Genomic DNA, 69,041 nt, shown 5'->3' on the forward strand with positions numbered 1-69,041 from the left:
CCGGCAGTGCCCAGGGGGACCATGTGGGGCGCCGGGGATTGAACCCGGGTCAGCGGTGTCCAAGGCACGTGTCCTCCCCGCTGTGCCATTGCTCCAGGGCTGGGCTGTGAACCCAGGTGTGTGGGATGCCAGAGACGCCCTCTCTCGCGCCGTACCGGGGCGGGGGTGGCAGGGTGGCTCCGTGACTCAGTGGCATGAGAAAACCGGGCTTTGTGCTCGCACAGCGATGGTTCTGCCTAGGGCCAGGCTCTTCGTCCTGGAGGCCCAGCTTGTCCTCGGGACACTCAACCCTCTGACAAGCTGCTGGGAGGAGCGCAGAGAATCCACAAGGCGGCCTGTGGCCCGCACCCCGCGGCTGCCCGTTCGAGGAGCCCCCCTCCTCCGACGGGGCTCAGACTCCGTGCGCCTAGAAATGCCCTTGGCGAGCGGGGCCCCGGGCTCGTCCCCACCTGCACTCAGGAGGTACATGGGGCTGAGGGTGCCTTTATTCCCGGGTCGGTCCCGGTGCCACCCCGCGGGCGTCCCGGGAGGCCGGCAGCCACCGCCGCGCCGCCCGGCTCACACCTCGGACCAGGTGGGCTTGTTCTCGTCCCAGCCTTTCCGGCATGTGCGGGTGATCCACTCGTGCTCGTCATCATCTGCAGAGGAAGAGGGAGGCTGGTCACGGTCACGCCCAGGCAGATGGTGCGGGCCCCCGGGGCGGGCCTGCCTGGCCTTCAGAAAGCGCCCCCCCAGCCCTCGGGTCCTGCCGCCTCCTTGTCTGGCTCGTCCTCCTCCTTCTCATTTCACTTTTGGTTTTGGGGCCCCCACCCGCGTGGCTTTTCGGGCTTACTCCCGACCCTGCAGTTAGGGTCACACTGGACGAGATTCTGGGGACCCTCTGGGGTGCTGGGGATCAGACCTGGATCTGGGTCGGCCACATGCCAGGCAAGCGCCTACCCACTCTCTTATCTCTCCAGCCCCTCCATTCTCCTGTTTCTTTTTCACTGGGGGCGGGGCTCCCAGCTCTGTCCTTGGGAACTCCTCCCTGCAGTGCTCAGGGGAGCACAAGGTGATGGGGACAGAGCCCCAGGCCTCCTGCATGCAAAGCCTGTGCCTGAGAGAGCTCTCTCTGACCCTGGGCTGGCGCTCTCTCTCTCTCTCTCTCTCTCCCTCTCCCTCTCTCTCTCTCTGTCTCTCTCTCTCCCTCTCTCTCTCTCTCCCTCCCTCTCTCCCTTTACCTCTCTCTTTCTCTCTTCCTTTTTTTTGGGGGGGTCACACCCAGTGATGCACAGGGGTTACTCCTGGCTCTGCACTCAGGAATTATTCCTGGCGGTGCTCAGGGGACCATATGGGATGCTGGGATTCAAACTCGGGTCGGCCGCATGTAAGGCAAATGCCCTACCCACTGTGCTATCGCTCCAGCCCCTCCTTCTTTCTTTCTTTCTTTCTTTCTTTCTTTCTTTCTTTCTTTCTTTCTTTCTTTCTTCCTTCCTTCCTTCCTTCCTCTCTTCCTCTCTTTCTTTCCCTTTCTTTCTTCCTTCCTTCCTTCCTTCCTTCCTTCCTTCCTTCCTTCCTTCCTTCCTTCCTTCCTTCCTTCCTTCCTTTCTCTCTTCCTCTCTTCCTCTCTTCCTCTCTTTCTTTCTTTCTTTCTTTCTTTCTCTTTCTTTCTTTCTTTCTTTCTTTCTTTCTTTCTTTCTTTCTTTCTTTCTTTCTTTCTTTCTTTCTTTCTTTCTTTCTTTCTCTCTTTCTTTCTTTCTTTCTTTCTTTCTTTCTTTCTTTCTTTCTCTCTTTCTTTCTTCCTTTCTCTTCCTCTCTTTCTCTCTCTCTTTCTTTCTTTCTTTCTTTCTTTCTTTCTTTCTTTCTTTCTTTCTTTCTTTCTTTCTTTCTTTCTTTCTTTCTTTCTTTCCTTCCTTTCTCTCTTCCCTTCCTTCCTTCCTTCCTTTCTTTCTTTTTCTTTCTCTGCTCTCTTTCACTTTTCTTACTTTTTTTTTTTCTTTTTGGGTCACACCCGGTGATGCACAGGGGTTACTCCTGGCTCTGCACTCAGGAATTACCCCTGGCGGTGCTCGGGGGACCATATGGGATGCTGGGAATCAAACCCAGATCAGCTGCATGCAAGGCAAACGCCGTACCCGCTATGCTATCGCTCTAGCCCCCTCTTTTCTTATTTTTTGGGGGGCTCACCCAGCAGTGCTCAAGGGTGACTCCTGGCTCTGTGCTCAGGAATCACTTCTGCCGGGGCTCACAGGAATATGGGGTGCTGGGGATGGAACCCGGGTCGGTCGTGTGCAGGACAAGTGCCCTCCAGGCTGCCCTCTCCAATGCCTAGCCCTGGGTTCTTCACCCCAACCCTTCCGAGAGCCAGTGGGAGCCGACCCCCTTTATTTTCTTAGGTTCTTCCCGAGGGTGGTGAGGGGAGCCGGGGCCTCGTGCCAGGGCCCTGATGTCTGTCCAGCTCTCCCCACAGTTTTTCTTCTTTCTGGGGTCACACCCGGTGATGCTCAGGGGTTCCTCCTGGCTCTGCACTGAGGAAAGACTCCTGGCTCGGGGGACCATATGGGATGCTGGGAAACCTGGGTCGCCCTCGTGCCAGGCAAACGCCCTCCCCGCTGTGCTATTGTCCTCCCCACAGTTGTGCCATGGCACGGAGGGGCGTGCCGGCCCCCAGGGAGGGGCAGGGGTGCGGGGTGAGCCTTGGGCCAGCCGAGGGCCGTCTGCCTGCAGGCCTGGACGGCTCTTCCCAGCCTCCTGGGCACAGCCCCTCACCAGCCCTCTGCCCGGCCCCCCCCCTCCCCGCCCCACCAGCCGCCTTCTGCAGCTCCCCGTTACCCCCCGCCCCCGCCACCCCCCTACCAGCACGAGGACCCACCACAAGGACCGGCTCCAACGGTGGGGTCCGCACCCCTGAGTGTGCAGGCGGCTCTGGCGGGCACGTCCTGCTGTTTTGTGGGGGAATGTGGTTCCAATTTCCACGGGGGCCGGGCGCTGGGAGTCGCGCTGTGTCCTGCCTGGCGGGTCTGGGCTGGCGGCTCCCTGCCCACCTACCTCTCTGACACGCCCGCCGCGGGCTCCTGCCGTGCTCCACACTCCCTCCTCCCCAGGGGAGGGGGCTGGGGGGAGGGGAGCCGCTGGGTGCCCCCCCACCTCCTGGTTTCTAGGAGTTTGTGGGTTTGTGGGGGAACTTGGCTGGGGTTCTAGTCCAGGAGGAGGGTCCCGGGACCCCCAGCTGTGCCTGCCCTGGGCTCTCTGGGGTCATGAGGACCGGCCCCCCGGCCCTGCCTCCAGGCCTCTGTCCTCAGGGGCGCCAGTGGGCCCTCAGGGGGGATTCCTGCCCAGAGCTGGAGGGCGAGCCCCAGTCCCCCCCCACCTTATCCAAATCAGAGCCCCTCCCCCACCCCATTTCCAAGCCCCCTGCTTTGGCTCCTGCGAAAGTGCCAGACCCAGGCCCCAGCAGCAGGGTCTTTGCACACCCCAGTCCGTGTAAAGGTCCAGGAGCAGGTGGACGATTTTTCCTCTGGGGGAGGGCTGTGTGCACAAGGGGGCACATCTGGCAGTGACAGTGCTCAGGGGCTCACTAGCAGTGCTCAGGGCTTCCTTCCGGCTGTGTGCTCAGGGGCTCACCCAGCAATGCTCGGGGCTTCCTCCTGGCCGTGTGCTCAGGGGCTCACCCAGCAGTGCTCAGGGGACCACATACAGCGCAGAGGATGGAAACTGAGTCCGCTGCACGCAAGACAAGCACCTTAGCCCCTGTCGTGTCTCCCCGGCCCCGGGGAGCTGGGATCACCCTCATTTCCTAGAGAGGACCAGATTTGCCCCAGGTCCGAATGGGTGGGATTCGAACTAGGCCCGCTAGGTCAGGAGGCCTGACCCCAGGGGGGCTGGAGACAAGGCGGTTGCCCCCAGAGCGAGCCCAGGCTCTTCCTGCCTACCTGCATCCTCACTATGTCGCTTAAATTCCTTTTTTTTTTTTTTTTTTGGTGCTGGGGGCCACACCTGGCAACGCTCAAGGCTGACTCCTGCCTCTGTGCTCAGGGACCACTCCTGGCAGGGCTCAGGGGACGCTGTGGGGGTGCCGGGGAATCAAACTGGGCTTGACCTCGCGTGCAAGGTAGGTGAGCACCCTCCCCGCTGTGCTGCCTCTCCGGCCCTCCCCTGCTCTCTCTCTCTTCCTCAGGAATGTGGCTCTGGCCTTTGAGACCTGTCGCCAAGGCAGCCCGTGAGTGAGCCTCCGTTTCCCCTGGAGAGGTTGCCTGGGACTCAGTTGGGTGGGGGGTGGGTTGTGGGCTCCCCAATGCCCCCCCCACACCCCGCCCCGGGGCGCACGGGCGTGAGGGGGGAGGGCCTTGGCACACAAGGAGTTAAGCGCAGGCAAAGCCCACTTTTGCCACGCGGCGAGCGCCTGGCTGATAATTACAGTTCTGAAGTCCCCGGCGATGCAGTCAATGCAGCTGCAACCTCTTCAGCGCTCACCCCTGAAACCAGCCGGGCCCGGCTCATTGTGCTGCACCAGTCCTGGGCCCCTCCCTGGCCGTCCCCGATTGACAGCCCTGGACTTAACAGGCCTCTTCACTCCCCCTTTCACTCTCTACCTGGCGGCTCAGCCCCCCAATTTGAATCACAGATGCCGCCCCTCCCTCCGGCAGCTGCTCGCCACCCCGCCCCTCCACCTCCTCTTCTTGCCGGGGGTGGGGGGGGGGGGAGATCCCTCTCACCGCCGCAGCCCGCAGCCGCCAGGGTGCCCCTGGCCCTGCCAACGCCAGGGTGGGTGAGGCTACGGGAGCAGCAGCACATCTTCATCAATATTTAAAATGGAATTAAACCTGCCGCTTTGATTAATGCCTCCCAGATCCCGGCAGTTGTGATTACTCTCTTGCAAATTGCGATTGTTGGAATATGTTAATATGATTGTCTGAGAACATCTTCACCTTCTCCCATCATTTTTGCACACCCCCCCCAATTTTTGGCAGGAGGGGAGAGGCGGGAGAGTTGGGGTTGAGGGGGGGGGGACTGGCTGGCTGGGGACTGGATGGAAGAAAGCACTCCCATAAACTCTTTCATCAATTGAAAATTATTACCCTGGGCACAACTGCCCGTGGTTCAGAGGGGAAAGGAAAAGAGATTTCTGGTCTGGTGCATTTATCTTGGGAAAGTTTGGGGCCTGCCTGAGCTCAGGGGGAGCTGGCTGGCCCCAGGACTGTTCAGAAGCAAGAAACGGGGAAAGAGTTTGCCTTTCTAAAACAAAAGAAAAAGGAATATTTGCCACATATTCATTCGCTTGACAAATAATTTTTAAATACCTGCCCTGTGCCCAGCAAGGGCAGAGTGGGAGAATCTGTGAGCTGGTGTTTAGCAGCTTTAGGGCTGGAGGGATAGAGCGTTTGCCTTGCATGCGGCCGACCCAGGTTCGATCCCCTTCATCCCGTATGGTCCCCCAGAGCACCGCCAGGAGTAATTCCTGAGTGCAGAGCCAGGAGTCACTCCTGAGAATCACCGGGTGTGATCCAAAAAGAAAAACAAAGACAAGTTAGCAGCTTTTGGGGGAAAACGGTTATGAAGAGTGTACAAACGTCTCTGATGCTCTTTTGGGGTGGCGTGTTGAGCACATCTGGCCAGGGTCAGGGGTCACTCCTGACGCTGTGCTTATAAATCACTCCTGACTCTGCTCGAGGAGTCCTTAGGGTGCTGGGGCTCCAACCTGGGTCTTCAACACGCAGGGCAAGTACCTAACCCACTGCACTCCTCTCCTGCTACAATTTTTTGTTTCTTGGTTTTATTTTTTCCTACAGTTTTTTTTTTCTTTTTGGGTCACACCCAGCGATGCACAGGGGTTACTCCTGGCTCTGCACTCAGGAATTACCCCTGGCGGTGCTCAGGGGACCATATGGGATGCTGGGAATCGAACCTGGGTCAGCCGCGTGCAAGTCCTTAGGGTGCTGGGGCTAAACACCCTACCCGCTGTGCTATCGCTCCAGCCCCTCCTACAGCTTTTTTTTTTTTTTAAGGTGGGAAGAAGTAAGAAATGGCAAGCACAGGCAGTGTAATCTCTGTCAAGTTCATGTACAGAAGGAAAAATGGGAAGATGCTGAAAGGAAAATGTGAGGGACGATCAGGTCTGGACTGTGGGCGGGGAGAGGTGCTGTGGTATTGGCGTTTCCCAGCCCTCCCTTGAGATGTATCAGTCACAGAAAACATTATCGCTGGTCCCCACCCCCGCGGTTGGGTCATTTTCTGCCTTTTATTAATTTTTTTTAAAAAATAGGGGGCTGGAGTGACAGTACAACGGGGAGGGCGTTTGCCTTGCATGCGTTCGACCTGGGTTTGATTCCCAGCATCCAATATGGTCCCTTGAGCACTACCAGGAGTAATTCCTTTTTTTGTTTGTTTTTTTTTTTTGTTTTTTGGGTCACACCCGGTGATGCTCAGGGGTTACTCCTGGCTCTGCACTCAGGAATTACTCCTGACAGTGCTCGAGGGACCATATGAGATGCTGGGATTCAAATCCAGGTCGGCTGTGTGCAAGGCAAACGCCCTACCCGCTGTGCTATCGCTCCAGCCCCCCGCCCCCCCCCCCACCTGGAGTAATTCCTGAGTGCAGAGCCAGGCGTAACCCCTGTGCATTGCCGGGTGTGACTCATAAAGATAAATAAATAAATAAAATTTCAAAATTAATATCCAGATACCTAGAAACTCCTGGAGGATTTTTGAACTTCTAACGCATCCTGGGCTGGAGCAATCGTCCACCGGGCAGGGTGTTTAGCTTGCATACTGGCCAATCCAATGTTCGGCCCCCCATGCCCACTAGGAGTGGTCCCTGAGTGCAGAGCTAGGAGAGGAAGCCCTGAGCATTGCTGGGTGTGGCCCCAAACCAAAACAAAGTAAAACAAACCAATAAACAAGCACAAAAGGTGCAGCATCCAGGGTTGACAAGCACACCTGGAAATCAGAGCCAATACAAATGCGCCGAAGAATTCCTCGCAGCTTCTATGGACGTCCTGCTTGAAGGACCTGGGCCCTTGGGGAGGTGCCCGGAGAACAGAGGGGAAGAGGCTTCCTGCACAACCATCCAGGTGAGCCGGGCAACCTGCCCCAGGTGATGGCAGGTGAGGGACAGGACATTCCCCACTGCATCCTGCCTCCGCCTGGTCCCCAACTCCAGCTCGAGCATGCAGAAACCCCACATCGAGAGAAACCCCCAATGTTCTTTCCATTTTATTCTTGGGCCATGTCCAGCTCTGCTCAAGGCTTACTCCTGGCTCCGTGCTCAGGAATTACTCTCGGTGGTGCTCGAGGAACATACGTAGTCCTGGGGATCCCATATGCTTGGCGAACGCCTTCACCCCTGTACTACCTCTCCATCTGCCCTCCCCCCCAATTCTGGGGGGATGCCAACCCGGCGGTGCTCAGGACCTACTCTTGGCTCTGCACTCAGAGACCCTATGGGATGCCGGGGATCACACCCCGGTTGGCCAATGTACTCTTTCCTGCAGTCACTCTGGAAACCTAAACTGGTTCCAGAAGAAAGTTCATGGCAAACGTATACAAATGATGAGGTGAGGGAGCCATGTTCTCTAAGAGGAGACGCCTGTCCCCCAGTCATTCAAGATACTTTTCCCACCTTCCTCTGTCTCCTGCACCCCTCTGGCCCCAGATTGCAATATAGGAGCCTGCATTTATTCTCACTTTGGGGCTGTGATTTCTCTCTCCAACCGCAGGAGCCGTGTCTGCCGGGCACCCAGGAGATGCTTCGCAGAGATGCCACCTGGAAACCAGCCGGGGCATTCTCACTTGCCTGCCTGGCTCTGGGGCCCGTACTTCATCCCCCTCTCAGCTCCCCTGCCCTAATCTCAGGACCCCTCATCTAATGGCTTTCACTCCCAGTCGCTCGAACCCGCCTCCTTGCAGCTTCCCACAGCCCAAGCCTGTGCGGGGGTGTAGGGGGGCTACACTCAGCTCTATGCTAGGAAGACCACGACGTGCTGGGGGCGGAAGCCGAGCCCTCCCCCGCATGCCATGTCTGTGCTCAGCGTGTCCTGCGCCCGCCCTGGCCTGACAGAGGGCTGCCTTCATCACAAGTGGGTGCCCCGCGGGAGACGCGTGTCTTTCCAGGACTGTGGGCAAAGACCGGGGACGCGTGGGAACTCGTGGCAGTGGGGAGGCATTTGGGGTGGCCTGGGTGGCTCCTCCCTGTCCCAGGTCATGAGTCATGATCACGGTGCCCGCCTGGGCCAGTCCTGGCCAGTCCACCCCCAGGGCCCCACGGTGGGGTCCTTAATAAGCACTCAGTGAGCAGAGAGCCACTGGAGGTAGATCAAGGAGGGGACATGAAAGGAACAGGTTCCCCTCGTAGTGTTTGGACAAAGGGGGAAGATTGTCCTCCCCGCCCTCTGCAAACGACAAGCCGCAGCCCTGCCTGGCTGTGGTTTCCCTCCGTCGGGAGCGCCCGGGTTGAGCGGCTTCGCAGGGCACCTTCAGAGGGCAGCTCCTCCCTGCACCCCAACCACACTCGGGGCCCCGAGCCCGGGCTTGGCCTGAGACCTGCGTCAACGGGGAGGGCGGGCAGGTCTGCACCAGCGCCGCGTGGGGCCCGGGTCGCCGAGGGTGGCATGGGGGTGGCCAGCGGGTCAAGGCGGCACTGGGGGAAGTGAGAGCCTGGCAGTCACGGGACAGGTGGGCCTGGACCCCCATGCTGGGCGGGAGGACAGTGACCACGCTTTAGAGCAGCCCACTTTGGGGTGCTGCCACTCAGGTTGGGAGCTGGGAGTGTTCGGGTGGGGGGGCGGCAGGGGGCTGCTCTGAGACCGTGCCTGGACAGTGCTGGGCACGGGGCTGCCCACCCCCAAGAGGGTGCAGGTGGCTCGGAGCTCTGCGCCTGGGCAAGGGCCTGCCGCCCACTGGCTGGGCAGTGCGGGACAAGCCATGCCCCCTCCGGGCACTGACTGGTTCCTGGGGCTGCCCCTGCCGCAGGCAGAGGGGGGACGGCTCAGGTGGTCCCACCAGTGTGCACCCAGGAAGTAGAAATAAGGAGTAAGGAGGCCCCCCCTTTTTTTTTTTTTTTTTTTGCTTTTTTGGGTCACACCCAGCTATGCACAGGGGTCACTCCTGGCTCTGCACTCAGGAATCACCCCTGGCGGTGCTCAGGGGACCATATGGGATGCTGGGAATCGAACCCGGGTCGACCACGTGCAAGGCAAACGCCCTACGCACTGTGCTATCGCTCCAGCCCCAAGGAGACCCCCTTTGACTGACTCTAATTCATGCTGGATTAACGCCTTCAGTGAGGGTTCATTTGGAGGTTCGGGGACCTCCCAAGCTCAGGAGGCCTGGGGGGTCCTCCCTGGGGTTCTCAGCCCCCGGATGCTGGGCTGCCATGCCAGGGGTTACCGGGGTCAGAGTGCTGGTTCTCAGGGGCCGGGGGGCGCCAGGGCTCAAAGCCAGGTTGGGTGCATGTGCCCTGATCATGCCGGATCTGCTGGTCCCCTGAGGGGCTAACTCAGAGCACCCCCAGGGACTCAGGTGCCCTGGAGTGGGAGGTCGAGGCAGGGAACTGCGTCTCCGGGTCAGTGCCCAGGACCTCAAGGAGCTCAGCTAATGGTTTTTGCTCCAGGTGAGGTGGGCAGGCCACAGCAAGCCGGCTGAGAGGGGAACAGGCGCCCACGGGCCGGGCTCAGAACTTCCCGACACGCCTGTGGATCAAGAACAACCTGTGTGCAGGGGTGGGGGTGGGGGGGGCTGGGTGGGGACTGGGAAAAGGCGGAGCCTCAGATGAAAGGAGAATCTGGCCCAGGAGAGGGACGAGGCTCCGACAACGACGGCTCAGTCTAGGGGGTCCCATTCACCCTCTCCTCAGGGCATGGGACGGGGGGCGGGCACGGTGGTGTGCGGGTCGGGGGTTTGCCCCACCTCATTCCCCTGAACAGAGGGAAGCCACAGTGAGACAGAACAGGCATGTGTGTGGGTGCAGGGGGCAGTGTGAGGGTCCTGTGTGTGTGTGTGTGTGTGTGTGTGTGTGTGTGAATGTGTATGTGTGAGCCGTTGTGTCTGTATGTTATGTATGTATGTGTATATGTGTGTATGTGTAAATGTGTATATGTGTGTGTCTGTGTATATATGTGTATGAGTTAATGTATGTATATATGAGTGTCTGTGCATTTTATGTGTCTCTGTGTATATATGTGCATGTGTGTATATGTGTGTATATGTGTGGATGTGTGTAGATGTGTGTATATATGCATGTGTATGTGTGACCTGATGCCCAGGGACCAGGCATGTGAGAGCATGACCTCCTCTTGTCCTGGGGTCCAGGCCACTATGAAGGGCGCTGTGGTAACCGAGGCTCCAGCCCCAACCTGTGGGCAGGTGCCAGCCCACAGCCGGGAGACGCCCTTTGTGCAAAGGCAGGGCTGCGTGAGCTGCCGGGTGGGTCTGCCCGCAGGGAGGGCGGCATCCAAGGACGGTTCCAGGCAAGAAATAAGCTTTGAACTTGGCTGGCAGAGGTGGTGGGGGGGAGGCCAAAAGGTCAGGGCCTCTGCGCAGGGCCTTCCAGAGAAGAGGGCATCTCTGGGCAGGTGGGGGCAGGGTCACTGGCCGGGGGCTGTAGGTTGGGTTGCTTCATCCACAGAGAACTGAGGGGCAGGACCCAGCCCCCGCCAGGCTCTTTTGTCTGTGTTGGGACCATGCTCAGCAGTGCTCAGGGCTGACTCCTGGTTCTGTGCTCAGGGGCATCACTCCTGGTGGGGCATAGGGGACTCTGTGTGGCACTAGGGATCAAATCCTGGTCAGTCTCACCAAGGCAAACACCCTGCCTGCTGTGTGCTTGCTCTGGCCTCTTTCGGAGGGCCGGGGAGGATGTAAGGCTTATTCAAATGAAAGCAGCTTGAGGGAAAATGGCTCTAAATTCTACAAGGCGAAAGTCATAACTTTAGTTAATAAATTAAAATTAAAGCACTGTAGCACTGTCGTCCCATTGTTCATCCATTTGCTCGAGTGGGCACCAATAACGTCTCCATTGTGAGACTTGTTGTTACTGTTTTAGGCATATTTAATACGCCACGGGTAGCTTGCCAGGCTCTGCCATGTGGGTGGGATACTCTCGGTAGCTTGCTGGGCTCTCCGAGAGGGGCAGAGGAATCGAACCCGGGTCGGCCATGTGCAAGGCAAACGCTCTACCTGCTGTGCTATTGCTCCAGCCCCCAAATTAATGCATTCTGGCTAAATTATTAAACTTAGAATAAAAATTATCCACAACCCTTGAAACCGATTTGCAGGCGTGGTTTCCTCACCTCACTCTGCAAGAATTTCCCGGGGTGCTTGTGGCTCTTTGGAAATCAAAGCTGACTGTTAAACAACTTGGCCTCACAGGCCAGGGGGAGGTAGCACAGTGGGTAGAACACACGCCTTGCACATGACCGACCCTGGTTCAACCCTTGGGGGCAGTGCCAGCAGTGATGCGTGGTTCGTGACTGTAGAGCCTGGAGTGGCCCCTCAGTATTGCCAGCTATGGCCCCAAACCCCCCAAAATAAATTTTAAAATAAATTTAAAAATTTTTTTTACTGGTTGGAGTCACGATTTACTGGACAAAGTTGTAAGAATTCATTCAGGGTTTTAAAACACAAACACAATTTTACATTCAATGTGGGAGTATGGTCACGCTTTGTGTTAGTCACTGGAAGGTCGGAGTGAAGCCATAGAGTGGCCGGGGGCTGGGCCAGGGCTGGGCAGGAAGAAACCAGAGGAATCTCCTAAGTTGGGGGCAGGTGTCGCTGGGAGGGGGGTGCTTGGGACTCCCCAAGGTAGGTCCCGCTCACTGGCTGGGAGGTGCCCAGCCAGGCTGATCCGAGGCACCCCTATTCACGGCCATCCATGGTCAAGGACACGCCGCCTTGAACCCCAGCTCCATCCTGAGTGGGGCCAGACCCTTGCCTGCCAGGGCACTCGGAGGAGAGAGACACTGATGTGGGAATCCCCCTCCCCAGGAAGTGAAGACCCAGCAGGGGGTGGGCGGGGCACACAGCTTTTTTTTTTTTTTTTTTTGGCCTTTGGATCACACCCAGTGATGCTCTGGGGTTACTCCTGGCTCATGCACTCAGGAATTACTCCTGGCCGTGCTCAGGGAGACCATATGGGATGCTGGGAATCGAACCCAGGTCAAATGTATGCAGGGCAAATGCCCTACTCGCTGTACTATCGCTCCAGCCCCGCTTGTCCTTTTAAAACCTAGTCCAATGTCCCCTGGATGGCACTTGGTACCGGGAACCTTCTCTGTGCCCACCCCTCTCAGGCCTGGCACCAGCATAGCAGGGAGAAGAAAAATCACGGATGAGTCCAATTCCACATCCACATCAGGACAGGAGTCCAAACGGGAGTTGGCCTTCCTCCCCGAGCCTGGGCGGAGGCTGGCCTTCCTCCCTGACCATGAGTTTGCTACTTCGTGCTGTTTGCGTTCCGAGGGGCTTGAGGTTCATGACAGACTCCTGAGCATCGGGGCTGGGCAGGAGGAGGCCCCCAGTCCGGGGGGGGGGGTGCTGGCACTGTGGGGGCAGGCACATCCAGAATATCTGAGGCACATCCAGAATCCTGCAGAAACCCGAGACACAACCCTCGGGCCCAGCCCTGGACTCAGCACCGAATGCAGGGGGGAGGGACTGGTTTTGGTCGTCCCTGGACCACCGCAACAGCACCCCGGGCCCCCAACCCTCTGCGGGAGCTCTGCCTCCTTTGTTTTGCTTTTTATTTTTATTGGGGGGGTCACACCCCGAGATGCTCAGGGGTTACTCCTGGCTCTGCACTCAGGAATTACTCCTGGCGGTGCTCAGGGGATATGGGATGCCGAGGATCGAACCCAGGTCAGCCACATGCAAGGCAAACGCCCTCCCCACTGTGCTCTCGCTCTGGCCCCTTGGAGGCACGCTTTGGAGTGCTCAGGGTTAGCTCCTGACTCTGCACTCTGGGATCACTCCTGGTGGGCTCAGGGGGGCCCCTTGGGGTGGTGCCAGAGATCGAACCCGGGTTGGCCTCGTGCAAGGCAGTGCCCTCCCAGCTGCCCGCCCCATTACTCTGGCTTCAGGAGCTCGATTCCTAAGCCCCTTCTTCAGGGCGAGGAGGCTAAGGATCAAAGAAGTGAAGCCTCCCCAGCTCCAGCTCCTGCAGCCGGCATCTGGCGGCAGGTGGGCAGGTGGGCTCTCTCCCGCCCCCTGGCCTGGCCCGGCCCGCCAGCAGCCCTGCCCGCCTCTCCAGGGCCCAAGGATTCTGAGAACCTGAGGCGGGAGCAGCCTGGGAACCCCAGGGACACCAGCCTGGCTTCCACTTCTCTGAAAGGAAGCAAAACCAGCCATCAGGGGCTGGAACAATAGAGAGCCTTGCACGTGGCCGACCTGGGTTCGACTCCCAGCATCCCATAGGGTCCCCCGAGCACCGCCAGGGGTGATTCCTGAGTGCAGAGCCAGGAGTAACCCCTGTGCATCGCCGGGTGTGACCCAAAAAGAAAAAAAAAAAACCCACAGACATCAGGACCCTGGCCAGGAAGTCGTGTGTGTATGTGTGTGTGTGTGTGTGTGTGTGTGTGTGTGTGTGTGTGTGTATGTGTGTGTACCGTTGCCTGGATTTGAAGGGCCCTCCAGGGAATTTCCGTGACCTTAGGAATGGGGGTAGAGGCGCAGATGGCTAAGGGCTGTTCCCAAGGGTCACGAGCAGAGACTTGGACGCCACCAAGGAGGCCCCGAGGCGGAGGGTGCGGGCCTGGCGCGTGGTCTGGGAGGGAGGCTTCTGCCTATTTCTCTCAGGCCGCAGCAGCTCAGCTCGGCTCTGATTCTGGGAGGTTCCCGGCCTATGTGGCAGGCCCCAGCCTGACCTCAGGTGCCGGGCAGGTGGGATCCCGCCCCCAGGCCTTCCTCCGTGAGCTGCACCCGCCAGGAGCCAAGGCAGCCTCTGAGCGTCCGTCTGGACAGCCACCCAGCCCTCGCAGGGCCAGTGTGGGGGTCCCCGAGGGCTTGGTCCGCCCGTGTCCATCTCTTCCCTCATGTGCCAGCAACAGATGCTCCCGGAAGCCCGCAGGATGGGCGCTGTGCGGGCATTTTATTTTTTTAAATTAATTAATTAATTTATTTTGCTTTTTGGGTCACACCTGGCGATGCACAGGGGTCACTCCTGGCTCTGCACTCAGGAATTACTCCTGGCGGTGCTCAGGGGACCATATGGAATGCTGGGAATCGAACCCGGGTCGACCGCGTGCAAGGCAAACGCCCTACCCGCTGTGCTATCGCTCCAGCCCCTGTGCGGGCACTTTATCTGGCACTTAGGAACGTGGCACTGTGCCCCCACAAAGCCTTCCTTCAGGCTCCGTGAACAATGCGGCAGAGAAGCAGGGGTGCCCCCGCAGGCCCGCCCCCAGGTGATTATAACATTTGGGTAAATTGTCTTTTGTCTGGCACAGGGATGCGGCAGGAGGCGGGGAGCGGAGCTGGACTGTTCTCCGGAAGCCACCAGAGGGTCCTGGGGAGGCAGCCTGCAGCCGGCACGGACCCGGAGGAGGCCCTACTGGCGGTGGGCAACAGGGGTCCGGCCCCAGCTCCCCGGACAGGGCTGCAGAGACCCACCCCCTCTGGGACAAGGCGATGGCTTGAAAGCTCTGAGGCATACACGGGGGGCAGAGAACTTTCTGGCTCCTCAGGAATGGGTGTCCTAGCTCTGGGTGACCAGCCCTCTTCTCTCTCCGCGGGACTCGGGGCTCCCCCATCCATCTCTCCCTGGGTCCATGTGACCAGTGGCTGTGTGCATCTAGCGGCTGGAGGGCCCAGACTTTCTCCTCCCATCTCCTCATCTCTTCAATGGGCATAATAAATATCTAAATAAGAAAAATGATAAAGTGGGGTTAGAGCCATAGCACAGCGGGGAAGGCGTTTTTGCCTTGCACACAGCCGACCTAGGTTCAATTCCCAGCATTCCATCTGGTCCCCTGAGCACCGCTAGGAGTCATTCCTGAGTGCAGAGCCAGGAGTCACCCCTGAGCATCACTGGGTGTGAACCCCCCCAAAAAAAATATGATAAAGAGGATCAGTCAGACAGAAGGAGACAAAAGGAACCGCAGGAGTTGCTTCACCAGGGCCTGAACCAGAGCGGTTGAGGGGCGGGGGCGCTCCTTGGCGCTTCCTGCTGGGGCCCTCCTGGTCCAAAGGTCTGGACTGAGTTCTTTTGGAGGAAAGCCTTAGTGGACACCCCTGAGGTAGTGGACAAGGTCTTAGTGTGCTGGCCTGGCACTGTGGGAAGAGCACTGTGAGACAGAGGAAGCCAGGAGAGAACCCCCCCTGCTGCCCGGTCCTGAACAAAGAAGGTTCTGTCTGCCAGAGCCTCAGTTTCCTCACCTGTCCAACTGAGAGACCATGGGATGTCTCCCCCTTGGCAGAGTCTCTGGTGCCCACTCCAGCTCCCGGATCTCTGCACCCTCCCTCCGGTGAGGCCAGCCAGAGTCCCACAGGCCAGGTCCCTTGGCAGAGGGGGGAGGGCATCTCTTTTTCTCTCTATCCTCGCCCCCCACCCCAACCTCCAGTGACTCCCCTTCTCCCCATTGTCTGGCGAAACTGAAAGTCACGTTGGCAGGAGGCTTTCCATCCTGATTGAAGATTCTGTTTGGAGCCCACAGGTTTACTCCCGACGGGGTCTCTCTCCGCAAATAATCACTGGTGTGTGGTATTTTTAAGAAGCCAAAGCCATTGTTTCTGATTGAGGGAAAGTTGGTGCTATTTTGAAGAGCGGGGCGTGAAGCGGTGGCGTTATCTCTTTAACCGTTGGGAATTATGTGCTGTTTGAAAGATTTGTGAGCTCTAGGACATTTGCCAGATGTGCTTGATTCGACGTTTGAGACAACAAAGGGGATAATGTTGGCGGGAATCTTGACGGCATTTCTGATGATCAGGATATTCTTTCAGGATGGTACCGAGACCTTTCGGGGGAAGAATCTCAGCTTTTACATAAACTAATTTGGGATGCTCCCTCTCTGTCTCCCACAAAGCAAATTTAGTTCATTGTTAGTTGTATATATTAAAATGGTTACGAGGGTTTTCTTCCTTTGAATATTAATAATGTGCCTTTCATTGGAGACACTTGCCTGGGGTGTCATTAATTGCGGGGGAGGGAGTAAGGATTAGTGAGTGGTGCAGTTATTTTGCAAATGACTCCTACTCTTAGCTTGGAGGCAAGCAACAGCTCAGGGAAGAAACGCACACAGGCGCACGCACATGCACACTCCTACAAACTGCTCCCTGGCCCAGCTTCTGCCGTTGGGGAATGAAAGGGATCTGGGGGGAGGGGAGGGATGGAGCTAATCTCCCAATTTCCCACCATATTAAAGGCAATTATCCCAAATACCTTCCCCTGTGTCCTTATTGGCCCACCGTGAATCAAGGACCCCCCCTTTTCAAATAAGGTAGCATCTCACTCTGGGTACCGCTGTGTTTTTGTCTTAAGGGGAAGAAAAAAAGAGGACCTTTTCAGTGCATTTAGGAATATCACAGCGCTCCTGCTGGGCTTAGGGAAAGGTGTTGGTTGGGGGGGCGGGGAGGATGCTGGGGGAAGGAGACAGCCCGGGCCCCTCAGTCTAGGAAGGAGGGAGCTGAAACACAGGACGAACAGACTGGAACACAGGAGGTGCAGTTGGCTGGGGTGTGACCAGGGGCGCAGAGAGCTCCCCCGTGGCCCCCAGGAAGGGATGACCCTGCCTACCTTGGCTTGCCCAGAGGATGCACTTGGGAAGGGAGGGAGCCGGGGAGGGGGCGGCAGAGAGAGGCAGGCCAGGTGCCCAGCTCAGGCTGCTGCCCAGTGCCCACCACGTGCCTGGAGAGCCACACGCCATTCTTCAGGGGCAGAGCTGAGCCTGGTGCTGTGTGCTAAGTGGTCGGACCGGCCAGAGGAAAGGGGGACGGTACCTGGGGAAGCGGTGGAGGGTGGAGGGGGGGTAACTCCACCAGGGAGAAGAGAGACAGGAGACACCCCGAGGACAGCTGCTGGAGGACCACGACGGAAGCCGTCCCTTCTCTCAAGCACCCTCGGGGGAGGAGGCAAGTCCCGGGGCCTGGCAGTCCCTTCTTGTCCCCGGAAGGTGACCCAGTCGCCTTCGTAGACTCGCAGGCACGACTGTCAACCACCTTGATCAGCACTCGGCCTAGGCCTGGGGTCAACTGCTGGGCCGCACACCTGGGTGGGTTTTCTTTTTGGGGAGAGGGGGGCACTTTTTGGACCACAGCCAGCGATGCTCGGGGCTTCCTCCTCGCCCTGCACTCAGGAATCACTCCTGGCGGTGCTTGGGGGACCCGATGGGATGCCGGGGATTGAACCCAGGTCAGCCACACGCAAGGCAAACACCCCCCTCCTCGCCCCCCCTTGTACTATCGATTAGTTCCCCCTCCCCTCCTCTCCCCCACACTTGGTTTTAATTTTTTTTTAAAATGGGGGGGGGGGGCTGGAGCGATAGCACAGCAGGGAGGGTGTTTTCCTTGCACACAGCCGACCCGCGGTTCAATTCCCAGCATCCCATAGGGTCCCTGAGCACTGCCAGGAGTAATTCCTGAGTGCAGAGCCAGGAGTCACCCCTGTGCATCGCTGGGTGTGACCCCAAAAAGAAAAATAAATTTAAAATAGGGGTGTTATAATGGTGCTGGCGGGCAGGGGCCATTCCTGGTGATGGGGTGGGATGGGGCAGGGGGCAGGAGATGCCAGAGGTAAAACTCAGAGCCTCACACGTGACGCCTGCACCCACCAAGTTCACAGACACTTTGGACTGTCTCACCAGCGGCTGCACATTTTTTGTGCAGGGTCGGGAGGGTTGTCTTCTTGTTTGTTTGTTTGTTTGTTTGTTTGTTTGTGGGCCACGTCTAGTGGTGCTCTGGGACTACACCAGGTCCAGTGTTTGGGGGACTCTGCAGTGCCAGCAGTCGAACCCAGACTTCCCCCCCCCTTGCAAAGCTCGCACTCTGACCTTCTCAGCGACTTCCCTAGTCCCTGAGCTGCCCACGTGGAAAGCCAAGATTTCTCGAGAGTAAGGACCAATATCAAACCCACGGGCCCACTCTACAGATGAGGACACAGAGGCACCCGGGGGCGGGGGGACACGAAGGTAGCTGTCCATGGTGGGTCCAGAGGAGGGAAGGCGGCCAGAGACTGGACGTCACGACCCCTCTGCCCGGACCTGCTCCGGCTCTCCAGCCCCTTGCGGGAGGCCTTCCTCACTCGGTTCCGGCTGCCTTTCGGGCGCGGCGGCGGGGGTGAGGGGATGGGTGCTGTCTGCTCTGCACTGAGTTGCTTCCTGCTGGGGTCCGGGGCGCGCATCTCCTCAAATCTAGCGTTAGTGAGAGTCGGGCTCCTGCCCGCCCGCAGCAGGTGCATTGCCGAGCCCCCGTAAGAGACAAACCGGAAGTGACAGACCCTCTGGGCTCTGTCCCGGCACCGAGAACAAGCAGAGAAGGGCAGCAAGGCGGGGAGGAAGTGCAGAGGGCTGAGTGTGGGCTTTGCACGCGTGAGGCCACCCGACCCCCGTGGTCTGCCTCACCGGAACTGGGCGCCCGTACCCCACTCCCCGACAGGACGCCGAGGGGACCCTCTCCTTCCTGCTGGCCGGGCTCCGAGGCTTGAGACTAGCCGCAGACGCCTCTTGCCTGGCCCCATCCCAGAGCCTGGCTGGCTGGGGCGCTCTAGGACTCACGTATGCACAGGAGGAGGGGCTGGACCCGAACGGGCCCCTTACCCCCCCATGAGGAAAGGCATCCTTAGGAGCCCCCCAGCCCCAGGAGCAGGGCACCCCTGCAAAGCACGACTTCCCTCCAAGCCGGCTGACTGCGGGTGGTGCCAAGGTGATCCCAGGTGCCCCTACCCGTGACCTCCCCAGCTCGGAGCCACCCAGGGGGCCGGCGGCTCTCTGGCAATGGTGGTTCTGGCCGCCGCCGTGTTTACTCCGGACTGGCCTCCGTGGACTGTCACCCGCCCCGGGCCGCGGGGACGGCTCTGCCCCGTGCCCTCAGGATGGCAGCAGGAAAACACTGTCTGTGGGGGCAGATCGGAATGCAGGGGCGGGGCGGGGGGAAAGGGAAGGTGGCCCGAAGGCCGGGTCGTCCCGGCGGGGAGAGGTGAGTCAAGGGTAATGACTAGGTGGCCCCGAGCAGACAGTCCCTGTTAGTGGTTTGCAGGACCCTCCGCGTGCCATCTGTCCTATAATATCGGGACCAAAATACCCCTTGGCTCCCTTTCTCCGCCATCAGGGATGCTTACGGGTGGAAGGACCCTAGAAATTATCCAGCCCGACTCCCTCATTTGACAGATGAAGAGAACGGGGGACCCAGAGGGAGAAAGCCCAGGCCCGGGTCAGCCAGCAGGCAGCCCGAGGGCCGGGGTCCTCCTGACCTCAGCCCACCTACCTCTCGGCAGCCCTTTCTCGGCGGGGGACCAGGCCCCTTGGGATGGATGCAGGGGTGCGTGGTACCTGCCTTGGCTCCCGCCAGGCCCCTCCTTCCTAGGAGCCCTGAGCTGCCCGGGGAATGGCCGCAGCAGCCCTGGCCGCCCGCCCGCCAGCCCACACCTTTGTCTGCGCCCTTCCCCTCCGTTTCCGCTCTGTGTTCCGTACGGGGATGCTGGCAGCTGTGCACTGCCCGGGGCAGGGTTCTCCAGGTGTCCCCACAGGGGTGGGCCGCACGTCCCCTGGACTTCCCGTCCCCACTCTGGGACAGAAGGTGTGTGACAGACAGTTACAGTGTGGTTTCCGGAAAAACGTGACTAGAGGGAGAGAGAGAGAGAGAGAGAGAGAGAGAGAGAGAGAGAGAGAGAAGGAGAGAGAGAGGGAGAGAGAGAGGGAGAGAGAGAGAAGGAGAGAGAGGGAGAGAGAGAGAGGGAGAGAGAAGAGAGGGAGAGAGAGGGAGAGAGAAGAGAGGGAGAGAGAGAGGGAGAGAGAAGAGAGGGAGAGAGAGAGGGAGAGAGAAGAGAGGGAGAGAGAGAGGGAGAGAGAAGAGAGGGAGAGAGAAGAGAGGGAGAGAGAAGAGAGGGAGAGAGAGAGGGAGAGAGAGAGGGAGAGAGAAGAGAGGGAGAGAGAGGGAGAGAGAGAAGAGAGGGAGAGAGAAGAGAGGGAGAGAGAGAGGGAGAGAGAAGAGAGGGAGAGAGAGAGGGAGAGAGAAGAGAGGGAGAGAGAAGAGAGGGAGAGAGAAACAGGGAGAGAGAGGGAGAGAGAGAGGGAGAGAGAGAGGGAGAGAGAGAGAAGAGAGGGAGAGAGAGAAGAGAGGGAGAGAGAGAGAAGAGAGGGAGAGAGAGGGAGAGAGAGGGAGAGAGAAGAGAGGGAGAGAGAGAAGAGAGGGAGAGAGAGGGAGGAGGAGAGAAGGGGGAGAGGGGGGATGAGGGCAGATGACGGGACGGGGGAGGCTCCCCAAACCGCCTCCTGGGCTTCTGTTGTTGGGTCGGGAGGAAGAGGCGTCTTCCCTCTTTGCTCCGGTCAGGGCGGCGTCTGTTCTGGGCTCTCACGCTCCTGCCCCTCTAGCCAGCTCCGCTGCTCTCCCTGCAGGGTCCTGCTGGGCACGCCTGTCCCCCGGGCCCCTCTCGGGTCCCCCCTCGCCCTCCTAGGCCTTCTGGCCCCAGCTCCTGTGTTTCTCCCCTCGCCCAGGCAGCCGCTGCCTCTTTGTCCTCTCATCTCTGTCATTTCTTTTTTTATAGATTTCTCTTTTTTTCTTTTTGCTTTTTTTTTGGGGGGTCACACCCGGCGATGCACAGGGGTTGGTTACTCCTGGCTCTGCACTTAGGAATCACCCCTGGCGATGCTCAGGGGACCATATTGGATGCTGGGATTCGAACCCGGGTTGGCCTCGTGCAAGGCAAACGCCCTACCCGCTGTGCTATTCCTCCGGCCCACATCTCTGTCATTTCTGTCTCACTTCTCATGTCCCGTCGTCCCTCCTCACCTAACTCTTGGACTTTCCCGGGAGAGAGTGCCTTTCCGCGTGGCTGATCGCCCGCCCTGTCCAGGTGGCGAGGAGAGAATCCCGCTGCCGGGCCTTCCCGGGGAGCAGGCACCCCGCCCGGCACACAGTGCTCGCATGAGGGGAGGGAGGAACTGCCAGGAGAGCTGGAGTGAGCCTGTGGCCTGTCCCCGTGCGGCACCAGTGTGTGTGCACATGTGTGCGTACGTGCATGTGTTCACGTGCAGGGCCACTCTCAGCACTAGGGCCCAGCCACAGACCGTGGGCAGGCTGTGTTCTCTTAGTGCGGCCCCAGGAGATCACTTTGTGACCGTCAGTGACCTACTGAGTACATGTCCTGTCCTCCCCCAGAGGGGAAGGGGAGAGGGGAGAGAGAAGAGGGGAGAGGAGAAGGGAGGGGGTATGGGGTGGGGAAGAGGGAAGAGGGAAGCAGAATGAGGGGAGAGGGAAGGGGATGAGGGAAGGGGAGAGGGCAGAGGAGGGAGTGAGGGGAGGGGATAGGGGGCAGGAGAGAGGAGTGAAGGGAGAGGGGAGGGTCGCAGGTAGGGGAGAGGGGAGAGGAAAGACAGAGGGAAAGTAGGAAGCAGGGGAGAGGGGAGGGTAGGAGGTATGGAGGAAGGCAGAGAAGTGAGGGGAGAGGGGAGGACAGCAGGTAGGGGAGAGGAGAGAGGAGAGGGGAGAAGGGAGGGGAGGAGGTAGGGGAGAGAGGAGGAGGTAGAGGAGAGGGGAGAGGAGAGGGGAGAGGGGAGAGGAGAGGGGAGTGGAGAGAGAAGGTACGGGAGAGTGGGAGAGGGGAGGGGAAGAAGTAGAGGAGAGGGGGAGAGGGGAGGGGAAGAGGTAGGGGAGAGGAGAGGAGAGCCGGGGAGAGGGGAGGGGAAGGGGAGGGGAGAGGGGAGGAGGACTCTGCTCTCCAGGCTCCCTCTAGACTACCCAGCAGCTTCCTTCTCATTACAGAGCAGGTTTCTTGACTGTGCTTTAGAGACCATGAACTCCTTAGGATATGTGCACTCTGTGTGTGTGTGTGCGTGTGTGTGCTTGTGCGTGTGTGTGTGTGTGTGTGTGTATACGTGGATGCTTATCGATGGGCATTTTCCTAGGAAGGGGTCCGTAGTCCTTGTAAAACCAAGAATAGCTGTGATTCTTTTTTTTTTTTTTTCTGCTTTTTGGGTCACACCCAGCAATGCACAAGGCTTACTCCTGGCTCTGCACTCAGGAATTACTCCTGGCGGTGCTCAGGGGACCACATGGGATGCTGGGAATCGAACCCGGGTTGGCCGAGTGCAAGGCAAAAGCCCTACCCACTGTGCTGTCACTCCAGCCCCAGCTGTGATTCTTGAGAGAAGTGAGGATTCCTGCATTCAAGGGAAGTAAATATTGTCCCCTTTTTGTTACTGCCCCTTAGGAGCCACACCTGAAGGGCTCGGGGGCCATAATTTGAAGCCGAGGGCTGAACTGGGGACGGATGTGTGAGGACAGGTGCCTGGGCCCTTGGGCCCAGTCTGATCAGCCTGCGCTCCCGGGTGCGCCCCAGAGGGAGGCTCAGCAGCCTTCCTGGACCCCGGAAGCCCTGGCCTCTAGGCCTTCCCCAGACCCAGTGGCCAGTTCTCAGCTGCCCTGCAGCTCTCAGCTCTTATCACCTTCCCGACACCCTCCAGAGCTCTGCTTCCAGCTGCACTGCCCCTTCTCTGCACCCCGCATCACCCCCATGCACCGGACCCCCACTTCTTCCCCCCCCCGCTGCCCTGGTCCAAGGCCCTGTTTCCCGATTTCACGGCATAAGAGCAACCAATGGTTCCTCACAGGAACCCCAGAGAAAAGGGGGTTGTGTGTGTAGCTGTGGTCAGCTCGGGTGACCAAGCACAGCACCCATGCACGGCACCTGACTGTGTGTTCATGTGTCACTGAGGGGCCGGAGCACTGCTCCAGACGGTAGGGCACTTGCCTTGCATGCGGCCGACCTGGGTTCAATTCCTGGCATCCCGTGTGGTCCCCTGAGCCCTGCCAGGAGTGATCCCCGGGTGCTAAACCAGGAGTAGGCCCTGAGCAGAGCCGGGTGTGGTCCCCCCAAGTAACCCAACCAAAATAAACTCATTGAAAAGGAGCAGGCAAAACTCAGCACTTCCTCCTAATGCTCACTCAGTGGCCACCGGCCACTGCAGACCCCAAAGTCCTTTATCTCATCTCTGACAAGGCATAGTTTGTCCGCAGGAGAGATCCAAGGCGCGAAGCATTCAGATGATTCCTTTTTATCTTCTCCAGCAGCAGCTGCTTTCTCCTGAGATGCCCCCAACACGCACACACGTGCACAGACACGCACACACATGTGCGTCCATGCATGCATGCAAACACAGACGTGCGCACGCCTGTGTGTGGGCGAGATACGAGACCGCGTGTGCCGAGAGCTCAGAGCTCGGGGGCTCCTACCTGCGTTTCTCAGGAAGTGGTTCTTGTAGTCCCGGATGATCCTCGTGGTGGGGTTGTAGAAGCCTTCCCCGCAGTCGTAAAGGCCGAGAGGGACTTTCCTGGGCGGGTCCATGTTGGTGAGTTGACAGATACCTTGAAAAGATGATGGGGGGCTGGAGCGATAGCACAGCGTGCTTTGCACAAGGCCGACCCGGGTTCCATTCCCACCATCCCATAGGATCCCCCGAACACCGCCAGGAGTGATTCCTGAGTAGGCCAGGAGTAGCCTCTGAACATCACTGGGTGTCACCCAAAAAGCCAAGAAAATAAAATAAAAGATGATCGTGATCATTAAGGCTCCGCTGAGCCCCGGCCCACCCGAGTCTGCTTCCGGGAAGGTCCACTACCAGCTGGGGGCACTGCCTGAGTCTGTCCGTGCAGTGTTTTAGCAACTCTCCATTATCCAAACTGTCCCCCATTTTTCTGGGGAGAAACTGAGGCTCGGACTGACCCAGGCCCTGCCCATGTCTGGTTCCCAGCCGGGGCATTGTTGCTGAGATTTGAGGCCTGGTCATTCTGGCTCCAGGAAGTGGCTCCTTTGCCCTCGGTGGCCCCCACTGGAATCTTGCGGGTGATCTTAGTGACCTATAGCACCCCCCACCACCACCTAAAGACCGCCCAGTGAGTGGGGGGTGTGGGGGCGGGCAGCGGCCAGTACCTGCCGGCTTCAAGCCGTTGCAGATCTCGGTGTAAAACCTCCGGTCGTAGCCGTCACAGTAATGCCAGAACTTGTCCTTATACTTCAGGCCGTCCTCGAAGGTGTAGGTGCCCTGCCACACAGGACAAGGCCCCTGTGTCTGAGCTGCCCAGATGGCCCCTTGCCGAGGCGGGACATCCAGGGCGGTGTGTGTGTGTGTGGGGGGTGCCCTCTCGCTGCGGGAGAGGAAGTGACGTCTGCCCCGGTGACAGAAGAGCTCTGACGGGGACAAGGACGAGGTGTCCAGGGCTGAGCTCTGTGGCAACTCACTGTGGGGTCCCCTCTCACCCGGGTCTGCCCCCTCGGAAGACTAGGATAAGGATGGTGGGGACTTAGGGGTGGGGACCCGAGGAGAACACAGGGGACATTTATTGCCTGTCTTTCTTTGTTTGTTTCGGGGCCACACCCATTGATGCTCAGGGGTCACTCCTTCTCTGCACCCAGGAATTACTCCTGCCAGTGCTCAGAGGACCATATGAGATGCCGAGGATCGAACCTGGGTTGGCCGTGTGCAAGGCAAACGCCCTCATCACCGCTCTACTTTCTCTCTGGCCCCTAGTGCCTGTCTTCTAAGCATTTAAGAAATGGCCAGGGGTGGAGCGATAGCACATCGGGGAGGGCGTTTGCCTTGCACGCAGCCGACCCGGGTTTGATTCCCAGCATCCCATATGGTCCCCTGAGCACCGCCAGGAGTAATTCCTGAGTGCAAAGCCAGAAGTAACCCCTGAGCATTGCCAGGTGTGACCCAAAAACCAGAAAAAAATAAAAATAAAGAAATGGCAAGTTTGGGAACTCTGGCAAGTTTGGCCAGATAGCACAATGGGCAGGGCACTTGCCTTGCCAGCAGCTGACCCAAGTTTGATCCCTGGCACCTCATCTGGTCTCCCGAGTCTTACCAGGAGTGATCTCTGAGTGCAGAGCTAGGAGTAAGCCCTGAACTCCACCCGGTGGCCCCCCCCACCAAAAAGAAAACCCAAAAACCAACGACAAAAAAAGAACAGGCAAGTTTTTATGACTTTGATTATTATCACAGCCAAAAAGGTGGTGGGCCTTTGTCCAAACGCTGTCTGCCCGGGCTGCCTGGCAGTGCAGGAAGTGTCAGGAGGCAGGAAGCGAGGGTGGGGATTGACACTGCTCCTTCCCCGTGTGACCCTGGGTAGGTCACATCCCTTTCCTGGGGCTTCCATCCTCCAAGCTCTCAAGCGAGGAGCACCTCTTCACCCTCTGTAAGGGCGTGAGCGGGCTGCCCTACGCTTTCTTCCTGAGTCTGAGGAGAGCTACGGATCCTTCCCCAGAGAAAAAGAGGGTCCCCCTGTGTTTACACATCACTGCAGATCAAAGTCAGGAGGTCTCACTGAGCCCCGAATTCTATTCACGGCCCACCGAGCCCCAGCAGTTAGGAACGATGATTCGGTCGGAGGACTTCTGTGAGGGCCCCACCCTGTCCAGCAGGTAGGACCCTTTGTGGGGCTGAGGAGGGGACGCAGCCGAATTAACAGACGGAGAGACAGAAGGAGGAGGAGAAAAGGAGAGAGAGCTTTATTCACTGGCAGCTACAGCATTTTATACTTGCCTGCTGGGAGGCAGGTAGTGGTATGCGTGCCCGGACCCCATACAAACAGTAGTCAATCACAGATCGTGACATGTTCATCTATCATGTCAGGCACAGGTGTCGGCTAGTGGAATGGTAAGGTCAGTAACGGCAACCTTGTTACAGAGATTTAATTAGGCCCCTGTTTGAGAAGTGCCAGGCTCTGCCTTACTTGAAGATAAGACCCAGGATTGAAATATGGCTTCCTACAGACTTCGCAGGATAATAGCAGCGATCGGGCCAGCTAGCATAGACCCGGTGGCTGCTCCGGGGCCGGTGCTGGACACAGCACTGGCCTAAACAGCCTCGCTTCCTCTCACAAGCCACCGGGGAGGTGCCTAAGACTAATGAGGCAAATTGGATTACGGACCTCCAAAAGGAACCCCAGCTAATCGCTAGGCTCTGTGAGCACTTCGCAGACTGGACATGTGGATAAGAACTGAAGGGTCTTGAAGGGGAGAAGCTGATCCTGAATTGTCTGGGGGTCCCAGTGCAAACCAAATCCTCTAAGACAGAGGCAAGGGGTGGGGTGGGGAGACAGTCAGAGGAGACAATCATAAAAGCAGAAGGAAAGACCAGAGCGATAGCTCAGCGGGAAGGGCATTTGCCTTGCACTCGGCTGACCTGGGGTTCGATTTCCAGCATCCCATATGGTTCCTTGAGCGACGCCAGGAGTAATAACTGAGTGCAGAGCCAGGAGGAACCCCTGAGCATTGCCACTGTGACCCCAAATGCCCCCCCCAAAAAAAAACAAAAGAGAGAGAGCTGCTGACGTGGTGGGGAAGGTCGGGATGATGCATTGCTGCCGGTCAAGAATACAGGAACCTTTATTTTTCCTTTTTGGGTCACACCCGGCGATGCACTGAGGTTACTCCTGGGTCTGCATTCAGGAATTACTCCTGGTGGTATTGGGGAACTATATGGGATGCTGGGAATCGAACCCGGGTCGGCTGCGTGCAAGGCAAACGCCCTGCCCACTGTGCTATCTCTCCAGCCCCAACAGGCACCTTTTAGCAGGCAGAAAAGGAAAGGAAACGGATCTCCCTGGTGTCCCAGAAGAAAGGTAGCAGGTGGGTCTATTTCAAACTCCAACTTCAAGAAGCTTTGGATGTCTCAAGGCGCTGAGTGGATCATGAACTTTGGTGCCACAATGGGAAACTAGAGTAGGGTGGTCCTCGGCCAGAGAGGGAGAGCGCAACTCCCAGAAATGGGGATGGGTGGACCACACAGAACACAACGAGGGGACTGAGGTTTGTTAGGGACACGCCGGGGGCCCTTCTGAGTGCGGAGGGGAAATCCTGAGCCTGGGAGATGAAGATTAAAGGGAGAAGGGCAGGGGCAGGAGAACCAGTGTGTGTGTGGGGGAGGGCGGGGGGAGGGCAGGGGGAGGGCAGGGATGCCCCCTCTGCAGCCCCCTGCCTGCCCGATCACCTCGATGACGAGTCCCTTCTCCCAGGTGGCATCGAAGCGTCTCCCGTTGGGGAAGAACAGGGTTCCTTTGCCGTGGAACATGCCATCCTTCATGTCCCCCACGTATCTTGTCTCGGTGGGGAGGATGTATTCGGCTTTGCCCTCCATCCTGTAAGCACGAGGGGACTTCGCTGAGGCCCGTGTAGGCTGGAGGATGCAGGGGGCAGGCGTAGGGAAGGCAGCTGGCCCGTGTCCACTCTGTCCCCCGTGGGCAGCCTCCTCTGGCCCCTCGGACCACATGGAGCCTGCTTGGAATAGTATGGCATTTCATTTATCTTATTACTAATTTTTTTTGGGGGGGTGTCTCTCAAGCAGTGGTCAGGAGGTCCTCCTAGCAATTCCTGGCCATTGGGTGAAAGGCTCAACGCCAGGGTTCACAGAGTCTAGTACAGTGAGTAAGGTGTATCCCTTGTAGGCCCAGGTTCAACCCCCAGCACCCCATATGGCTCCTCGAGCACCACCAGGAATGATCCCTGAGCACAGAGCCAGGAGTCATCCTTGAGCACTGTGTGCCCCCCACAAAAATTGCACTGTAGCACTGTCATCCCATTGTTCATCCATTTGCTCGAGCGGGCACCAGTAACGTCTCCATTGTGAGACTTGTTACTGTTTTTGGCATATCGAATATGCCACGGGTAGCTTGCCAGGCTCTGCCATGTGGGCAGGATACTCTTGGTAGCTTGCCAGCCTCCCTGAGAGGGGCGGAGGAATCAAACCCGGGTCGGCCGCATACAAGGCAAACGCCCTCCCCGCTGTACTATCACTCCAGTCCAAAGAAAATATACATTTTTTTTCAAAAGGGGGGAAGCAAATAAGCCCAGGTGGTATCCAAGGCACAGGAAACCCAATCTGGGTAAAACTCACTTATTCATTCTGTCAGCAGACACCAGAGACACAAAGCAAAATAAATGAGTAAGACAATCCCCCTGCCTACCAAGACATTGTACTATCTTGCAATGTAAATCTGGAGTCACAAGAGAAAAAGGGCTGAGGCTGAGGGATGCTGAGAAGAAACATGCTCTCATCAGACAGGTGGGAGACTTGTTCATTTAGGGGGTTGCTCCCAGGAAGGGCTTTAAAGATTAGGATCATGAAGGGCCAGAGCGATAGTACAGCAGGTAGGGCTTTTGCGTCACACAAAAATAACCAAAAATAATGCAAGGGTCTGAGTTGGCCACGTGCCAGGGATTCCCCCAGCACCTGGGTGATGCTCACAGGACTTCAAGGCTGCACTTGGTGGGTCTGGGGGGCCTCTAGCACGGCTCCCGACAGTGCTTGGGGAATTGGGTAGTGCCACAGGTCAGACTGAGGCCGGCCACTTGGAGGCACATGCTGAACCCCTGGACTGTCTCTCTAACCCAAGAGCACGTTTCTTTTCTTTTAGTTTCAGTCATACAATGATCAAACACCCATCCCTCCACCAGGGCACATTCTCCGCCACCAGGGTCCCCAGTATACCCCCTCTCCTTTCCAACCCTCCCCTGCCTCCATGGCAGACAATTTCCCCCGTACTCTCTCTCTACTTTGGGTATTATGGTTTGCAATACAGATACTGAGAGGTCATCATGTTTGGTCCTTTATCTGCTTCCAGCACACATCTCCCATCCCGACCAATCCCTCCAACTTTCACTGACTTAGTGATCCCTCCTCTATTCCAGCTGCCTTCTCCCCCAGCTCATGAGGCAGGCTTCCAACTATGGGGCAATATTCCTGGCCCTTGTGTCTACTGTCCTTGGGTGTCAGTCTCATATTATGTTATTTTGTATTCCACAAATGAGTGCAGTCCTTCTATGTCTGTCCCTCTCTTTCTGACTCATTTCACTTAGCATGATACTCTTCATGTCCATCCACTTATAAGCAAACTTCATGACTTCATCTCTCCTAACAGCTGCATAGTATTCCATTGTGTAGATGGACCAAAGTTTCTTTAACCAGTCTGTTCTTGGCACTCGGGTTATTCCCAGATTCTGGCTATTGTGAACAGTGCTGCAGTGAACATACAGGTGCAGATGTCACTTCTACCGAAGAGCAAGTTTCTTTCTTTTTTTTTTTTTTGCTTTTTGGGTCATGCCCAGCAATGCACAGGGGTTGTTCCTGGCTCTGTGCTTAGGAATTACTCCTGGCAGTGCTCAGGGGACCATATGGGATGCTGGGAATCAAACCCGGGTTGGCCTCGTGCAAGGCAAACGCCCTACCCGCTGTGCTATTGCTCCATGCCCACGAAGAGCAAGTTTCTTAAGCACTCACTATCTGTTAACCCCATTTCCATGAAAACCATTAGACACTATCTCAGTTCATCTCAGACACAGTGCTCACCAAGAAGCTGCTCACCCAGCACCACCAGGAAGGCTCCCTGAGCACAGAGCCATGAGTAACCCCAGAGTACCCCTGGGTGTGGCCCCTAAACCAAAATAACAGGAATAAAAAAATATGCCTCCTACCTTCCCTATTACCTCAGGTCACCTCTCCTAGCTTGGAATTTCTGTAAATTTGAGCACCTCTCTTGAATGCTGGGGTAGTTTCTGTGCCGTTCAAGGTGTGCCTCGACTTCTGTGTGCCCCTGAAGCCTTGGGCAAGCCCAAATACCTCTCTCAGTCTGAGTATTTTCTCTTGTGGGGGGAGGGGTACTCTCTGCAGTGCTCTGAGGCTATTCCTGGCTTTGTGCTCAGGGATATTTGAAGTTCCGTATGTGGTGCCAGGAATTCACTGGGATCAGTCACATGCAAGGCTACAAGCTTAACCCCAGTTTTCTCTCTCTGCAGGTCCCATATAGACAGCCTTACAAATTCCTGCACATGCTGTAAGCGTTCTTCACCTTGCTTCTCTACTTACTACTATCTCCTCCGGGAAGCTCTCCAGGACTGTCCCAATGGGATAAATGGGGTCAGAAGCAGCCTCCATGGAGGAAAAATATGGGCTTTAGAGACAGACCTGGATTTTAATCTCTCAACTGCCAAATGCTAACTAGATCACTTCCAGCAAGTTTTGTAAATACTCTGAGCCTCACTTTTCTCATCTGTCAAATGAAGGTGCAGTAAAAGCGCCATCTGGAATCAACTGTTTATTTATTGTCCATACAGCTACTAGACTGTAAGCACCATCAGTGGGGGCAAGGATCTTGGCATTTCACATATTTTACCACAGATATCTAAAACTGGCAGAGAGCAAATGCATACACCCTCCCTGGAACGAATGCATCTCAGCTAGGCCGGTGATTCCATGCGTATCCTTGAACAGTTTATCTCATTTCTCGGGGTATCCATTTTCCTCAACTGTAAAAAGAAAAGAAATCATTGTCTCTGGGGTCAGAGGCACAGCCCGCGGGGCTGGAGTGCACGCTCTGCATGCAGGATGTCTGGGCTCAGTCTCAGGCACCACAGATCGTCTCCCGTGCACTGGCCAGGGATGACCCTCAGGGTAGGGGGAAGCCCCTGAGCATCGCCAGATGTGTCCCTCTACCCCATCCAGCAAACAAAACCCAATTCTTTAGATGCAAGAGCAGTCTCGAAGGTTAAAAGTGTGAGTGGTGCAAGTGTAAAGTGTAAAAGTGGTGCAAGTGCAAAAGTGCAAGAAGGCAAAAAGCGCGCCAGCCGTCGCAGGCGCTGAAGACCTGGCTCACGGAGCCGGGCCCTTACCTCCCATTCACGTATTCCCCCAAATACTGGCTCCCGGTGTACTGCATGATCGCTAGGCTCTAGCTCGGCGCCGGAGACGGGCGTCTAGACTGGAGCCGTCTCACCATGGCAACCGAGCGGCCTGGGCGGAGCCTACGCGGAGCCCCGCCTCCGAACCGCCCGCTGCTTCCGCCTCTGCGCACGCCCCTGGGCCGGCTGCTGAGCACCGGCGCGCGCATGCGCGCCCCGGGCCGCGCATGCGCAGGGCCCCGCTGTCCCGGTCGGACCGCGCAGAGGGGAGTTCAAGGAGACGGGGGCGCCGCGGCCGTGGGCACCTCCTCGGGGTCGGGCCCGCCGCCACCATGCCGGGCATAGTGGAGCTGCCTACTCTGGATGAACTGAAAGTGCAGGAGGTGAGGCTCGTCTGCAGGACCGGCAGGCGGGGGCCCAGGGCGCCGCTCTGCAGGCCCGGGTCTCGCGCGACTCGGACCCCGACCCTCCCCGCCCCCACCCCCAGCACACTCCAGTCGACCCCTCCCCCACGGACACCACCCCCGTCCCCCGTCGAGCTCGGGGGCTCGCCCCGCCTCAGCCCACCGGGGCTGAGAACTCGCCGCCCCACCACTCACTCCGGCCGGCGCCTTAGTGGCACTTTTTTTAAATTCTATTTTTTTTTTTTTTTATGATTACTCTTTTAAATCAGGCCAGTGCGCTTAGCTTATGGCACTTAAGCTAAGTGCCATAAGCAGGCCCTCCCGAGCAGGGTGCGTGCACGTCCCCAGCTGGAGGCTGCACCACTGCTGCCCAGCTCGGAAGCTGCAGCACCCGAGGGGTCGAGGGGTCGCGGCCAGCCCCCGGGAGAGACGTTGGGTCACCGGGCCTGTCAATCACTGGCCCGTGCGGGGTCCCGGACGTGCGGGGCCCCTGGAGCAGGAGCCAGCGGTCCGCACGCGGGGCGGCCGGTTCCGGAACAGTGTAGCCAATGCCACGAGGAAACAGTCTAACACTTGAGTGTCGCAAACGGCATCGCCCACCCACCCCCTTTCTTTTTTGGACAGGCAGGTTGTGCATTACTTTACGTGCATTAATTCAAGTACCCCCCCCCAGCAACACCATTAATTCGTGTCCAGGCCGTAGAGAAGGGAACTAAGGCCCAAAGAGGGGCCCCTCAAGGTCACGTGGACGGCGGAGTCTGGTTTTAAAACCCGAGCTGATGGTTTGGGGTCACCCCTGACTCTGGGCAGGGGCCTGGGGTCACTTCCGGCAGCGTGCCAGGCCCGTGAACTCTGTCTGGCCCCAAGACCCCTCCCCACCCCACCCATCCCCGCTGGGAAATACCTGTGTGGGGCTGACTTTGAGAAGGAGGAGAGGGTCCAGGGAGGGCTGGGGAGATGAGGGCTGTGCAGGGGGAGTGGTGGCGGGAAGAAGTTCTTACAGAAAGGGAAGTGGTCGGACAGGTGGGAGGGAGACACACCCCCACGGTGCCCAGGGGCTGCCCTGCGAACCTTGTTTCCTGGTCCCTCTCCACCGGGCTGGGGGGACCAAGCAGTGCCAGGTATCATACCGGGGGATGCTCTGACTTTCTGAGCTGTCTCCCTGGGCCAAGGTGCAAGGTTCGAAGACGGGGATGGCACAGCCAGGCTGGGTAGGTGGAAGAGCCAGGCTGTCTTGAGGAGACAACAGGACTGAGTATGTCAGAGATTCCACGCAGGGTTGATCTGCCTTAATCTTGAGAAGCTCACCTGAGATTTCCCATTGTGAGGGCCTTTACAGTTGTGTTCAGGGAATTTTTTAAGTTAATTTGGGCGCCCAGGTAGGCAACGGGGTACTCGGGTGCTATCAATATTTGAGTTATTGATTTATAACTCAAATCAGGAATTACTCCTGGCAGTGCTCGGGGGACCCGATGGGATTCTGGGAACCGAACCCGGCTTGGCCGCGTGTAAGGTGAATGCCCTACCTGCTGTGCTATCACTCCAGCCCCGTCTTATTTCTTTTCCCACTGAGAAGCGGTGTTAGTTTTGAGTCTCTGTTTTTTTTTCTTTTTTTTTTTTTAATTGAAACTTTAGTTTGGCTCCAATAAAGAAACACCTGAGGTTCTACTTCCTGTGGAAAAGCGTTTCTGTACATGGAGGGGTACACGCAGGTGAATTGAGAAACAGAAAATGACAGAAATCACTAAGATGCAAGACAAAGTATGATGATACACTGTGGGAGAGAGGCAGGCAGTGGTTTGGGGAGAGAGTGGGGGTTTGAAGTCGCAGCTAAATGCCCGGCCTCCGTTACCGTGATTGCTCACGTTCAGCGTTTACAGGCACGGTTATTTTATTGTAGAATGAAGTGATTCCTGTATCACTCTGAGGCCACCCAGGGAACAGAGGGCATTCCTTGGATAATGTAAGACTGAGGGGCCTTGGCAGCCTGGCATCGAGGGGGCGGGCTGGGACCCGGGGAGGCGGGGACGTGCAGGCCCCAGAACTGGTGCCGAGTTCCGTGTTCTGGGAGAACTCTGGTGTGTCTCTGAGCCTCTGGTGTGTCTCTCAGCCTCTGGTGTGTCTCTCAGCCTCTGGTGTGTCTCTCAGCCTCTGGTGTGTCTCTCAGCCTCTGAAGTGTCTCTGACCCTCTGAAGTGTCTTGGGCGAGAGGCCTGGAGAGGCGCCTGGACTAGAGGCCTTGAATCCCGTGAAGGCCGAGTGCCTCGAGGGCCTGGTGGCGCACTTGTACGCCTGGCAGTGGGATGGCGGGCCCAGGGCAGTGCCATCCTGCCCCGGGAGGCCTCTGCCTACTGGTTCCCACATGCTGGGCCAGACCGCCTTCTGGGAGCAGGGGGTGAGGGCTCCTTTCTCACCACACCCCTGCATCCTCTTGTTTCCATTTGGGGGGCATCGGTGCCCTTCCCACTGGTGTGAGGTGATGCCTCATTGTCCCTTGACTTGCGGTTCCGATACTAAGTGACGATGAATGCTCTCTCCTGTGCTTACTGGCCACCTGCATGTCCGTTTGGCAGAAGCGTCTGTTCACCTCTTCTCCCCATATTTTGTTGTCGGGGCTCCTGTTTTTGTTTTGAGTGAGGGCTTTGTAGATTTTCTGTGAGTCCTTTCTCTGGAGAGCGTGCCAGGTTGGGGGGCCTGGGCAGGGGCGGGGTGGAATGATCAGGTTGAGTGGAAGTAATCCGGGAGCATAGGCGGAAGGTCTGGGGCCTGCGGTTGGTGGCCCCGGGAGGTGACTGTGTACCAGAAGGAGCACTGGGGCTTCAGGGCCGGGAGAAGAGGCGCAAGACGGGATGTGAACGGCCTGAATGGCTGCGCCCCTCCGCCCCCCTCCCTGCACCCCTGCTGCCATAGCTGCTGGACTGCCAGACCCACGTGTGGGAGCAGATGGGGGCTGGGGGGGCACCCCAGCACAGCATGTCACCCTCTGGATGAGGACTCAGGTTTCTCCCTTTGGGACCAGGCGTCTGTCTCGGGCCAGCTCTTTGGCAGCCCCCAGGTTTTCATAAGAACTCTCCACTGGAGCCAGCCCAGCCAGCAGGAGGCTCAGGTTTGATCCCTTGCACCACCTGCGCCTTCCCCGCCGGGGGCATGGCCCCCAGAAAGGACAGCAGTGAGAATTCTACATTTGTTGGGAAGTAAAGCCAAGAACGTGATCAGCTCTTCAAGGCCTGAGGTGTGCGTAGGCAGCTAGCGGTGCCTTCCCAGCACCAGACGGGGAAGTCAGTGTGACTAACGTTCAATTTCACAGCAATTGGAGCTGTTTGCCTTCCCTGTGGCTGATCTGGTTCAGTCCCCAGCGCTCTGACTGGTCCCCTAAGGACCACCAGGGGCGATGTCTGAGCACAGAGCCAGGAGTAGGCCCTGAGCACTGCCAGGTGTGGGCCCTCCCTGTCCCAAATATATAAACAAAACAGAAGTATACTTGACTGAACTGAACATATTTGAACCTTGGTATTTATTTTCCCAGATTTTATTGTTAAATAGGTAGATAGTTAGGCAAACAAGTAGGTGCCACTCAATCAGGATTAAAAGAACCTTCTTTTTGGTGGTGGTGGGGGCTCGGGGATTATCGGGCGAGCAGCTGGACTGGGGTACCAGGCGAGGGCCTGGAGATGGGGCGCTGCTCAAGCCCCACCGTGCTGGGCATCCAACCAGGGCCAGCCACGTGCAAGGCCTGCGTCCCAGCTGCCTCCTGCCCAGGAAAGAAACTCTTGTTTAGGGGCTGGAGCAATAGCACAGCGGGTAGGGCATTTGCCTTGCACTCGGCCAACCCGGGTTCAATTCCCAGCATCTCATATGGTCCCCTGAGCACTGCCAGGGGTGATTCCTGAGTGCAGATGCAGGAGTAACTCCTGTGCATCGCCAGGTGTGACCCAAAAAGAAGAAGAAGAAAAAAGAAACTCTTGTTTAGTTTGAACCATTGTTATTGAAGCGTTGGGATTTGCAGTCCTGTGGCTTGTACTCTGCATGCATAGACCCTCCTGGCACCACATCTTCACTCGATTTGCCCGATTCCCTCCACCCGTGTCTCGGGGTCCGACCCAGCTGCCACCGCCCCCGCAAGACCCACGTAAACTCAGTTCTGTAGACAGAATCTCCAGTTCTGACGATTTTCACCATTTTTTTGTTCCCTTGCTCTGGAGCGATAGCACAGCGGCTAGGGCACTTGCTTTGCACGCGGCGGACCCGGGTTCGATTCCTCCATCCCTCTCGGAGAGCCCGGCAAGCTACCGAGAGTATCCCGCCCGCACGGCAGAGCCTGGCAAGCTCCCCGTGGCGTATTCAATATGCCAAAAACAGTAACAACAAGTCTCACAATGGAGACGTTACTGGTGCCCGCTGGAGCAAATCGATGAACGACAATGCTACAGTACTACAGTGCTCTGTTTCCTTATTTCCCACATTTGGAGTGGGGCATATCCAGTATACTCAGGGCCTGCTTCTGGCTCTGCGCTCAGGGATCACTCGCTCCTCGCTGGGCTTGAGAGACCACATGGGGTCCCAGGGATCGAACTCGGTTTGGCTGTGTGCAGGCAAGTGCCCTGCCCGCAGTACTATGGCTCCAGCCCAGAGAGAGATTGTGGTGTAGAAACACCTGTATGCTTCTCGAAGGGTAAAGCTTAATTCTTGAAATTCCACGAAAGTATAAGTCCATTTTTTCCCCCAAAGCTGTCTTCCTCTTTTAGCAGATACGTAAGTTTTAAAAATTAGTTGTACGGGGGCTGGAGCAATAGCATAGCGGGTAGGGCGCTTGCCTTGCACGCGGCCGACCCAGGCTGACCCAGGTTCGAATCCCAGCATCCCATATGGTCCCCTGAGCACCGCCAGGGGTAATTCCTGAGTGTAGAGCCAGGGGTGACCCCTGTGCATTGCTGGGTGTGACCCAAAAAGCAAAAAAAAAAAAAAAAAAAAAAAAAAAAAATTAGTTGTACGGGGGCTGGAGAGATAGCACAGCGGGTAGGGCGTTTGCCTTGCACGCGGCCGACCCAGGGTTCAAATCCCAGCATCCCATATGGTCCCCTGTGCATTGCCAGGTGTGACCCAAAAAGCAAAAAAAAAAAAAAAAAAAATTAGTTGTACGAATGATTCTGTGCCTAATACACTTAGAACCTAACATGAAATAGATAAATCCTACAAGTATGTACTTTATTAAGAGGAGAGGAGAGTTTAAGAGAATTGTAAGGGGGGCCGGAGCAATAAAACAGCAGAGAGGGCATTTACCTTACACACCACCGAGTGGGGTTCGATCCCCAGCATCCCATATTGTCCCCCAAGCACCGCCAGGAGTGATTCCTGGGTGCATAGCCAGGACTGACCCCTGAGCATTTCCAAAACCCACCCCCACCGAAGGAAAATTTTAAGGTAAAATCTGAAACGGCCTTTATAAGTATAGAAGTGTGTTGTTTTATCTTCAAGCAGGGAGTGCAAGTTTTTGTTGGAAAATGTCACAGATCCTGCTTAAGTATCTGCAGTAATAAGTAAAAGTTGGAAACACAAATATCTGTAGGTGAAAAAACTCACCTGAATAGATAAAGAATAGGAAACATTATTCATCACTGAAAAGCGTGTAAACTCCTTCAAGCTAGTTCCTTCAGTTCTGAACGGTCATCTAGCTGCAGAGAGTATTCTTGGCGGTGTGTTCATTTCACTGAGGTTGTTTTGTTGTTGTTTTCTTTCGTCCCCCCTGTGTCCTTCCTCTTCTGGCTCCTAGGCGCTCACTTGGTAGATCTGTGAGCCTTTAGCGCCTTTCTTTGTGAGTTTCTGTTTTGGTCTCACTGCTGTGGATATTGTATTTAATCTTTGGACTTTGATTACAGTGCATCATGGAGTTTTTCTTTTGGGTCTATTTTCGCTGGGGTCCTTCTGGTCTCTAGAATTTCGGTGCCTGTACTCCTCAATTCTGGGGATCCTTAGTTAGCTGTCTTCTCATCGAATTTGCCTTCCTGTTCCTTAAGGACTCAGTTCTCACCACTGTTCTGAACTCACCACCGTTCCTCTCACTTAAGCCATGGTTCTTGGATGTGCTACTCATTCCTTTTTAGTTCCCCTCCTTCCCCAGTTTCTGCTGTTTTATAGAGGTGTTCTACATCTGACCTTGGGCCTCCCCAGTCTTTTCCTCAGATTCTGTTACCCTCCTACTCCGACCTTCGATTACACTTTTCGGGGCGGGGGAGGGGGGGCGGGCACACCAGCCATGCTCAAGGATTTCTCCTGGCTCTGCACTTAGAAATTACTCCTGGTGGTACTTGGGGGGCTGTATGGGATGCCGGGGTTTGAACCTCAGTCAGCCATACGCAAGGCAAGCACCCTTCCCCCTGAACTATTGCTCCAGCCCGCTCTGTTGAATTTTTTCGATCTCCTACCAGACCCTTTCTTTCTGGGACTTCTGATTGTAGTTGCCTCATTTTTGGCTTTATATGGTTCTTGTGCTTCACTGACTGCCTGTTCCATTGGAGGATTTTGGAGTTGGTTTTTCGTTTGTTTGTTGTGGGTTTTTTTCTTTTTTAAGCTCATTAAACATCCTCACTATAGAGTCATTAGAATCACGGAGAGGTTCCAGGACCGCTTGGTTCTAGTTGAGCCTTCGGTGTTACTATTTCACTGGCCGAGCTTGTTGGGTTTCTCGCTGTCTTCCCTGTTGGGTTTGCTGTGTTCCTGCTGGGTAGGAGGGGAATTTTTGTAGCTGCCCCCCACCACCCCCTGGGAGACTCTGAGGAATTAGGGTGTGTAATTCCTGTCTCTACCTGCTGACAGAATTAAGTGCAACCTGCTTACGGGGTGACCTTTGGGGTGACCTTCGGGTGCAGGAGGAGCTGTGGAGGGCAGCAGATGTAGAGGCTGTGGGGGCTCCGCTGGAAGGGAATGAGGGGAGCCCGCCCCCCGATCTCAAGGGTCCCCGGGGAGGATGAGAGCCCGGAGGCTGGGAGCCAAGGCTCAGGAGGTGGGGGTGCCTGCAGAGGTGGCAGAAGGGGCCCCAAGAGACTATTTTTAAATTTTAAATTGAATCACCATGAGCTATAGTTACAAGCTTTCATGTTTGAGTTTCAGTCATACAAGGATCGAATACCCATCCCTCCACCAGTGCACATTCTCCACCACCAGTGTCCCCAGTATCTCCCCCCTTTCCCACCCTCCCCCTGCCTCCATGGCAGACAATATTCCCCATACTCTCTCTATTATGGTCTGCAATACAGATACTGAGAGGCTATCACAATTGGTCCTTTATCTACTTTCAGCAGACATCTCCCATCCCGAGTGATCCCTCCAACCATCATTGTTCAGTGACCCCTCCAGAGAGACTCTCTCAAGGCCACGTAGTCAAACTGCATGTCACATGTCACACGCAAGCAGCACATGTCCGTCCCGCGGGGCTGTAGGGTTTTGTGAACGCCAGGGGCCGGCTGCCTTGGCTGTCCGTGTGGGCCATCCAGGGGGTTTGCGTGAGAGCAGAAGGAGGGGAGAGAGGGGAGGAAAAGGATGTCGGGACCAGAAGGCTGGCAGGCAGCTGTGATTTGTCGGTCACAGGCATTCAGTAACGTGGCTCGAAAGAGCATGTGGCCAAGCTGAAGATCGGATAGAGAAGTATTTTATTTAAGCTTGCATCAGAGCTGTTAAAAAGAAGGGGCTGGCCCAGAGACAGCTTTAGGAATTGGGGTTCCAGCAAATGCTTGCACCCGTGTATGGAGACTGTGAACTAAGCTTTTGCCCCACGCCGGCTAATGGAGGAAATAACCTTCCTTCTTGGTCTCTCTCCCCTCCGGGAGACGGCGTGGTGTCCGACATTTTGTGGGTCCATTGAGAAGGTATGAACTTTTGGCGCGAGGAAAAAAAAAAAGTGTGCTTTGAACTTGAAACAGCCGCGGGATACAGGGCCAGCCCCCGCCAGGGCCGGGGCTCCGCTCCGGCCGGCCGGGTTTTCGGCCCGGGTGCCCATGTCTCTGCAGAGCTGGTGGATGTGGAGTGAGCGGGAACCAGAGACAGCTTTAGGAATTGGGGTTCCAGCATCTGGCAGAATTTTCCCTGGACTTTATACAGAAATCCAAAACCGCGCAGCAGTGTCCGCGCGACTTAACATTTATAATTGTCAGCAATGTGAAATGGTTCCTTTTGAACAGGTCTGACTTGGGGGGGAAACTCCAAATAATAACAGTAAGTTTTTGTTGAAATTTTGAAGGTTCTTAATGTAGCAGCCACCTCTCTGGACTGTGAACTAAGCAAAAGCCCCATGCTGGCCGACGCGGCGTGGCGTACACCATACTATGAGGCGCTGGAAGGAGGATGAGGGGGAAAAAGGAAAAAAAAAAAAAAGGGAAAAGGAAAAAGGGGAAAAAAAAAAGAGAGAGAGAGAGAGCTATGTACTTGTAGCAGTGGGGCTGCATATCTCTTCATTTCCAGCAATGAAAAACTAATTATCAAATGTAGTAGGTCTGTCTCTCTTGGTTGGAAACTCCAACAACTATAGTGAGTTTTGTGTTGAATTATGGAATGTAATCAAGGTAAAGAAAAAATGAAGTGAAATTCATTAGTTATACAGTAGGGGGTAGGGGGTGGGGGCGGGGGGTATACTGGGGTTTCTGGTGGTGGAATATGGGCACTGGTGAAGGGATGGGTGTTTGAATATTGTATAACTGACATATAAACCTGCGAACTTTGTAACTTTCCACATGGTGATTTAATAAAAAGTTAAAAAAAAAAAAAGTAGGGGCTGGAGCGATAGCACAGCAGGGAGGGCATTGACCTTGCGTGTGGCCGACCCGGGTTCGATCCCCAGCGTCCCATATGGTCCCCCGCGCCCCGCCAGGTGTGAGCCCTGAACATTGCTGGCCGTGGCCCCAGACACAAAGCACTGTTCAAGTATGGAGGAGTGGACAAGGAGTGTGCCAGTCCCCGCAGGGCCTCGGAGGAGCTGGCGGAGTGCGGTGCCCGCGCTCTGGGCAGGAAGGTGCCCGTGCCCCCTCTCCGCATCGCTTGGGCCCGGTGTGTGAGAGCCGCAGTGCTCCCGGCCGTGGGCGCCTGGTGACCCGTCGGCGGTGTTGCCTGCATTGTGGTTTGGCTTTGGGAGAATCGGTGCCCTGGTGGTCCTGGGTCTCTGCTGGAAACACAGCGCGCCCCTCGGGGAGCTGATACCCTGGTGGCCCCACCTGACCCGGGCATCGTCTGCCAGAGACCCGGGAAGGACTTCGGGGAGAGCTCGGGATTACGAAGCGCCCCTCCCTGCCTTGCTGAATATGCAGCAAAGTGTGATTCTGGGGCGAGTCATTGGGGGCAGGGAGAGAGTCTCTGGAGGGGTAGCGGGGGGGGGGGGGCTGGGAGGAGGGAGGGCAACCCTGCCGGACCACGGGACACACAGGAGGACGCAGGGAAGGGAAGGGGGCAGCACAGCTAGGATAGAGAGGGGACCAGAGTGACAGAGACAGAGAGAGACAGAGAAGGAGACAGACAGACAGACAGACAGACATAGAGACAGGGTGGGGGGTGGCGGGAGGGAAATATCGGGGGTGGGAGGTGTACGCTGGTGGAGGGGTGGGTGCTGGAGCATCCTCTGACTGAAACCCAATCATGAACAGTTCGTACCCGTGTATCCCACGGGGATTCAATAAAACACACACACACACACACACACACACACACACACACACACACACACACAAACTACAGTGCCCACCGTACACCAGGGAGCCCAGTGGGACGGTTCCCGGTGGGTGTTCCCCAGGGCTGTGCCCGCCTGGCGAGCATTGAGCGGTGACTCAGCTGCCGGACAGCCCGCAGCCTGGTCAGCGGCCCCCTCCTCTCTCTCTCCCCCCCCCCGCCCCGCCCGCCACAGGTGAAGGTCAGCTCGGCCGTGCTCAAGGCTGCCGCGCACCACTATGGCGCCCAGTGCGACAAGGCCAACAAGGAGTTCATGCTGTGCCGCTGGGAGGAGAAGGACCCGAGGCGCTGCCTGGAGGAGGGCAAGCTGGTCAACAAGTGCGCGCTGGACTTCTTCAGGTAGGACGGCCCCCGCGGCCGGTGCAGGGGGAGGCGGGGCGGGGGTATGGTGCGTCCCAGAACTGCCGGTTCTGTCGCCGGCGGGAGCCCTTGTGTTCTCCACGAGTCTCGGTTCCCCCGCTAGGAGGGGAGGATCTGTCTCAGCCAGGACTCGTGGCACAGTGCTCCTTGGCCAGCTGGCCCCTGATCACTGGGTGCCGTCACCTGGGAAACATGATGTGATAGAAAGAAAAGCAGGTTGCTGTCGGGTTGGTAGGTCGGCAGGCTGCGGTACTTGATGCCCTGCAGGTGACCCCGTCTGCGTCGGATGGGTGTGGGGAAACGTCTTTACTGGCCCCGTTAGAACTCTTGGTAAACAAGGGCCAGAAACCGAATTCACCGGGAAGGGGGCCGTGTACTGGCAAAGGCCAGGCTGGGCTTGAGGCCTCCAAGGGCCGCCGTCGTGTCACAGCGCCTGTTCTTGCTTCTGCTCCGTCCAGGCCCCTCGTCCCGCTCTCCTGGGCCAGACCCGCCCTCAGGGGGACTTTCCCAGGGCTGGAGGGAGCACAGCCGGGGGGGCGCCTTCCTGCCCGCACCTGATGCAGGTTCAGTCCCCGGTGTCCCATAGTGCCTCCTGGGCACAGAGCCACGAGTGACCCTTGCGCCTCACCGGGCGGCCACTGCAGCGGGCATCCCTGGGGGAGCCCAGGTCTCTGCGCCCAGCCTCGCTGGCAGGTCCAGTGCCTGCTGCTGGCCAGGCCGACGGTGAGTCAGCTGTCCCCCCAGGGGGGCAGAGCGTTGTCATGGGTCAGGCCTAGCATGGAGAGTCCACTCCAATTCACCCACTCCCCAGCGTTGGCATGAGGGACGGGTCATGCGCCAGAGGAGCCCGGGAAGAATAGGGGACGAGGGCTGGCACTGCAGAACCCCCGGTGCCCACTCTAGGGGGCTGGGGGGTGTTGGAGGGAACTCGAGTTTCCTGCGCAGAATAGTTGCTGCTCCTCCTTGCTCGCTGAGACTCTGTGTGTGTGTGTGTGTGTGTGTGTGTGTGTGTGTGTGTGTGTGTGTGTGTGTGTGTGTGTGTGTGTGTGTTTGGGGGTCACACCCTGCTGCGCTCAGCAGCCTCCTCGCAGGCTCAGGGCACCATACGAGGTGCACGGCCAAGAGCCTTCCCTGCTGTGCCCTTGCTCCAGCCCCCACCGGCGGGCACTTTTGTTTTATTTCTTTTACTTCTTTTGCTTCGAGGACCACCCAGTGGCTGCCAAGTACTCCCTCCCGGTCCTGAGCTCGGGGATCGCTCCTGGCAGGGTATGGGGGACCATCTGCAGTGCCGGCACCCAGTCAGGTCGGTGGCACGCCGGGCACGTGCCCTGGCCCCGGTACATCTCTCCAGCCTGGTGTGTGTTCATGTAAAAGTTCGTTTTTCCTTGACGCTGGGTTGTCTTCATCTTAGTGTGTATGGGGGCAGGGGGGCTCCCAGGCATGTGTTTTGGAGGGTCCCAGTGATGCTTGTCCAGCTAGTTGGCCGGGCAGCTTAGCTCTGGAGCTGTTGGGGACCACCAGGGCATTCCCAGCGGTGCTGGGGGCTCAGGCCTGGAAGCTGGCCCCTGCCTGGCGTGCGCCCCCGGCTGTTGGCAGTTCACCCCCGCCCCCTCTTCATAATTGTCTCCGTGGCTCTGTAGCGTGTCACCGTGGTGTAAAGCCAGCACCATGTGCCTGGCCAATTGCTCTTCCTAAGCCTCTGTCGAGTCCCGCGTCCTGATCGTTGGGGTCACTCTGCCCTGTTGGCCTTTGCCTGTCGCCTCTTTCAGCACAGACGTAGTTCGTGTCGTCCACAAGGTCCCCGCCGTGCCTTATCAGCACCACCCATCATTTTACATTTTTAAATTTTTTTTTAATTTTAATGAATGACCGTGAGATAGTTATAGACTTACAAACTTTCATGATTGCGTTCCAGTCAAACAGTGTTCAAGCGCCCATCCCTCCACCAGTGCCCATTCTCTACCACCAGTGTTTCCAGTATCCCTCCCCCCACCTCTACCCCTCCCCTCCCCCTGCCTCTGGCAGGCACAATTCCTCCTACTCTCTGTCCTTTTGGGTGTTACGGTTTGCAATACAGGTATCAAGCGGCCATCACGTTTGGCCCTTCATCTACTTTGAGCACACACCTCCCATCCCGAGCGAGCCCTCCAGCCATCATTGTCTTAGTGGTTCCTTCTCCGTCCCAACTGCCTTTTCCCCCAGCACATGAGACCAGCTTCCAAGCCGTGGGGTGATCCTCTTGGCCCTTATCTCTACTGTCCTTGGGTATTAGTCTCCTCTTATGTTACTTTATACTCCACAAATGAGTGCAGTCATTCTATGTCTGTCCTCTCTCTCTGACTCATTTCACTTAGCATGGTACTCTCCGTGTCGATCCACTTATAAATACAAATTTAAGGATTTCATTTTTTTTCTAACAGCTGCATAGTATTCCATTGTGTAGATGTACCAAAGTTTCTTTAACCAGTCATCTGTTCTCGGGCACTCGGGTTTTTTCCAGATTCTGGCTATTGTAAATAGTGCTGCCATGAACATACAAGTGCAGATGTTATTTCTACTGTACTTACCACACATTATTTTAATACTTGAGAAGAACATGGATTTTATTCTGGCTTGGATGTGTGTTGATGCGGTTGCCGGTCACGTTGGATGCATGTTTATTGGTCTGAAACACTTTTCTTTTTGGTTTTATGGGCCACACCCAGCTCTACTCAAGGGCTCCCAGTGGTGCTCAGGGGACCGTATGGGATGCTGAGGATTGAACCCGGGGCAATGGCATGCAAGGCAAATGCCCTCCCTGCTGTCCTGTCCCTCCTGCCCCTGAAACACGTCTCTCAGAGGACTCTGGGCAGGTCCATTTTCTCTTAGCCCAGAGTCGTGGTCCATGCCATTGGGGGTGAGACGTCCCAGGGGCTGCCTGTGGGAAGTAGGGGGCCTTTCTTGCCGGAAGTGCGGTGGTTCCACAGGCGTTGGTAGGGAATTAGTGTACGTGGGGTGGGTGCCGGGCCAGCAGCCCACAGTGGGGACGGGAGTGTTTCGGGAATACCCTGAACACAGCAGCTCCCTTCCCGAGGGGCTCGAGGACAGGTGGGGGGGTGCAGCCTGGGTCCCAGGGAGCCCCTCCCAACACTCCCTTCCTTCCTGCTCCATCCACGCAAGGAAGTGGCCCCACAGACCCCAGGCGGGAGCAAAGGGGGCGGAGAGCAGAGCTTCCCACTGGCCCAGAGCCGGCTCGGGGGTCTCCGCCCCATGGGCCTTGAGCATCCCATGCCACGGGAGTTGCTGGTACATGTGTGCTCAGGAGGGAACCATCCCCCGGCCCTCCCTCCTCTGCCTCGACTCCCGGCCGCCGCGCCCTAGCTCGGCTGTGTCGTCTTTGACGAGCAGCAGCGCGGAGCTGTCAGCCAGGACGGGGCGCTTTGGAGCCGGGGGATGGAGGCTGCCCTGGCTCACGCTGCTGCCGGGCTTCCCTACGCCGTCACGGGCGGGCCCCCGAGGCGCTGCAGTGGCCTTGGGTCTCCCAGAGCCCTGAGGAAAGCTGCTCTCTCCTCCTCCCTGGACCCTGTCCACCTGCGCCGGGCATTCGCCGAGTCTGTCGCTTCCTCCCTGGCCGTGGCCTGGCCCCCCCGGCAGGCTCCAGCCCTGGCCCCGGGTGGGAGTGTTCGTCCCCGAGGCCCCAGTCCTTGGGCCTGTTTTCGCCCCCCTGTAACTGTGCCACCTGGGAAGGTGGGAGGCGTCTGTTCCCCAGGTGTCCACGGTTCTGATGGCCGGGCCCAGGGCGAGCCCAGCTGCTCCCGGGCCTCACCTGCAGCCCGCCACCCCGGGCCCCGGCCCCTCACCCCGCCCCCTTTCCAGGCAGATCAAGCTGCACTGCGCGGAGCCCTTCACCGAGTACTGGACCTGCATCGACTACTCCAACCTGCAGCTGTTCCGCCACTGCCGCAAGCAGCAGGCCAAGTTCGACGCGTGCGTGCTGGACAAGCTGGGCTGGGTGCGGCCCGAGCTGGGCGAGCTGTCCAAGGTAAGGCCCAGCCCCCCCTCACCAGAAGGGAAAAAAGATCTGGCTTGATCATCCTTTTGTTGTAGCGAATGTTAAATAGTTGATCATTCCAAGCAGGAAAATGGTCGTGGGATAAATATATGTCGAATAAGAAACAGACCAAAAGTAACCTCTTTTTCATTCTTATTTAATTAATTTATTTATTTATTGGGTCACACAGAGCAATGCACAGGGGTTTCTCCTGACTCTGCACTCAGGAATCACTCCTGGCAGTGCTCGGGGAACCATATGGGATGCTGGGAATCGAACCCGGGTTGGCCTCCCCGCTGTGCTATCGCCTCTGGCCCCAGAACCTCTTCTTTAAACATGCCACACTGTGAGCAAAGCGTGTTTATTCCCAAATCTTGGTCCCGCGTGTTGGTGGGAAGCCCTGCAGGGGGCTTGCCTGTCTCCCGGCTCTGCAGAGGAGTCCCTGGTGGAGAGGATCCCCATGGCGTGTGCCGGCTCATCGGCCCGCCTCTTTCTGGGAAGGTGAAGTTCAAAGGGACGGGCCCCACGGGTCCACTCCCTTCACTCCCCGCTCCTGTCTCTCGAGGACCCCCCACCCCCACCCCACGCCCACCTTCCTCAGGGGCTCCTGCTGGGAGGTCTTTGCTGAGGCTTAGCCCTCTCAAAGGTGGGGTCCCCTGCCGGGCAGAGTAATTCCGTATCCTCACGTGGGACCTGACCCCGCCCCTCTTATGCCCCGCCCCACCCTGCCCTGCCCCCGCCCCACCCCGGCCCTGCCAGGCAGGTCCCAGGATTCTCCGCATCCCGGCGCTCCCCGTTTCACAGACAGCTGGAGGGGTTGCGGGCTGCCCGCCTCTTCGTTGCCGGCCCTCGGCCCTCCTGAGCAGTCTTTCTTGACCATACCATACGTTCCACGCACGACAGCCTGTCCCTTTCTCGGGGGACCCTTTTATTACCCGAAGCTCAAGACGCGTTTTTCTAGATGGTTTCACAGTGAGCGAATTCCTAGCAGAAGTGTCCGGGTCAGCCAGAGACCGTGGCCGTGCCCCCTCGGGCCAGGCAGAGGGGCGAGGAGACGGGTCCGGGAGCCGGCTGCCTGCTCAGGGTCTGGCCTCACAAGCTGGGGCTGCTGCCTTTCTCGGTGACATTGGCTATTGGCCTCCGGGCCCTGGGCCCCGGCCCGAACCCATCCGTTCCCTGGTGGGGACTGGTAGTGGACACCCTGTGGTCGCAGCTGCCGCCCAGGGCCAACTCGGGGTGGGGTGTCTGGTGCTGCGTGTCTGGCCAGCGCACGCCGCTCTCCTCCCCTGCTCACCGGACAGCGCCCATGCTGCGGGGCCTGGTGACCAGCAGGCGCAGAGCTCTTGCCACTCACCTTTTTTTGTTTGTTTTTTGCTTTTTGGGTCACACCTGGAGATGCACAGGGGTTACTCCTGGCTCTGCACTCAGGAATCACCCCTGGTGGTGCTCAGAGGACCATATGGGATGCTGGGGATCGAACCCGGGTTGGCCGCGTGCAAGGCAAACGCCCTCCCCGCTGTGCTATCACTCTAGCCCCTCACCACTCACCTTTGAGTGGACCTTTGGTGGTCTCCAAGTGCAGGCCTTGCACGCGCAGGCCTGGTGGGGCGTCCCCGCCCTGTGGACCACCAGGTGGGCGCGTGAAGGCCTCTGAGAACCGGCCGGCCCAGGGTGTGGGGCTGGTGCCGGGGTCCCCTCCCCAGGGGGGACACCCCTGATGCTGCTCGTTCACAGCACGGGTGGCCGTGCTGGGCCCGGCTGGAAACGCCATCCGCCCTCTCTCCCAGGTGTCTGCCGGGGGGGGGGGGGGGGCGCTCAGTGGGTCTGATTGGGACATCGTGGGGGCGTGTCCCCAGGCCAAGCCCCCCCCACCCCCCTAACTCGCAGGTCTCCTTCCATCCTCTTCCCTCACAGGTCACCAAGGTGAAAACAAACCGGCCCCTGCCCGAGAATCCCTACCACTCGCGGCCGCGGCCCGAGCCCAACCCCGAGATCGAGGGCCCCCTGAAGCCCGCTAAGCACGGCAGCCGCCTCTTCTTCTGGAACATGTGAGGCAGCGCGCGGCCCGCATCGGTCGCACTCCTCGGTCGCACTGGGTCACGCGCCCGCCGGGGCCACCGGCGTGTCCGCGTGCTCTGATAGAGCGTGTCTTTCCGGGATCACAAACGTTCGCGAGGGAAAAAAAAAGTTAATTTATGTGACTTGGCAGTTCATCTATACCATTTCCTGGCCATTAAAAAATTTTAAAGGAAACAGTTGTATTTTATTATGTTTCATGTGACCTTTTGGCCTCTCAAGATGACTTCCCTTTGCCGCTTCTCCCCGTGGCCCCGCTTGCTCCCTCCTCCCCCACGCCCCCACCCGGGGTGCAGGAGACTGGCCTCGAGCAGGGGAGCGGAGCGGAGCGAGACGAGAGTCACCCCCCCCCCCCCCGCCCCGCACGTCTGGGCCACAGTTTGAAGGTCTCGACACTTTTTTCCCGTGCGGGGTCTCAGACCAGGGGCCCGGGGAGACGGTAACAGCAGGGAAGGCGCTCGCCTTGCATGTGGGCGACCGAGGCTTGGTCCCCCGGCACTCAGAGCGGTCAGCCCTGAGCACTTAGAACAAAAGCGTCTCAGACTAAACGGTTTCTCCAGGTCATTCCAGGAAAGCGTCCGGGACAGAAAGCAAAGAGGCGGCGGCCGGCGGCGGGGCCGCGTGACCGGGCTGGGGAGGGGCCCCCCTCTCTGGCCAGCTCCAAGGGTCCCCTCGAGTGTCTTAAAGGACCCGACTTCCACCACTTCCCCTCGCCGGCCCATCCTCGAGCGCTGTGACCCAGATGTTTTTCCAGATAGACGAGGGAGGTGGAGGCGGAGGGCCGGGCCCCAAAGCCAGGAAGCCGGGAGGTCCGAGTGTCAATTCCAGCCTTGGGTGTGTGCCGTAACCTCTGCGGAGAGGTTGACTCCGAGGACAAACGACGGAGCGTGCTTATCTACCTCCCTCCCCGCAGGTCCAGAGAGCGCTCGGCTGCAAAACACTTTTCTATCTTCTTCCCCCCGCCCCCCCCCCTCGGCTCGGCTCCTACAATTCCTTTCTTGGTGCTAAGCAGTTTCCCCTGGCGGCTGGGCAGGTCACGTTACACCTTCTGGTTGTGACCTCAAAGCACATGTGACCGTGTCCAGTCACCCCCACTCTTGGGATGCAGAGCCCTTCAGAGGACCGTGCCCCACCCTCCCCCAGCACAGACAAGGGTAGGGGGCTCGTTCCCGAAGACAGTTAATAGGAAAAACGGGGGCCAGAGGGGAGGGCGCTTGCCTTGTGCGGGATCAACCCAGATTCGATCGCCGGCACCTCGGATCATCCCCCGAGCCCCAGCAGGAGTTAGCCCTGAGCACAGAGTCAGGAGTAGACCCCGAGCACTGATGGGTGTGACCCAAGAACAAAATGAAAAAGCGTCATGTGATCTGCCCTCTGCCTCAGTGTCCCCCCCTCCCGGGCTCTGCTGGTCTCAGCTCACAGTTGGGAGCGTTTGGGGTAAGCCTGACTCTCTTCTGTTCTCCAGAAGTGACTTGTCAGCCAGCGTCCCCTCATCGTCCAGTTTGGTGACGAGAAAGAACATGGCCCTGCGTTGGGGTGGTGAGGCTGGGGCCGCACCCCGTGGTGCTCTGTGCTCAGGGGTCGCTCCTGGTGGTCCTACCTGATGCGGCATAGGGCCAGCCATATGTAAAGCAAGTACCTTACCTCCTGAACGCATCTTTCTCTCTAACTAGCTCCCTGCATTGTAAAAATAGCCTGAGACATAGGGCCAGAGCGATGGTACAGCAGGGACGGCGTTTGTCTTGCACACAGCTACCCAGCTTCAACTCCCGGCATCCCATATGGTCCCCAAGCACTGCCTGGAGTGATTGCTGAGTGCAGAGCCAGGACTGAGCACTGAGCCCTGAGTGCGGAGCCAGGACTGAGCCCTGAGCTCTAAGCCCTGTGCCCTTAGCCCTGAGTGCAGAGCCAGGAGTGAGCCCAGAGCCAGGACTGAGCCCGGGTGTGGCCCTCAACACTCCAAACCAGCCCAAGAAAGGGACATTGGCGTCTTGGTGGCCGTGTCTGGGCAGCAGACTGGCCTCACACCCCACGCTGCCTCCCAGCTTCCTTGTGCCCTGCAGAGCCCGAGTCGGGCCTCCTCCAGCTGGCATTTGACCTTCTGCTCACCCCCGTGTCCCACACAGAGGGCCTAGAGTTTAGTTGGGAAACACGGTGAGGATGGGCGGGCCCCTCGGTCACCCGGGAGTCCCAGTGCACGGCCATGAGCTCCGGTGTCTGCTGAGGCCTCTCCCACCCTTCAGACCTGCTGCCGGCCACCTCCCGTGGCCCCTCCCCCCCTGCTCTGCGCACGGCCGGGCACGGCCACCCTGAGACTCCTTGCATAGCTGGAGATGTGAAGCCTTTAGATTTTGGCGGGGGGGGGGGCAGGGACGGGGGGGGGATGGGGGGTGTCACACCCGCCAATGCTCAGGGCTTACTCCAGGCTCTGCACCCAGGGATCACTCCTGGTGGTGCTCAGCAGACCCGGGATCGAACCCAGGCCGGCCGTATCCAAGGCAAGTGCCCTCCCCGCTGTGCTGTCACCCCAGCCCTGCCCCTTCAATGTTCTACATTCGATCCAGGAGATGATTTTGTGCCAGTAGGCAGGAGTGGACCAGGCTTGGATTTAAGCCCCTATTTAAATAATTCCAAAGGGCATCAGGGGGGTTGGGGAGATGGGGGGGATTTGGGAGGGGTCAAGATTACCTGGTGGAAAGCAAAGGGTGCTAGGCGGGCCCACTAGGGATGGGAGATACAGGCTGAAAATAGACTTTAGACTGAACATGGTGCCTACATAATACCTCTGTAGCAAACCACAGCACCCAAAAAGAGAAAGCGAGCAAATGGGAATGCCCTGCCACAGAGGCAGGGTGGGTGAAGGGGACAGGGTGGGGGTGGTGGGAGGGATGCTGGGACCATTGGTGGTGGAAAATGGGCACTGGTGGAGGGATGGGCACTCGATCATTGTATGACTGAAACGTAAGCATGAAAACTTGTAAGTCTACAACTGTATTTCACAGTGATTCACTAATAAAAAATAAATTTAAAAAAATCACCTGGTGGACAAAAGTGAGGCTCTTTTTTTTTTTTTTTTTTTTGGTTTTTTTTGGGTCACACCCGGCAATGCACAGGGGTTACTCCTGGCTCATGCACTCAGGAATTACTCCTGGCGGTGCTCAGGGGACCATATGGGATGCTGGGATTTGAACCCGGGTCAGCCGTGTGCAAGGCAAACTGCCCTACCCGCTGTGCTATCGCTCCAGCCCCATCAGCAAGGCTCTTGACCACCTATACTCTCTAGGAGTTGCCTGGGGTTGCCAAAGCAAGGGTTCTGACTCCATAGAGTGGAGCAGAACCTGAATTCCTCCAGTGCCAGCACCGCTGGCCCGTGGGGCACACATGTGGGCAGGGAGGGAATAACACACACACACACACACACACACATACACACACACACACACACGCACGCACACCGTCTTTGAGCACAGGCTCCATGGCTAATCGGCCGGCCTGCACAGGGCAGGGCTCCAGGTTCACGACTGCAAAGTCCATTCTCGAATGTTTGAACTTTGGCCCAAGTTGGACGACAGCTCTGCCCCCCCCACCCCACCCCCGCACCCCCTTTGAATTCCTTGAACAAAGAAAATGATTTCTGGCCTTTCCTGTCTTCCTTACGGGCTCTGCACCGCTTCAGAGCCTTCTAGGACCGGGGCCCAAGCCAGGCCCGGGTTCCTGCCCCGACCTCACTCCTGGGACTAGGCGAAAGGTCACCGGGGAGGTTCCCCACGCGGGACTCCGGGCCGCCCAGACCTTCCTGCTGACCAAAGGGAGGCCGCGTCCTTAGCACCCTGCCGAGGAAGCGTCTCCTTGCCCGCCCCGTCCCCCTGCCACTCGGGTTCCTGCCTTCCTATCTGACCTCAGGCGTCCACATCCTCCTGGGTCAGAACGGGGAGATGCCCCCAGGCTCCTTCCGCCCAGCCCCTCTCCAAGCCCCTGTGAGATCAGCCTCTAATCTCTCCCTGCTTGACTTCCCCTTTTATCTGCCTGTCACTCTTCTCTTTTCAGGGACAGAGAGCCCATTTCTCCCTCCACCCCACCCCAAATCCCCCCAGATTATTAACACTTCTTCTTCCAAGGGTGCCTCCTCCTCCAGGCAGGCCCCCATCTTGCTCCCTGCTCCTCAGACACCTGCCGTGGATCCCGAGGGGCCAGTTCAGGAACCTGCGTGTCCTTCGGGGTGTCAGAGTGACCCCCTCTGACCGTCTCCACCCTGTTCTCCCTCCTGGTTATCGCAGACCCACAGTCTCCCCCGTGCCGGTGCTTTCCAAGGCTTCGCTCTGGCGGCCATTGACTTGCCGGCAACCAACTTCCTTCCCCGGGTCGTTCTCCTCACGGTGACCCGCTGCTCCGGGCGAGCACGAGAGCCTTCTTCCTACTGCCAGAGAGATGGTCTTTCCTGCCCCTTTGTTCTCGGGGCCGGGGAGGGCACCCTGAGTGCCGGGGTCTGAGTCCAGGCCCTCCGGCTCAGGAATGCCTGGCCGGGTGATCAGGGCCCTTCCTACCCGGGCCCAGCCAGTGACCGCTGCCGGCCACGCTCCTGCCTTGTTTCTGCGCTGCAGGGCCCCGGGCTGGGACAGACCCGCCGGGAGTGATTAACTGCACACTCGGCTTATCTGTCCAGAGGACTTCCAGCCCCTCACCTGGCCAAGAGAATAGAAGATTATGTTGGAGACGCCAGAGTCATTCCCTGAGGCCCTGTTTGTAGGTAGACAGTCCTAGCTTGGGGTATAATAAAAGAAGAATTTTAAAAAATGTAACTTGCGGGGCTGGAGCTATAGCACAGTGGGTAGGGCATTTGCCTTGCACGCAGCCGACCCGGGTTCGATTCCCAGCATCCCATAGGGTCCCCTGAGTACCGCCAGGGGTGATTGCTGAGTGCAAAGCCAGGAGTAACCCCTGAGCATCGCTAGGTGTGACCTAAAAAGCAAAAAAAAAAAAAAGTAATTGCAGGGGATGCTGGAGTGATAGCATAGCGGGGAGGGCGTTTGCCTTGCAAGTGGCTGACCCGGGTTCGATTCCCAGCATCCCAAATGGTCCCCTGAGCACCGCCAGGAGTGATTCCTAGTGCCCAGCGCTGGCTTCCAGGAACAGAGGAGAGGACCAGAATCACCCAGCCCCGGGAACTGCCGAGCTTCCTGAGTGCAGAGTCAGGAGTAACCCCTGTGCATTGCTGGGTGTGACCCAAAAAGTAAAAAATAATAATAATAATAATTTAACTTTTGGGGTGGCTGGAGCAATAGCACAGCGGGGAGGGCATTTGCCTTGCACACAGCCGACCCGGGTTTGATTCCCAGCATCCCATAGGGTCCCCCTGAGCACCACCAGGAGTAATGTCTGAGTGCATGAGCCAGGAGTCACCCCTGTGCATCGCTGGGTGTGGCCCAAAAAGCAAAAAAAAATAACTAAAAAAAAAATTTTAACTTTTTGTGGTGGTGGTAGTGGTTCTGGGGGGAAGGGGTTGGGCGGATAGGTGGGGGGTTGGGGGTTTTTGCCATACCCGGCAGTGCTCAGGGCTTATTCCTGGCTCTGCACTCAGGAATTAGTCATGGTGGTGCTTGGGGGATCTTATGGGATACTGGGATCAAACTCAGGTTGGCTGCATGCAAGCCAAACGCCCTATCCACTCTCCTGTCACTCAGAACCCCAAAACATATTCTTATCCCCGGAAATGGATAGAGACACGCCTGGTTTCAGGAAGTATTTTTGGGGGAGGGTCAGAAGGTGGCTCCAAGGGCTTGAGTGCGTGTCTGTGTGCAGGCACCCTGGGTTCGATTCTTAGCACGGCAGGGTCCCCTGAGCACCACTGAGGTAGCCCTGTAGACCTCCCAGCACTGCCTGAGTATTGTTGGGAGTGGTTGCCGGGATCCTTGAGCACTGCCTGGGGGATCACTGCCACCCCCCAGAAGTATCTGTTACGGGGCTGGAGCGATAGCACAGCAGGTAGGGTGTTTACCTTGCACACTGCCGACCCGGGTTCGATTCCCAGCATCCATATGGTCTCCCAAGCACCCCCAGGAGTAATGCCTGAGTGCAAAGCCAGGAGGAACCCCTGAGCATCGCTGGATGTGACCCCAAAAAGCAAAAAACTAAAAAGTATCTGTTACTTCTGCCCAATAGGAAGCCTCTATGTAGCAGGGTGACTTTGCAATTATGTGTCACAATCTGTTCAAGATGAGATTTTCATCGGTATTGACTCGAGTCAGAACAGAGTGGTGAACTAAGGGGGTGTGAATTCGAAGCCCCCAGGCACCTGAGAGTGGGGGCGTCCGCAGACACTTGGGGTTGTTGTGTCATTCCCAGCTGTGGGAGCCCATCCAAGTGTCCAGTCTCTGACCAGGTCTGCGTCCACCCACTGAGATTCTGCTGCTGGGGGCGGGGGGGTCTGTCCTTGATCAAGTCTTGGAATTATTAGTGTCACCTCTTGCTCATTTGTATTCAAATCTGCTTCTTCGGGGACGGGGCAGAAAGGGTGCTTGGAACCCTGGGGACTGTGGGTGAAGCCGCTACTGCATTCGGCAACTGCTTCCGGCCTGCTGAGGGCCAGCGTCCATCCTGGTCCAGGCCGGAAAGGCTCTCTGCCCAGAGTGTGTTTTGTGAGTACGGGCCTGATGCAGTTGAAGCTTTCCTGGTCCTCCCTCTGGCCTGGTGGCCACTGGGCACCTCGTGGGTGTCTCCTCATCTGCTGGATACGGACCCGGCCCCTCCCAGGGATAAGCCGGACCCAAGGCCCCAGATGACCCTGCATTCGATCTCCCGTTCTGTTGCCCCTCTCCCCTCCCCTCTTCTTGGCGAACTGGAGTCACAGCTCGAATCTGTTCCCCGAGTGAAGGGCCCCCCACTCAAGTGCGCCCCGGAGCCGCCACGCCTGTGCTCCCAGGGGCTCCAGGCCACCCCCCCACCACTTGTTCTCTGCCCGAGCAAACCCCTCATCACGTTTTGCCGGGCGTCTCCCGCGGGGAGGTCCTGCTCCTGGACCCTGAGCCCGTGGAGGCTGTTTGCTGAATGAACCTTCCCCAAAGGGAGTCACGCGGTTACTTCATCATTAACTATCGCGCCCCTCTGCGCGGAGTAAATACCAGGGTGTTTTCTGTTCCACGGGAGGTTTCCACTGTGATGATTAGCACCGCCGGAGAAGGAACGAGAACCTCAGGTGCACCTCCCCCTGCTCCCCCCTCCCACCGGCCCAGACTCCAGATCTCTCTCTCCCAGACACAGTAAAAATAAAACCTGTGAACCCACGGGAGGATGCATCAAAGGTCAGATTAGGCTATGGTAATAAGGGATCTAATTGCGTGCCAGTATCCCTTTAATTGGAGGGTGGGATGCAAATGAAGCAGGCATGCCCTTTCTGCGAGGCCTGTTTAATCAGCACTAGTGGGAGAGTTGAAAAGGAAGATGATAATAACGTTTCTCCTGCTCGCTGCGGAAAGGAAGGTGCATGCGGCGCCGGGTGGCCTGGCTGGAGGAGCCGGCTTTGTTCGAGTTCACGGCGGCGTATGGATCGGCCTGCGACCTCGGCTGCAGGGTGCAAGGACCCTCTGGGAGAGCTCAGAGACCCCGTTTTTATCCCCCGGCAGCACGCATTCCCCTGATGGCCGCTGGAGGTGACCCCCCCCAGGCCCCAGCCCTGAACCAGGAGGAGCCCCTGAGCATCACTGGGGGTGTCCCGGAGCAATAACCGAAAGAACAGAACAGGGTGCGGGAGAGAGCGCAGGGGTTAAGGTGCTTGTCTGACCCGTGGCCACCCCCGGTTTGATCTCTGGCACTGTCTATAGTCCCCAGCAAAAGAGCAGGAATGATGCCTGAGCACAGAGCCAGGAGTAAGCCCTGGGTACCGCCAGCTGTGGCCCCGAACGAAACAAACAAGTTTTTTTTTTTTTCTTTTTCGGTCACACCCGGCAATGCTCAAGGGTTACTCCTGGCTCTGCACTCAGGAATTACCCCTGGCAGTGCTCAGGGGGCCACATGGGATGCTGGGAATTGAACCCGGGTAGGCCGCATGCAAAGCAAACACCCTACCCGCTGTGCTATCGCTCCAGCCCCACAAACAAGTTTTTTTTTTTAACTTTTTATTTGAGAATCACTGTGATGTACAGTTACGAACTTATAAACTTTTGTGTTTGCTGTTCAGTCATACAGTGATCCTCCACCAGTGCCCATCCACCTCCACCAATGATCCCAGTATCCCTCCCACCACCCCCACCCCATCCCCCACCACCCCACTCTGCCTCTGCAGCAGGGCATTCCCTTTTGTTCTCTCTCCTTTTGGGTGTTGTAGTTTGCAATAGAGGTATTGAGTGGCCTTCATGTTCTGTCTATAGTCTACTTTCAGCTCGCATCTTCCAACCCGAATGGGTCCTCCCAACATCCTGTACTCGGAGTTCCCTTCTCTAACTGAGTAGTCCCATAAACAAGTTTTTTTTTTCTTTTTGGGTCACACCTGGCGATGCTCAGGGGTTACTCCTGGCTCTGCATCTCAGGAATTACTCCTGGTGGTGCTCGGGAGACCATATGGTATGCTGGGAATTGAACCTGGGTCGGCTGCATGCAAGGCAAATGCCCCACCCGCTGTGCTATTGCTCCAGCCCCCACAAACAAGTTTTTAAGAAAACCTGCTAGTATCTTTTCTCTCATGCTTGCATGAGGTGTAGCGACAGTGCTGGCCCCAGCCCGTCCGGGCCTTGTTCTAGAATCTTGGAGATGACCTTTTTCCTATAGCAGGCTGCTTTAGTATTTAAAATTTTTTCTTTCTTTTACTTTTTGGGTCATACCCAGCGGTGCTCAGGGGTTACTCCTGGCTCTGCACTCAGGAATTACTCCTGGCGGTGCTCAGGGGACCACATGGGGTCCCGGGGATTGAACCTGGGTTGGCCACGTGCAAAGCAAAGGCCCTCCCTGTTGTACTGTCGCTCCAGCCCCTAGCAGCTGCTTTGCTAAAGGCTCAGCACGGTATCTGGGCTTTTCTCCTATGTCCAGAAGTAGGTCCATGAGATGTACAGGACATTAAACATCAGGGGCTGGAGCGATAGGACAGTGGGGAGGGCTCTTGCCTTGCACGTGGTGAACCCAAGTTTGACCCCCTACATCCTCTACAGTCCCCTGAGCACTGCCAGGAGTGATCCCTGAGTGCAGGGCCAGGGGTAAGTCCTGAGCACCGTTGGGTGTGTCCCAACCCCTGCTCCCCCAAGAAAGGAAAGAAAAAAAAAACGCAGAGTATTATAAATCACGCGTGAAGGTACCAGCAGAGGAACCCAGGTGTGTGTAATCCCATCAATGGCCAACATCCAGAGACTTAAAGCAAGCTCCCAGAAGAGAGCAATGCAGAGAGTCTCTTGCCCGCAAGCCTGGCTGTCTTCCCCGGGGCTCCTCGGAGGGGATGGGCTCCAGCTTCCCTCCCCACCCCGAGCAGAGCTCCCGGCGGCTGAAGACCACCGGAACCTAGCTATAGCCATGCTCGAGGCCCCTCTCCACATGTTTGGACAGGCCTCACGCATGAAGGTGCCAGGCAGAGGAACCCAGGTGTGTGTAATCCCATCAACGGTCAACATCCAGAGACTTAAAAGCAAGCTCCCAGAAGCACGTGGTCGCTTTGCGGCTGCCTGATATCTTGTAGCCTACTTCTCCGTCTGGGAGAAACTGGCAAGCTTCTGAGAGTCTCCTGCCCACATGGGACAGCCTTGCAAGCTTCCCACGGTGTATTCATATGCTAAAGCCAGTAACAAGCTGGATCCCATTCCCCTGACCCTGAAAGACCCTCCAGTGCAACATCCTTGGGAGGGCCGAGTCGAGAGACTTCTAAGATCTCAGGGAAAGGACAAATGAAGAGGTTACTGAGCCCGCTCGAGAAATCGATGATTAACGGGATTTCATGATCGTGATCATGTGGGTATAAATCAATAAAAAGTGATTTTAAAACAGACTGTTTGAAACGCAGTTTTTCTATGGGCCTGTGTGTTAGGGGAGATGGGAACTCTGATGCAGATCTTTTTTTTTTTTCTTTTTGGGTCACACCCAGCGATGCTCAGGGGTTACCCTGGCTCTGCACTCAGGAATCACTCCTGGCGGTACTCAGGGGACCATATGGGATGCTGGGAATCGAACCCTGTTTGGTTGCGTGCAAGGCAAACGCCCTCCCCACTGTGCTATTACTCTAGCCCCTGATGCAGATCTTCTTGAGGAAATTCTTTCCGGGCACCTGAACGAACCTTAAGCTTGTGAGGGATCAGCTGCACTGACATTTGGGCGTTGGCTTCCTGAGCCATCACGTCGCTGGCGGTGCTCAGGGCCGACTCCTGGCCATTGTTACCGCCGAATGCAGGGACCGTGTGGTACTGGGCATCAGCCCCAAAGGTGCCCACGTGCAGAGTCAGCACTTTAAACCTTTGTGCCTTTGTGCTGCCTGCTGGCCCGAACTGACATTGAAGGATGAGTTCAAAACGGTTGCAGCATTGCAAACCATAACACCCAAAAGGAGAGAGAGAGAGAGAGAGAGAGAGAGAGAGAGAGAGAGAGAGAGAGAGAGGAGAGAGGGAGAGAGAGAGAGAGAGAGAGAGAGAGAGAGAGAGAGAGAGAGAGGAGAGAGGAGAGAGAGAGAGAGAGACAGACAGACAGACAGACAGAGTCTAAGAGGCAATGTGCCTGAGGCAGGTGCAGGAAATGGGGTAGGGGTGGCGGGAGGGATGCTGGGACCAAGGATGGTGGAGAATGGGCACTGGTGGAGGGATGGGCACTCGATCATTGTATGACTCAAACCTAAGCACGAAAGTCTGTAAGCCTGTGACTGCACATCACGGTCATTCATTAAAAATAAATTAATTTTAAAAAACGGTTTCGTTCCACTCGACTGGTGCTCGAGACGGCTTGTTTGGGAGATGAGTCTAAGAGCCTTGCGCTGGTCGCTGGGCTCCTTCAGACCCTTGAGCTGCCTCCTGACGGGGTTACCCCGGCAGGGGAGGGTCCGCGGGCATGGGCAGCAGTGGGCATCTATCTGCGCGTCAGGAGCATCGGGGCAGGGAGAGATGAACAGAGAACAACACCCCCAGGGCCTCACTTTGGAGACCAGGAACTCGGGTTCACAGACAGCACGTTCCCTGCTGGGCTGTACCCCTCGGAGGAGCTGTCGGGACCCTCTTGCCCGCAGAGCAATGCTAACAGAGTCCCCGCCTGGCTCGTTCCTTCACCCCCAGCTGTCTCGGGGGAGGCGGGCAGGGAAGGAGCGGCGTCTGCCACCGTGTTGGTGAAGGTCCAACGGACACGCGGGTCCTTTATGCTTGTTGTGCGGCCTGTGGTTTTGGGGGCCACCCCAGCTGTGCTCAGGGCGTACTCCAGACTCTCTGCTCAAGGGCCACGCCTGGTGGTGGGGGTCAGAAGCCTGTCTGGCTTGCCTGGCATCCAGCCCCGGGGGCCCCGTGCCAGGCACGCGTGCTACCCCCTGTGCGTTCTCCCGCCCCCCCCCCCGCCCCAGGGTCCTCTGTGATTGGGGAGTGGTTTGCTCCCTGTTTCCCAGACTAATCCCGGTTCCCTTCTGCCCCTGTAAAATCACTGTGTCTAAGCATTCAAGTGCTCAAGGAGTCTCCAGGGAGGGAGGTTCACCCCATTGGGGTGGGACCCTCCAAGGCAGAAGGAGACTGAGGCATCTCCGAGTTGGCTCGGAGCGTTCAGAAGATCAGGCTGCCGTGCGCGCCCTGTTCCAAGGGAACGCTTCCTCCACTGGACCGCCTCCCCGTCTGGACAAAGACGGGACCTCGGTGTTTTCCCTCCTGCAGAATCCGAGTCCAGGCCCTGGGTCTGCGGGGCTCTGGAGCCAGGACTTAGCCCCCGCTGCAGACCCCCTTGTCAGTTTGGTGCTTTGGCTGCTGGAGAGAGGCGAGGGGCTGGTCGGGGGGGGGGGGGGCAGGGGAGGAAATGGAGAGACGAGCAAGTGCCTGTGGTACCCGCCACGCCCCCAGCTGCCTGCGGCTGTGGTGCTGGGGGTGCTGTTCTCTGCAGGGCCTGGACGGTGGTCAGGTCTCCCATCCTGGGGCCTTTGGGGGGTGAGTAGGAGGATGGGGTGCAGGAACGCCCCCCCTCCGGGGGACAGGCAGGTATGCCCAGCAGTGGGCCGAGGGTGGGACTCTGGGGGACCCAGCAGGAGGCTGCTGGAGCACAGAGCCAGCTCTAACGGGGGAGGGGGGTTGGGGGGGCTTGCCCTGGCAGCGCGTGCCCCGGGAGACGGCTCGGGGCTAATTGGCGGACAATGGCCCTAATGAAAAGGCCATGTTCATGGACAAAAGCAGCCCTGGCCGCGCACAGCCTGAACCAGTTGTGGGGTTGTCATCTTCCGCGGGATCCGGGACCCGCAGATGCTCCAATTCCTTGGCGCGTCGGTGCCAGGAGGAGACTGGCCTGTGCCCGAGTCTCAGGAAGGGGGAGGTGTCGGGGGAGCCGGCTCCCCGCGCTGTACAGATGGGGGACAGAGGCCCCAGACGGGAGCACTGAGGACACAACTGGGCCCTGGTGGTGGGTACCCTGACCCACCCTCTGGCTGCCAGTGGGTCTAAGACAGTCCCCGGGGGAGCAGCTCTTGCTTTGCATGCAGCTGACCCGGGTTCAACCCCTGGCACTGCCCACAGTCGCCTGGACCCCGCCAGGAGTGAGCCCCAAGCAGAGAGCCAAAAGTAAGCCCCAAGCACTGTGGGGTGTGGCCCAATAACCAAAGCAGAGAAAGAAAGTTGTGCTGCGTTGGGCGTGTGGACAGTAGTGGGAGGTCTCGGGAGGCGGCCGTGTGGGCAAGCGGGGGCAGGCGGGGGGTGGGGGCATGTGGGCAGACCAGCGGGCAGGCGGGTGTGTGGGCAGCTGGACGGGCAGGCGGGCGGGCGGGCAGGCGACGGCGTGGAGGAGTCAGAGCATACGTGCGTATCTGGTGCCACCTCTGGGGGTCCCATCTGGACTGGGGTCACACGTCCCAACCCCTACTTCCTCCTGGCGTCACCATCAGCCAGATCGCCCCTGTTACCCTAATGCATGAGCTTTTGCTCGATTTGACGCTGCTTTATTGTCTTTTTTTATTGTGATCCTGTGGTTTACTACGGTTTCTCGAGCTCAGAATTCCAACACCTAGCTCAGCAGGTAGGGTGTTTGCCTTGCACGCAGCCGACCTGGGTTCGATTCCTCCACCCCCCTCAGAGAGCCTGCAAGCTATTGAGAGTATCTCGCCTGCACGGCAGAGCCTGGCAAGCTCCCCGTGGCGTATTTGATATGCCAACAACAGTAACAATAAGTCTCACAATGGAGACGTTACCGGTGCCTGCTTGAGCAAATCGATGAGCAACGGATGACAGTGACAGTGACAGTGATACAGTGGTACCCCTCCCGGTGTACCGACCTCCCCCAAGGAGGCCAAGATCCCTCTCCAGCGCCTTCCCGCAACTCAACTGTTCGGACAGGTTCTCCTGTTATGTTGCCTTTGGCCGTCTGCTGCCGTCGGCGATGCTCAGGGGTTGCTCCTGGCTCTGCACTCAGGAATCACTCCTGGCGGTGCTTAGGGGACCCTATGGGATGCCGGGAATAGATCGCTCTGTGTCTGCCCTGTGCTTCTGACCTGGAGACTCGGGAACAGGTGCTCACACCGACTAGGGGATGCACATCAAAGCAATGAGACCTTTGGCTTTGTTTCATACGAAACAGGCTCGGAGAGGCCATGTCACTGTCGCAGTGCTCAGCTCGAGAACATCAGAATTGGGATGTGTTCCCCTCTTAGTTGCTGCTGGTGTGGTCGGGGCCAGTGAGGGGGCCTGGGTCGCACCCGATGTGCCAAGGCAGGGGACTGAACCCAGGGCCTGGCACACCCTTGGCCTCACCTTATCACTTGAGCCACCTTCCAGAACTGGGATTGATTTGTTTGGTTATGGGGCTGCAGCTGGTGGCGCTCAGGGGCTACACACACACACACACACACACGTGCATGCACAGACACACGCAGACACACACACAGACAGACACACACACAGACACACAGACACAGACACACACACACACAGACACAGACACACACAGACACACAGACACACAGACACACACACACACACACACACACTGGCTGTGCATCAGAAATCACATCCTCGGGGCTGGAGTGATAGCACAGCGGGTAGGGTGTTTGCCTTGCACGCGGCCGACCTGGGTTCGATTCCCAGCATCCCATATGGTCCCCTGAGCACCGCCAGGAGTGATTCCTGAGTGCAGAGCCAGGAGTAACCCCTGTGCATTGCTGGGTGTGACCCAAAAAGCAAAAAAAAAAGGAAAAAAAACACATCCTCCTCTGTGGTACTAGAAGAGCCACTCATGATCTCATGATTACAAAGCAGGACTGTTTATTTATTTATTAATTATTATTATTATTATTATTATTATTTTAAATAATGTAGGAGTACTGCTATTTGTTCAGCTGTTGATTAAGCTGACTGAATTGGGCATGAGCTCCACATTACTATTTTACTTTATTGTATCACCGTGAGATACAGTTACAAAGCTTTCATGTTTGAATTCAGCCATACAGTGATGGAACACCATCCCTCCACCAGTGCACACTCTCCACCACCAATGTCCCCAGTATCTCCACCCCACACATCCCAGTCTTCCCCCTGCCTCTATGGCAGACAATTCCCCAGTCCCCTCTCTCTAATTTGGGGCATTATGATTTTTTTTAATTTTTTTTTCTTTTTGGGTCACCCCTGGTGATGCTCAGGGGTTCCTCCTGGCTCTGCACTCAGGAATTACTCCTGGCGGTGCTTGTGATACTATATGGGATGCTGGGAATCGAACCCGGGTCGGCCGCATGCAAGGCAAACGCCCTCCCCACCGTGCTATCGCTCCAGCCCCAGGGGCATTATGTTTTGCTCGAATTTTCCCACCACCGTTCAGGCCTGCCTGCCGGGGGCAGATGCTGGATCATGTGTTTTAAAGCAGGAGTGTCTAGCCACTGAGCCACCCCAGGCCCCGTCAATTCCCGGTTTGCAAACTGTCTCCTGAGTGCTAACTAACATTCCACCTGGGTCGCCTCTGCAGGGGCAATGCCCCCCCACCCCCGTTTACTTTGGGCCGGGGCTGCGCCCCAGGTTGCAGAGGGAAGCAGGGAGGGGGGCAGAGCAGGTAGGTGCCGTGCCCCCAGGAACACGCCGGTGGTGACAGAGTAAGCCAGGGGGCTGGGCGAGATAAGGCGGAGGCCGGGCTGGCCAGGTCTCGGGAGGCTGGAGGGACGGGGTGGGCCGGGCGGCCCCTCCCGGCTTCCTGACAGCGCTATTGTTTCCCTGCGGGCTCTGGGACATCCAGGAAACGGGCGACATCGCTCGCAACAAAGGAGAGGAAGCGGCTTGAATGTCTCGGCCCCACCTCGAGCGTTGGCCCCCGGGCTGGAGGTGGGCGCAGGGCCAAGCCGCTGACCCTGGGGGGCAGCCCGGCCGCCCCGCCCCCTCCACGGGTTAGCCACAGGCAGACCTTTCCAGCCTGGACCCCCGGGCCCCGCTGTGCTGGCTCTGGGCACAGCCCGGACTCCAGGGCGCCCCTCCGGCTCTATGGACTCACCGTCCCTCGCGGCCAGGTGGGAGACGGGGCGGCACCTTTACCTCTGCCTTTCAGGGCCTCAGTTTCCCCACCCGTCTGCAGGCAAAGAGCTCCCTCATCTCAGAGGCTCGGGAACTGCGGGTCTCAGCACCCCTGCCTGGGTGAGGCGGGAGGGGCGCCAGGAGGAGCACCTGGGGCTGGGGGAGACGACGAGGAGGGGCACAGGTTGTCACAGACGAGCAGACTGGGCCCCGGGGACGCAGACAGCCAGAAGGGTCTTCCTCGTGGGCTCTAGACCCAGGGAGCGGGGCCCACCGCCAGGCTCAGCCTCCTATTGCTGTGTGACCTTGAGCAAGTCACCGACCCTCTCTGAGCCACTTCTTCCCCCACTACCCCCACCCCACCCTGGGCGCACCCAGAGAGAACTGCACGGGTGTGGGCAGTCAAGAGGACCGTGCTCGTCATGGGGCCGCTGACGGGAAGGCAAGTGGGTCGGACATGGAGACGTTGGTCCCGCGGCCCCTGCTGAAACAAAATCCAGCCTGGGGGAAACGTTGCTTCTTCTGTTCTTCTTTTTTTTTTCTTTTTGGGTCACACCCGGGAATGCTCAGGGGTTACTCCTGGCTCTGCACTCAGGAATCACTCCTGGTGGTGCTCAGGGGACCATGTGGGATGCCGGGAATCAAACCCGGGTCGGCCGCGTGCAAGGCAAACGCCCTCCCCACTATGCTATCGCTTCAGCCCCTGCTTCTTCTGTTCTAACTTGAGACCTAGCGGCTTGGGAGAGGAGAGGAGCTAGAGTCCTCACGAGTGGGCCGTGCCCCGGGGCATCTCCTGACCCAGGGCACCAGGGATAGGGCACCAGGGATGGGGCGTCCCGACTCCTGGTCACAGAGCCAGTGGGGCTGGGCACTGCCAGCCAGAAGGTGCCCCTCAGGAGAAGAGGGAGGCAGGGCTGGGCCTGGCCTGGCTGGGCCCCCTGCTGCCCACCCGGCCTCCATGTCCTGTCTGCCCCAGCCAACGGGAGCTGCTGCCGTGGGTCCTCTCTGACCGCAGGCCTGTCTTTGCTGTGGCTGACCTCGTCCACCTTCTCCAGGCTACTGGCCACCAGCAAGCTCTTTGGAGGCCTGACAAGGCAGAGGGCTATTTCAATCCTTCGATTCTGACCACGCCGTTAGTTGAGCACCTACTATGTGCCGCACCCTAGCCCTGATCCTAAAGCCACCCTATAAGATGAAGTCACAGAGGTGCAGAGACAAAAAGGACCCCCCACAAGGAGCTCCCCTCCAGCCCCGAGGAGCCAGTGGTTTGATCGAGACCAGACCTCCATCATCTAGGGTCAGGGGAGCCCTCTTGAACCCCCCAGCCTGACAGCGTCACCGTCACCGCAGTGATGTGCCTGTGGGGGGCTGGAGGGAGGAGGGGCAGAGGGAGGGCTCGGAACCTCTCCCCCCTCCCCCTGCCTCCCATCCTAGGGAACAAACCAGGAGGCCCAGCGGGTGGCTGGGTCCCAGCGCTGATTACAGGAGATGGTGCGCAGGCCGGGGCGGTTGCCATGGCGACTTCCTGAATCACAGCATCTGTTTCCACGGAGGCTGTGGCAAGTAGAGACATACCTGGGCAGCCCCAGTGCCCGCTGGGCCCCTCTGAGGGGGAGGACCCAGAAAAATGTGGTATGTCTGCTCCCCAAGAACACGCACCGTGGGCGGGGGCCTGGGCTAGGGTGGGCCAGAGCAAGATGCACGTGGGGGCGGGTGTAGAGGGTCGGGAAAGGTGGTCGTGGGGAGGAAGCTTCGACAGGCGGCAGCAGCGGGGGTGGGTATGCCAGGGCGCGGGGCAGGTGGCGAGGAGGAGGGAGGCTGTGCGTGTGTGGAGCTTGGCCCTTCTGCCAGCCCGGGGAGCCGGAGAGACCGGTGAGGCAGAGAGGGGTGTGGGCACGCGGGAACCCCAGGGAGCTCGTCCCTCTGGCCATCTGATACTTGGTCTGTGGATCCAATGTTTGGGTTTGAGGTCAGGGAGGCTGAGGGGAGGCTGCCGGGCCTGGCCCAACTGCTCTCGTGGGCATTTCTGGGGGTCTTGATCAAGTCCGCCTCATTGTCTTCCCCGCAGGCTGTCAGCTCACAGGAGTGGGGGCTGGAGTGGACGCAGGGGCTGTCTGCTCTGCTTCTGATATTAGGCCATGGGCGTTCAATTATGGCATGTTGCATGGAGGGAGAGAGAGGTGGAAGGACGGATGGAGGAGGAATGAATGAATGAATGAGTGAATGAATGAATGAGTAGATGGATGGAGGGATGGATGGGTGGATAGATGAGTGGATGGATAGACAGATGATGGATGGGTGGATAGATGGATGGATGGGTGGATGAATGGGTGGATGGGTGGATGGATGGACGAGTGGACGGATGGACGGATGGACGGATGGATGGATGGATGGGTGGATGGATGGATGGATGGATGGATGGATGGATGGATGGATGGATGGATGGATGGATGGATGGGTGGGTAGGTGGATGGGTGGGTGGGTGGATGGATGGATGGATGGATGGGTGGGTGGATGGGTGGATGGATGGATGGATGGGTGGATAGATGGATGGATAGATGGATGGGTGGTTGGATGGATAGATGGATGGATGATGGATGGATGGATGGATGGATGGGCAGATGGTGGATGGATGGACAGATAATGGATGGATGGGCGAGTGGATGGATGGATGGGCAAGTGGATGGATGAGTGAGTGGATGGATGGGTGGATGGATGGATGAGTGCATGAGTGAATGAAGGAATGGGCAGATAGATGAATGAATGGGTAGATGGATGGATGGATGAAAACATTGATGAGTAGATGGAGGGAGGAACACATGGATGGACAGATGCATGAATGAATGAGTGAGTGAACAAATGAATGAGGCCTGGGCGGGAGCAGGGGCTGGAGCCTGACGAGGGGTGAGGGGGAAGAGGTGGTCAGAGTAAGGTGGCTGGGTCGGGCGGTGGGTTTGTCCAAGGCCCCTTCTGCCTTGGGGTCTGTCACCGTATAAAGGGGCTACTCGGTCACAGGAGGGAGCTGTGGGTGGGGGAGTATTCTGAGTGGAATGTGCGGTGTTGGGCCACCAGGAACCGGGGGACCTGATGGGGAAACTGAGGTAGATGCTGTGCAGGGGAGCTGGGTGTGCCTGCAGCAAAAGTTTGGGCTCATGTAGCTGCGTGTGTAGAGCCTTGACCTGACGGGGGGGGCGGAGGGTGACTGACGGGGTCCCAGGCAGACCGGCCCGTTTCTTGAGACAAGAGAGCGAGCAGGTGGTGACGGTCATCGCTGATGTCACCAGCTCTCGCATGTCCAGCGTCCGCGTCCAGCAGGTGGCCGGCGTACAGAACCTCCCTGGGAGCTGCCGCTGTTTCGTGGGGGGCACAGCCGGCAGAGCGGGGCGCTACCCGCTGCCCGGTGCTCAGGACGGCTCCCGGTGCGGGTGTCAGACCAGCCCGTGCCCCAACCACACAGTCCGAGTGCGGGTCCCTCACACTCGGGACAGTCTCCTCTTGGGGGGGGGGCAGCAGAGGGTGAAAGGTATTGGCCCTGCCTCAGGGCACCCCGGGGTGCAGCCCTAGGTGCTCAGGCCAGCTTGGGGCTCGGTCTACTGAGTTGCTGGAAGCCACTGATGCACTGATGGGGGCTAGGACGGAGCAAACGGGGCCCCAAGAGGTGACACTGGTCCAGTGCGACATCCAGGAGGAAGGGGTTCCAAGAAGCTGTGTCTTTCTGGGGGTCACACTGTTGGGGGCCCTCGGAGGTCACCCCTCACGGGGAGGAGGTTGGGGTACAGAGGAGACCCCGGGGGACTTTCCCACAGAAAGCTGGGCTTCCAGGTGGCCCCTCCCTCGGGACAGGGAGCCCCGGCCTGGGAACCAGCATCCTCCCGGAACTTGCGTGAAAGCCCACTTGTCTCTGGGTCACTCACGCTTAGTCCAGCTGCTATTCGGGGAAAGTGGGGGGGTGGCACCAGAGGATGGACTGGGTCCAGCCCCGAGATCCCCGCACCCCAGAAGGCCTGGGGGCGGCAGCTCTGTCCTCAGTGCTCTGGGGCCTGGTACCAGCCCTGGCGCCTTGGGCAAGTGGTTCCAACCCTGGGGTCAGGGCGATAGCATAGCAGGAGGGCGCTGGCCCTGCGCACAGACCACCCAGGTTCCAGCCCCGACATCGCATACAGTCCCCTGAGCACCGCTAGGAGTGACTCCTGAGTGCAGAGCCGGGAGGGTCCCCGGAGCACTGCCACGTGTGGTCCCAGACCCTCATCACGTGGGGTTCTCTCCACGGACAAGCGGGTCAGCCACGGCGTGGTGCTGAAACTCCAGAGCACGTGTCCAGGCCCTGGACCCGGATCCCTCTGGCCAAAGGGACAGTCCTGAGTTGTCCTCACTCGGTCACTTTCCCGGCACGGGCAGGGCCTGGGGGAGGCTCCCAGGGTTTCCCGGCAAGGGAGAATCCGGGTTTATTTGATTATTTTTATTCACGAGGGTGGTGTTGGGCCACACCTGGCGGTGCTCAGGGGACACTCCTAACTCTGCACTCAGGAATCACTCCTGGCAGTGCTCGGGAGGCCACAGGGGATGCCAGGGGCCGGACCTGGGTTGACCGTGTGCAGGGCAAGTGCCCTCCCCGCTGCACTAAAGCTCCGGCTCTGGGAGTATCAGGGTTTAAGCAGTTTGCTTTGCTGGGGGCCACACTGGGTGATACCCAGACGCTACTCCTGGCTCAGTGCTCCGCGGGTCTCTTTGGAGCAGCCACCATGCCATGCTGAGGCTCGAACCCGGGGCCTCCTGCACGCCAAGCTCATGCTCAGCCCGCTGGGCTCTCTCTGCGGCTGCTGGCCTCTGCCCACCCCATCCCAGGGCCAGAGGCTGCCACCTGCCCACCCCCAGGCTCCCAGAGTCGTGCAGGCAGTGGGGGGGGGGGCCCTCCGGGCCGGGGTCAGCCACGCGGCGTGACTGGTGGGAGCAGGCGGGGGGCGGGCGCGGCCGGATTCCCAGGTTGAAGACTGTTCCTCCGGAAGGGACTCCGTGCCGCCCCCCAGCCCCTTCCCCGGCCGCCTCCCTTCCTGGCCCGGGGCTGGGGGTGACGGGCAGGGTGGAGCGGCATCCGGGCTGGGGCTCGAGCTGTGAAGAGGGTGTCTGGGCTGAGGCTGATGTGCTCCCGGCCGGCCGCCAGCACATCCTCAGTCTGTGCGTGGACGGACAGTGCAGGGCGCGGCCTGGCGGGCAGGGGTGGGGGCAGCCCGGACGGGCGTGCATGTGGGGTACGCGTGGACACAGGCCCCATATGTGAACTCACATGTATACATGAGCACTGTACACACACACACACACACACACACTGTGCATGTGCATGGGGCGTATAGGGAGACTCGGGCCCCTCTTCCCTGCTTTGAGGTCAGACAGTACTTTGGGGTTCTTGTTTTTTCGGGGGAGCCACTCAGCGGTGCTCTTGACTCACTGCTCTGTGCTCAGGAACCCCTCCTGGCAGGGCTCGGGGGACCCTACGGGGTGTCAGGAACCAACCCGGGCTGGGCACATGCAAGGCCAGCGCCCTAACCATTGGACTCTCTCTCCGGCCCATCAGGACTTGGCTCTTGCTCCTCACTTGCTGGGGACCCTCTGACCGGCCTCGTCCCCGTCTCCCGTCCTGCCCTGCCACCCGCCCATCGCTCAGCGGGTCCGTGCAGCTCCGTCACGCGCCTCGGCCGGGGAGAGCCGAGCCGATGAGCAAGTTGGCCCCCAAGTTTTCCGTCTCTGGAGGGAGCGGCGGGGCTGTCTCCAGACGGTCTGGACGAGGCACTGAGGAATCTGGGGACGCCACCGAGGCGGAGAAGGGGCCCCCACAACCCGCTGTGGGCCTGCCAGCACGCCCTGGACACTGCGGGCAGACATGGGAGGCCAGTTGCGGTCTGCCTGGCAGAGTGAGCGCGCCCAGCGTTCCTGCCAGCACCCCCTGGGCACTCAGGCTCCCCCGCCCGGCACACGGCCACCCGCAGACCCCCAAATGGACAGCTTCCCCCGCGCTCCAGAGAGCAGCTGTCACAGCAGCCCCTCCACAGGGCTCTGCAC

The 69,041-nt window shown here is 58.1% G+C and overlaps 2 protein-coding genes across 2 annotated transcripts; one reads left to right on the forward strand and one right to left on the reverse strand.

Moving 5' to 3' along the window:
• Nucleotides 1-558: 558 nt before the first annotated feature.
• MORN5 (MORN repeat containing 5) lies at nt 559-30,871 on the reverse strand. Its single transcript, XM_055131107.1, has 5 exons — nt 30,779-30,871; nt 27,105-27,252; nt 24,044-24,155; nt 23,347-23,478; nt 559-638 (listed from the first exon to the last, which is right to left on the reverse strand). The coding sequence occupies exons 1-5, from the start codon at nt 30,823-30,825 to the stop codon at nt 559-561; spliced, it is 519 nt and encodes a 172-aa protein (XP_054987082.1). The 5' UTR covers nt 30,826-30,871.
• Nucleotides 30,872-31,010: 139 nt separating this feature from the next.
• NDUFA8 (NADH:ubiquinone oxidoreductase subunit A8) lies at nt 31,011-47,541 on the forward strand. Its single transcript, XM_004613564.3, has 4 exons — nt 31,011-31,170; nt 41,074-41,237; nt 45,114-45,279; nt 47,203-47,541. The coding sequence occupies exons 1-4, from the start codon at nt 31,015-31,017 to the stop codon at nt 47,338-47,340; spliced, it is 624 nt and encodes a 207-aa protein (XP_004613621.2). The 5' UTR covers nt 31,011-31,014; the 3' UTR covers nt 47,341-47,541.
• The last annotated feature ends 21,500 nt before the right edge of the window (nt 47,542-69,041 follow it).

This window comes from Sorex araneus, chromosome 1, assembly GCF_027595985.1.
Source record: "Sorex araneus isolate mSorAra2 chromosome 1, mSorAra2.pri, whole genome shotgun sequence".
NCBI classification, from domain to species: domain Eukaryota; kingdom Metazoa; phylum Chordata; class Mammalia; order Eulipotyphla; family Soricidae; genus Sorex; species Sorex araneus.

Excerpts from the sequence above, each read along its gene's own strand:
- NDUFA8 (XM_004613564.3), top strand. The coding sequence starts at position 31,015 with ATGCGCAGGGCCCCGCTGTCCCGGTCGGACCGCGCAGAGGGGAGTTCA. Across the intron at positions 31,171-41,073 it reads ATGAACTGAAAGTGCAGGAG|GTGAAGGTCAGCTCGGCCGT; the intron begins GTGAGGCTCGTC and ends CGCCCGCCACAG. Across the intron at positions 45,280-47,202 it reads AGCTGGGCGAGCTGTCCAAG|GTCACCAAGGTGAAAACAAA; the intron begins GTAAGGCCCAGC and ends CTTCCCTCACAG.
- MORN5 (XM_055131107.1), bottom strand. The coding sequence starts at position 30,825 with ATGCAGTACACCGGGAGCCAGTATTTGGGGGAATACGTGAATGGGAG. Across the intron at positions 24,156-27,104 it reads AGAAGGGACTCGTCATCGAG|GGCACCTACACCTTCGAGGA; the intron begins GTGATCGGGCAG and ends CCTGTGTGGCAG. Across the intron at positions 639-23,346 it reads CCACTTCCTGAGAAACGCAG|ATGATGACGAGCACGAGTGG; the intron begins GTAGGAGCCCCC and ends CTTCCTCTGCAG.